We start from the raw sequence: 72,089 nt of genomic DNA, 5'->3' as shown, positions 1-72,089 counted from the left end.
TGGAACCTCCCCCTTTCCTGGGGACCACCCTGTTACAGTATTAGTGGAATACAACTCAGGCAGTGAAAACCCTGACAGAGTGCCTTTTGGGACAAATTGCATGGATCTTGAGGGAATCATCCAAGTGAAATAAGTCAGAAAGCGAAAGATAATGGATGGTTTCACTTACTTGTGGAATACAAGCAACCAAAGAACACATATTTGCAAAGCAGAGCAAAATAATTTTTAGGTGCTATGAAAAATAAACTGGTTATCAGAAGGGGAGGAGGGGGGAGAAGGAAGAAGGGAATAAGTCACTGGCACGGAGTAATGGTGGACGGTGAGTGAAGCATATACACACAGGAGGTGTGACAACATACACCCAAAGTTATATAGATAAGTGAATATCAACAAAATGATTATAAACTTTTTAAAAATTTCTATGGTATTTGTAGTTTAGTGAATATATTTACAAGAATAATATAAAAATGTTATTTTAAGTACCAATATTTATACACTACAATACAAAATGCATCCTTTGTGTCAAATTATATTAGTCATAAAAGATTTTAGATGTTGAAATATTTTTTAAAGTAGATAGCAACATTTTCAACATGTCTAATGGGTGGGCATAAGGAAATACTTGGAAAACCATTGCATTAGAGCGTCTGTGACTTCACCTGAGGCTAGGAGGTGCAAGAAAAGGTGCTTGCTTTTTTTTTTTTTTTTTTGTGGGACCCTCACCGGCGGCTGGGGATCCAACTGGCGCTGCAGAGGCTGCGGGCAGCCTCGCAACCCAGCGCTCAACCGCTGCGCCACCAGGGGAGGCCCCCTTTTTTTTTTAAGATTTATTTATTTATACAAGAACTGGGGTACAGGTCAGAGGCACGGGAGGGTGAGAGAATTCACCAGAGATAGTGAGGAGCAGAACAGGTAGACGGACCCGAAGACAATGCTGAGGGGAACAGCAGGCGAGACAGAAAAAGGTGCTTGTCTTAATGAGCTATTTAGTACGAGAGAGAAATGTCCAATGGAACAAGATATAGTTCATTACCTCTTTGGATGTCAGACTTCATTTTAGATTAAACTGGATCCAATATTTTAAAAAAGCTGAAAGTAACCCAAAACTTGTGGGATAGGAAGAATTGACTATTTGTAAAGGCAAAAATTGGATAAAAAATTGAATTATTTTGCTTTTATAACTAGCGAAGGTCTGACTATTTAATAAATCACTTACATACTATGTCTTCCCCAGAGGTGGAAAACAAAACAAAACAAAACAAAACAAAACAGGCCTTTTATTTTCATTAATTCAGCTGAGCAGTGTGAATTGGCTACGGAGAACTACAGTGGTTGCCTGTAAATTAAGTTAGCTGAGAGCCAGTCTGTACATTCTCAGGAAGGGGAGGGGGTATATAGGCTTCTCCTAAGTCTATAGGAACTGTGAGAAGGGATTCCCAGTAGAAAAGACCACGGGTGTTGTTAGGGGATGGGATGTCCTGAAATTTATCTCTTAATGAGTTTGCTGGGAGTTTAAAAAATGCATTCATGTATCAATGGATAAATATACTTATTGCTATAATGAGGTAGGGTGAGTATAAATTTTAGTACTTTGTTCACTTGAACACAGAGAAAATTGTTCACATAAATGTCACTTTTATTTTATGAAAGGGTTAATTTCAAATGTACATGAGACTTAGCTGAATACAAAATCTTAGTGGAGGACTAGAAGTCTTATTTACAAAAACATGGCCCCTGTTATTTTGCCTTACAACTTTAGGAAAGATGCTTCAAGCAATGTCATGTTTGCATGTTGCACTTCCAAAGGGTGGGAGTAAATTCTGGCATCCACTGCCAGGTGGTCTTCAGCCACCAGAACATCAAGTATCAGCACCACATCATTCTTTGGTAAAGAAATCATTTCTAGGGCCTCCCTGGTGGTGCAAAGGGTTAAGACGCAGCCTATAAAGCTGTCTGCAGCCACTACAGCCTGAGTTCGATCCCCAGCAGTTACCCACATGGTGCAGAAGACCTCTCCTGCCTCGCCTGCTGCTCCCCTCAGCAGTGTATTTCAGTCATTCTGCCTATTCTGCTCCCTGCTCTGTCTCTGGTGAATCCTCTCTGGCCTGTACCCCAGATCTTGAATGCATAAATAAATAAATCTTAAAAAAAAACAAAAACAACTACTAATTGAAGAAATCATTTCCACAAATTCTCCTTCTCCTGGTCTTGGCTTAGCTCTTGCCTTTCAGCATCATCTCTGTTACTAGTCACCCACAATGTGTATGGTAGAGTTTAACAAACCTGGATCCATACACATACCTGGAGAACATTCAGTAATGTCACCTTTATAACCTGTTTCTTCTTCAAGTTCCCAGAAAGCAGCTGCTTCTGGGCTTTATTATCAGGTAGATGCTGGGAATTCCAGGCAGCAGCCTCCCTTTCATGGTCAGAACCCTCCCACTACAAGGACACATTCGTCTTGCAGAGTTCTTTGCAGCATTGCGACTTTGGACATACCCTCAGCTCTCTGTTCATTCATGGTTGTATGTTTCAGTTTTCCAAGTTCTAGTTTTACCAGTAGGATCCATATAAGTTGTTTTTCCAAGTTTGACTCATGTTCCTTTGAAATTAACTCTTCTGAAATAACAGACTGGGTATTTTGAGAAGAATTCATTGGTTCTTGGATTTCCATTTGCAAACTAGTTCATCTTTGTGAGTGTCAGGCGAGAGTCATTCATGTGCAACATGTGGGGGTGCGGAAGTCACTCTTTGGAAGGGGAACAATTGAGGAAGAACAAGTCTGAGACAGCAGTCCCAGGAGATGCTGATGCTACTTCCTGAGGCAGTCACATCCCAAGGTTGCAAGAGGACATGTGCTCAGCCACAAAGTTATTGTTTGTGATCAGCCTACATTTCGAAAAGGCTATCCTCGAATTTTGTTGAGAGCAAATATTTGGCAATCACATGAGTTGCAAAAAGATGTGGTAGTCATTAGAATCACTCATTTGCTCTACACCAACACCAAAACAATCTGTCAGATTGTCCTTTATTAGGCACCCCAGAGCTTTTTTTTTTTTTTGCCATCTTTTTTTTTTTAAAAGATTTATTTATTTATTTATTATTTCTTTATTTATACAAGCACTGGGTACAGTCAGAAGCACAGGAGGGTGAGAGAATTCACCAGAGCCAGAGCGAGGAGCAGAGCAGGCAGAAGGACCAAAGTACACAGCTGAAGGGAGCAGCGGGCGGCAGGAGAGGTCTGCGCGCCATGTGGGACCCTCCTCCGGTGGCCAGGGAGCAGCCGGGGATTGAACCGTCGCTGCAGAGGCTGCGGGCAGCTTCGCAACCTGGCGTTCAACTGCTGCGCCACCAGGGAGGCCCACCCCAGAGCTTTTCATTCGGACATTGCAGCATGGAAAGATGAGAGATGGTCGATATCTTTCTTTTGTACAATGGGAGGAGAATTGTGAAAGGACAGGTAGAACACGAGCATCCTAAGGCCTACCTTACTGGGTAAATACACTCTCAAAACTCTCTATGTGGATGTTGATGCTTGATGTCAATGCCCTTCAAGCTGCACACCTTTTGGAAAGACTGTGTACCCCCAGGCAATGTGTTCCAGCTCCAAGGCTGCTGCCCACTTAGCACCTTCCTGTCCGGTTAGTGCTTACTTCTGCCCATGGTGACTTCCCTGGCATCTGCCTGCTGCCCAGTCTCCTGTGTGCTCTCTTGCATCCTCTGTGCCTTTCTGAGCATCAGTTCCATCCCATCCCTCTTTTCTAGCTAAGTATTTCAGAAGTATAAGTTTGCTGAAAAACAGACCAAAAAAAAAATAGACACTAGTGTCAAGAATGCATGATTAGCTCAGTACTAATAGGTTAAAATTAAATAAAGAGTTGTAGGAACCAGATCCATTCAAGTACCTCAGCAAGGCTTCTTTCCTATACAAGTCTTTTAAAAGGGGGTAAGAAGAAGAAGTAAAGATTTCTACAGTGTTACTATGATAACAAGAATTTATTTTTAAAATTTTTTTAATTTTATACATTTTTACATCATTTTTCATTTTTGCACAATGAATGCATTTTCATCTTGGTTATAATTCCCATATAATTCCCACCCCTGCTTGTTTTAATCCTACTCCCTCCTTCCCTCTCCCCCCCCCCCCCAGTGTGTCTCTGGTTTATAGTTGCTTGTTGATTTTGATTTTTACTTTGTTATAATTAGTCTTTTTCCTGGTTCCTTATTTAGGTTGTCTAAATTCCTGCTATGAGAGAGATCATCCAGTATTTTTCTTTTTCTTTCTGGCTTATTTCACTGAGCATGATCCCTTCCAGCTCCATCCATGTTGCTGTCAATTTCATGAGTTTATCTTTTTTGATTGCAAGAATTCGTTATTAAATGCTTACTGTGGGGCCTCCCTAGTGGTGCAGGGGTTAAAGACAGCGCTATCAAGCCATTGCCAGCCACTGCAGCTCGAGTTCCATCCTGGCCATGGAGCAACCCACATGGCTCGGCAGACCTCTCCTGTCTCACCCACTGCTTCTCTCAGCAGTGTATTTCAGTAGATCTGCCTGTTCTGCTCCCCACTCTCTCTGGTGAGTCCTCTCCCCGCCCCCAGCCTCTGGCTTACACCCCAGTTCTTATATGCATAAATAAATAAATCTTTAAAAAATAAATAAATAGGTGCTTACTGTGTGACAACAGTGCGTTGATTAACTGAAATATTCCTCACAGTAAAGATATTTTATAATCAATTTTATGCTCATTTTTAGATAAGAAAATCAGATATCTGATGGGGGCTGGAGGTTTGATAGTTCAGTGTACGAGTAACTGGTAGAGTTTGAATAAAAATCCACATTCTTCTGATTCCCAAGTCCGTGGTCTTCATTGCTGTGCCTCCTCCAGGCAAATACATGAAAAATGGACATTTACAACTCATGCTAATACTGAGACAGATCAGAGCGAATGCTTCAGTCACTGCCTCTATTGCTGAGGACTTCCTGCAGCTACTCTTCACAAGCATTGACTCTCCTTGATCTTTTTTTTTTTGCTCTTCCCAATGTCTTCAGAGTTCTAAAGGGCTCCATGAGCACTGCATCATTCTTTCCAGGGTTAAAAATCGCAGCACACCCCAGCAGTGGAAAGGATATTCAGTATTTGGATCTTTTCTAATGTCACATTTCATTTCTGGAAACATTTTCCCCAGTAAGGTCTATACAGTAATAAATATCAAATGGTAAGACAAGTTATTCAATAATTAACAGCTGGAGAGAAGCCAGTCAACTAGCACAAAAGTCAGAGTCAATGCAACTGCTTTCATTGAACTGGATAAATAACAAAGAAAGGAACATTTCGTCACTGCTACAACATTCGAACTTTGGTGGAGTAATAAAATCTGGACAACCACCAAATAAAGAAAGGAGATGGGAATCAGAAGCAATATGGAGTAGCAACAGGAACAAGGGCAGCTAAACTGAAATGACATGTGATTTGAAGAACCGATGCAGTGAAAAATATGTGACTCGTTGACACAGGCCTTCCCCAGGCTTTCTATGGTTAAAACCACAATTCTCTCAGCTTTCATAGGTTCTATGTTGGCAGTGAAATGGAGCATTGGATTAATGAACCAATTGTTCTGAAATTAAGTCTATTCCAGTAGGACTGCTTATACCCTTGGGCATGATGAAATGAGTGGAAATTAGTGGAACGTCCCACCCTCATCAATGCTGTCCTTTTTATTACTACTCAACTATTGTGCTTCAAATTTCCCCCATAAGTTGCCCTCCTGGATTAAATTGCTAGAGGGTTTATCATACTGTGTATCTTGAGAACATGTTGGAAGATTCTAACAGGAATCTAAAAGTCACTCATTTTCTTTTTACCAAAGGGAAATTTAGTATCCTAACTCTGATTTGATTTCCCTCTTTCACCAAGCAAACTCTTTCAGACATATGCATTACTAGGTGGTAAGTCACACCCAGCTGCTCAGGATTAGCCACCTCAGCCCAGGCTGGCAACTCTAAGAGCAGAAGAGGCCATTTATTCCTAGAATTGCTCTACCCTGGCAAAGAAAATGCAGTTTTACTCTAATCACAATTTAAAGTCCAAAGTTACTATCAGTTTTAATTTGGATTTTTACTTTTCAAGAAAGCATTACCTCAGAATTTTCTTAGCATTATTGAAAAGCAGTAGAAAAGAACATAGACCTTCCATATCATTGAAGTATAAATACAATAAAACATCACTTTCACAATTTTTTCTTGAGGTAAAATTCACATAACATAAAGTTAACAATTTTGACATGGGCTATTTAGCCAATGGGCATCAAATCCAGACTCAATGTACCAAAGCCAGACTCAATACAATTTGGTCTCATTGAGCTGGGCAGATAATGAAGAAAAAGAACATTTAGTTACCAACAGAGTAGTTGAAGCTGTAGTGGAATAATAAAAGTGAAACAGCACTGGTAATTAGCACATTAAAATATGACATGACCATTACCTCTATCCAGTTCTAAAACACTCTATAACTCCATAAGACCCTATACCTATCCAGCAGTTATTCCTAATTCTCCCTCCTGTTAGCCTCTGGCAACCACTAATCTGTGTTCTGTCTCTATGGATACTTATTCTGGTTATTTTGTATAAATGGAATCAGACATTATGTGACTTTTTGTACCTGACTCTTTACCTATTGCTTTTAAGCTTCATCCAGGTCCTGGTATGTGTGAGTACTTCGTATATTTTAGTGGCTGAATAATATTCTATAATTTGGATGTAGCAGGTATTTGTCCATTCATCTGGATTATTTCTACTTTCTGGTTATCATGAGTAGCAGTGCTATGAGCACGAAGATAAGTGTTTGTTTAAACCCTATGTTCAATTCTTTTGGCGATATACCTCAGAGTGGAATTATGAGGTCAAAAGGTAGTTCCATCTTTAACTTTCTTTTTTTTTAAAGATTTATTTATTTATGTATATAAGAACTGGGGTACAGGCCAGAGGTGCGGGGGATGAGAGGATTCACCAGAGAGAGAATGGGGAACAAAACAGGCAGACTGACTGAAATACACTGCTGAGAGGAGCAGCGGGCGAGACAGGAGAGGTCTGCTGCGTCATGTGGGTCACCTCCCTGGCCAAGGATTGAACTCGTGCTTCAGTGGCTGCGGATAGCTTCATAGGTTGAGTCTTAACCCCTTGCACCACCAGGGAGGCCACCACCCATCTTTAACTTTCTAAGGAACTGCCAAACTGGTTTCCACAGAGCGCACCATTTTACATTTCTACCATGTCTTAATTTTTTCTTATCTTCTTTGGTGAAATGTCTATTCAAGTCCTTTGCCCATGTTTTAATTAGGTTGTGAGTAATTGGAAGAAGTGATGTTTATTGCTTCACAAAACCATGCATAGTTGGTTTTCTAACTTTGAGGGTTAATGAGGGTTGGCATCCTGATCATTCTTGTTTAGTATCTTACCTAATGCTCTTCTCTGATCACAGACTCAGATATTAAATTAACACAAATGAATCCTTACTACACACAAGAAATGGTTTTAAATGCTTTCACACATATTACCTAATCTTCATGAAAACTGCAGAAAATACATGTCATAGAGGAAAAAACTGAGACACAAAGGCATTAAGTAACCTGCTCCAGATCACACAATTAGAAATTGGTGGAGCTGGGTTTTGAAACCAGTTCAGGTGGGTATTAGCAGAGGTAAAATTATATGAAATTTACCAAGTGCTTAGTTCAATTTTTGTCCTGTTAATTGTCTCTAACAGCTGGTTTTTAGGTCAGTTTATACTCCAGAGTTCTATTAGCTATTAGGACAAGAAAATGAAGTTATGCGGGGAATGAAAATATTCTCAGCAAATAAACTGGGAGTCTTAAATGTGTGTGTGTATGAATAGAAGAACTGGGGTGTAAGCCAGAGGTGCAGGTGTGAGAGGATTCACCAGAGACAAAGTGGGGAGCACAACAGGTGGATTGACTGAAATACACTGCTCAGGGAGCAGTGGGCAAGACAGGAGAGGTCTGCTGTGCCATATGTGGGTCAGCTCCCTGGATTGGATGGGGCTGTGGAGGTGGTAGTGCTGAGCCTTACCCCTAGGCCCCAGGGAGGCCTGAGAGTTTTAAAATTTTATCTATAAAAATAGAAAAGGTGTTGACAAAAAAAAAATGCAAAAAAAATGCATGGTGGCAAAATTGAAACATTTAAAAGAAAACAATAATTTAGACAAATGAATGGAATCAATAATGAGCATTAAAATGTAGCTTTAGGAGTGCTTAGAACAAGAGCTCACTAAAGAGAACCTGTAGATTGTTCCTTTTTTATTAGGAATATTCCTGATGGCCCATCAACACACCATCATCTGTAACCTCAGTAAAATCAGGATGCCAACGGGCCTCCGTGGTGGCACAGTGGTTGAGCGCTGGGTTGCGAAGCTGCCCACAGCTTCTGCAGCGCCGGTTCCATCCCCAGCTCCTCCCCGGCCACCAGAGGAGGGTCCCACATGGCGCGCAGACCTCTCCTGCCACCCGCTGCTCCCCTCAGCAGTGTACTTTGGTCCTTCTGCCTGCTCTGCTCCCTGCTCTGGCTCTGGTTAATCCTCTCACCCTCCTGTGGTTCTGACTGTACCCAGTGCTTGTATAAATAAATAAATAAATCTTAAAAAAAAATCAGGATACCAACTTTAATGCAACCCAGGAAATTTTTTTAAATATAAAAATTCGGTTCTGTCCATAGTTTAGCACAGAAGAAAAAGCTGGTTTAATTATACCAAGTGCTTTTGATAACTGGATACCTTAAGCACAGGATGTGCCCAAACTTCTACCTGAAAGCAAGCTAAGTATGCTTTGAATATGTAACGGGTTTCAGTGAGGTGCATTAATAAGCCTAAAAACCTTAATATGTTTTTAGATAAGTGAGTCATGAACATGAGACCTACCCTATTCTCCCTAAATCTTTATTTCCCACCCACTCCCAGCCCTTTATTTACTTCCTTGCTCTGTCTTGCCTTTTTCCTTCATTCAAAAATATTTATAACTTTAAAGCAAGAATTGAGGTCTTGAGAAACTGTTACAAACTGGAGAGTTAAATGCCAGGCAAAAAGGAGTTTGAACAACAAAACTGATTTGGAGCAAAGCAGGGAGCAAATTGGAAAAGCAAAAAAAAAAAGCAAAAACAGAGCAGACTGCCCAAGGTATAGGTTACAGGTTGTGGTTCATATAAAAAATTAAATGGATTTTTGTGGTTCATAGTTAATTTTTGAAATATCCATAGATCTAGAATAAGCAGATGCTTCACCAAGACAACAGAGACAACCATAAAATTCACCACAACTGCTGTGCAAAGCAGCCCAAAAAAGAGGCAGAGAGAAGCCTATGTGACTTTGCATTTCATGAAGTTGCTTGTTGCTCCACAAAGCATCTTATCAAAGGACTGCTCTTTCAGAATCAAGTCCCTTGAACAATGGGTAGATACCACATTGGGAAGCTGCCTGGAGGGAAGGGAGATTGCCAGAGAAAGAGAAAAGATGTCCCTGTGGAATAGGGTTTGGAAAGGGTCCTGTGATGAAGAGACGGGGTTGATGGGGCAGGAAGGATGTGGGAGGCTCTTTCAGCTGTGATGGGGGTGGAGAACAGAGACATCCTGAGGGACAAGAAAGAGAGAGAGGTCAAGAGTGTGTCTGTTTGGGAGAAATGGGAAGAGGAGTCTGGTGAGTGAACAGATGAGAATTATAATGTCACTCTGCACAAGTGCAGAGAAGGGACTGAGGAAGACAGAGCATGTGGCTGCGTCAGAAAGCCAGAGATTGTCCTGGCAGCAGCATCTTGACCTCAAAAAACAACAGTACTGTGCTGCTAAAGAGTGTGAGAGAGAGCCTGCAGATTATGTCAGCAAGGTCTGTCCTTTGAAGCAGGTTTTTGTTTTGACTTGGCAGATGTTTGAAGTCTTTAGTGCAACATTGATCTACATGGGTTCAGAAGGCTGCCATTCCCATCTTCACAATTCATTTGTTTGGCTACTAAAGGAACAAAAGACCAATGTGTAGATGTGTGTGCCTCAATGGTTAGGGAGGGTGTTATTGTCCCCAGGGAACATTTAGCAATGCCTGAAGATGATTTTGGGTTGTAGCAGTCATGGAGTGGGAGGGTGCAATGATTCTGGGATCTAGTGGGTAAAGGACAGGGATGCTGCTAACCACACTACAATGCGCACAACAATCACCACCCCAAAGAGTCATCCAGTCCAAAATATCAATGGAATCAAGGTTGAGAAATCTTAGTATAGACTAATTCATCATTTCATTTTCATTTTGCCCCACCCCTAAGAAACACATACACTACTCAGGAATCAGTGTGAGCCCCAGGGGTCAAAGTCATTTGGAATGTCATTTGGAAGCTGAAGAGTGACTGAATAACAATAACAATAATAGCTATCAATTTGCAGTACTGTGTGTCAGAAAACTTATCCAGGGAACACAGTCAGCACTTCAGGGGACTTAGCCAGGATTTAGAACCTAGTTCTATAGAATCCAGAATTTGATGGGACGTTACAGCATCTACTGTGAAGCCAGAGCCATCCTGATGTAGAATATTTTGCAGTGGAGAAAAAGGGGCATTAAACTCTCAGATGTTTTGTTCAACCAGCCACATCTTGTTTCAGTCCAGACCCTCACTTCTTTCTTTGTCTGAATGAGGGTGAAACTGAGTGACACTCAACAATATCTATTCTTTGTGTTTGATGAGATAATGAAAACAAAGTGACATTAAATCAGGTAACCTTTGGCCCTTTTCCCTCTACCACACTACATTTTTTTCCATCAAATATCACCTTTTGCTCACTCTTCTTTGTGGGATAGTGGAGGACCTACATTTGTTTTCATGTGTAATAAAGTATTCTTTTCCTAACACTTCTGCTCCTTCTCCACACTCTCTCAGCACATATACATTATTAGCTCAATGCCATGCCCTTGGCAAGCATTTCGTCAATGTTAGCTGTCATTATAGTTATTTCTTCAGTTCAGTGCACATTACAATGTCAGGCTGTACTGTCCACCTGTTACTTCTCTGGGTCTGAGACCTCCTGTAAGACAGCGTTTAAGCCTCCTGGCACATGGTTGAGACAATAAATGTTTGTTGAATGACTACTCTGTTGGAAAGCAGGCTTCAAACATAGGGTGTTGGTTATTTAGGAAGTTTGATTGGTGCCTTCACTCAGCACTTCTGTTTCTTAAAAGTGCCCACATAATCCTTCAAAGTCATAAGTCACAGAAACATAGGGTTTTGGTTACTTCAACATGACACTTGACCATTAGTGCCAATAAAGATGAAGAAAGTGTGGTATTTGTCAGAACACAACTTGAGATTCACAGTTTTCTTTGCTTTTTTTTTTTGTTATTCATTCAAAACAATAACTTAAAAATTGAAAACAAATTTTTAATTTTTGTGTATTGTAATTTTAAAGTAAAAGTCAATTTAAAACCCAGTTAAAGAGAGGGAGAAGAGCAGAGAAAGAAGGAAGGTATTGTTCTAACTCTGCTATCAATTCCATTGTTTATTGTATATGTGGCTAGAAAGTTGGTCTTGGAGTTAATAACAAACAAAATATGTCCTTGAGAGGCCTCCCTGGTGGTGCAAGGGGTTAAACAGAGCACTATGAAGCTATCCACAGCATATGCAGCATGAGCTCGAATCCCAGTCAGCCAGGAAGCTACTCACATGGTACAGCAGACCTCTCCTATAGGGCCTGCTGATCCTCTCAGCAGTGTATTTCAGTCAGTCTGCCTGTTCTGTTCCCCACTCTGTCTCTGGTGAATCCTCTCACTCCCTGCACCTCCGACCTTTACCCCAGTTCTTGTATGCATAAATAAATAAATCTTTAAAAAAAATGTCCTTGAATCAGTAAGTAGGAATTTTCTGATGTTTTGTATTGATCATTGAGTGAAAAGGAAAGAAAAACATTTTTTTAGTTTTTGACTCGATAATCACCCTATAAAATCATCTTGGAATGTTAGTGATTCTAAGAGATTGTTTATTCCATTACTTTCACTCTGACCAAGCCCACATCTTTCTCTAAAATATGTTTTATTTTAGAGTTTATAAATCAAGTGTATTGTAGAGATGGAATGTGGCATGAAATGCACTCACAAACAAAAATTTTGCCTCATTCAGCAGTCCTTACAGCAGAAACAAAAGAGTAGCCACTGACTTTTCTCTGATGAGGGTATAAGTTTTTGAGATGTTTATCATGTATTATAGTAAAAAAAAAAAAAAGAAGAAGAAAAAGAAATCTACCTTGAAAGAAGATTTAATTTGAACTACTCTGTACCAGAGGAGATAAAAACTACACTTAATTCTCACTCATTCTAACAATTGAGAGCACAAGTTTTAAATATTTAAAGCCCCATGGAGTTATGAATATTTAAAAGGAGAATAAGCAGAAGAAAACAATTCATTAACATGATTTTCTCCATATCTGAAAGAAACTGGATGCCCTTGGAGAATCTCTTACCCTCTCTGCACTCTCTCCTGAGAGTTGAAATCATCAAACCACATTTATTCGAGTCCCATCCTGGTCTCACATGCCACGATTTCCTATTTCTCACTCCCCAGTCTACTAACCACCACACTTTTAGAGCCAGGTCCGGTGGGAATCTTTAAGTTTTCTTAATAGTGTCGCCAACTTCAGGGGATGTTGAGCTGTTCAAGAAGGACCAGTTCTGCTGCACTTTACTGTTGAGGAGCTGACGTGAGATACATGAAAGGAAAAACCACATTTGTGCTGATGGCATCCTGATGCCTAAAGACTTTGCTCCTTACACCCCTACCAGGGAACCCAGCTACTGGGGACCTTCAGCTGCCACAGCCACCCCACCTTCTCACTTTGCACTTTTGGCTCACCACTGCAGATTTGCTTCCGTGTCATCAGATACATGTCTTGAAACACGTAGTGCTTGATTCCTCGGAAAGTTCTTATGCCTATTAGCTTGCTGGTTGTTTGGAAATGATAGGGCCAACAATTATCTCAGAACATCTGGTTTCTAAACATAGTCCTACTATTAAAAACAAAACCAAACCCTATGTGTTTCATTTTGCCTTAATTTACTCATTTGGAAAAATGGGATTTAGTTACTGCCATCTCTTCCTTATTCGGATACTGTGAGGATAAAATGAGACATCTATATAAAAGAGGTCTGAAAAGTTTTTGCTACATATGATAGCAATATAAAGTAGTATTCCACAATGAAATTAATGTTATAACAATCTCCAAGAAATATTTTTAAATGAATGCAATGCCTCTTTAGGTCAGATGCCTGATAAATTATAGCTTTCAGATCCAAGTTAATAGAGCAGTAGGAAAGAATCCTCCTTCTCCCCACGCCTCCCACCCCCTCTTTTCTCCTTGCCTGGAACATCTGGCGGTCCTTTGTAGTTCTGGATGATTTGATTTAGAATTTATTAGTGATAATTGATGTGCTTTCTGGAAATTGTTTGAATAGCTAATCATGTGGTGAGTTACTAGCCAAAAAAGGTTCAAGAGAAAGAGGAAGCTGCCAACCTGGGAGGACTAAGATGGGCAAGAACTGAGGCTTTAGGAAGCACCCGCCCCTCACTGGACTTGGGTGTCAAGGAGTTTGTCCTCAGGGAAGCTTGGTTTTCTTCTAGTGCAGCTTTTAAGAACTCCCCTTTGGCAGAGTGATGAGAATAGGCAACAAGGACTGTTAACGGCCATAGGCACTGTGGCCACACAAAAGTGTAGAGAAAGGAATTAGCAATCAAGTGATTTTAAATGGGGGGTGGGGGAAGGTGGGATGTGTCTGCATAGGCAACTCTAAGTGAGCAGAGAGGACTGCTCTAGGATAACCCTGAGACAAGTGTTCTTCAACATTTTGGGGGTTGTGGATCTTTACAAGAATCTGATGAAAGCTATTGACATGTGTAGCACATGTGTGAATGTGTGTGTGTGTTGTGTGCGTGCAGTACCACTTGGCATAAAACTACAGGGCATGTATAGACCTCCGAAAGTGCGTCCAAGGCCCCAGGTTAGGAAGTCCTGGACACAGGACGCACACGATTCTCTTATAAGTAAGAGAAAACAAATCTTTTTTTTTTACAAATCCCATTTCAATTCTCAGGTTCAATAGGCATCAAAGGACTATGTTAAACTGTTATAAAATTTCCAAAATATGTTGTCTTTACTTCTATACTTATCTTGCTGAGGATCAGTAACACACTTTGGAGGCTGGCTGGGTTCCTAGGTCACTCTGAGTAGCTGGCCCCTTACTAAATCACAACTCTTCTTGCCTACTTAGGGACATGCCTTCAGATATTCTTCCCCCTTCCCTCCTGAATCATTAATCCTTCCCTTGCCATGAGATAACTACGATCAGCATTGAAACTATTAAGAAAACTGTTCAAACTGACTTATGAAAGGAATTTATTCTCACTATGTTCATACAAAAAAACTGTTCAAGTATTTTAAAGGTGATTTTACCTGAAAAATCATTCAACATAACTTTCTAAAAATGAAGGTCAGTTTCTTATATAACAATTATGTGAACATACTTATGAAAATGTAACAATAATTCCTTAATGACATCAAGTGTTCTAATTTCCCCTAACTATCCCCCAATGTTTATTTATAGTTGTTTTGTTTTAATCCAAATACAGATGATGTCCATACATTGCATTTGTTTGCTTTGTATCTTTAGTCTCTTATAATCTTCAACAGTTTCTCCTCCAGCAACATACAAACCTTATTTGCCATATCACTGACTTATTGGAAAGATGGGTTAGGTGTGCTGTGGAAGACCCCACATTCTGGATTGCTCTACTGACTTCCTCATGGCGTTGTTTAACCAGTTCTTATATCCCTTGTATTTCCTCTAAATTGGATGTTACATCTAAAGTTTGATTAAATTTGGGTCCAAATTTTTTTGATAAGAATACTTGATAATGAAACAACATATCATAGCACATGACAACGGAATCATAATGTCCTATTTCTTTTAATGAGATAATTCATCCGTGGGTTTAGGTGATGACAACATATCCCTCTTTTGTGATCAGCAAAGTATTGGGTTAATACAAACGGCTATCAAATATCAAAGAAGGCCTTCTGCCAGATTGGCTAGAGCTTAAGTTTATGTAACTTCTTTTGTGGACAGTTATTTCTCTTAACTTCCTCCTCCAAACACATGTAACATATTTCTGAGCAGATTCCAACCTCCAGCCCTCAGGGACAATGATAGATACAGGACTTCCTGGATAAGCCTGAATAGTTATTGCTTTGGTGTGAATGAAGTTTCTGCAGTGTTCTAAGAACTCTTATCAAGCCCCCTGGTCTCATGTGCAAGAACATAAAATCTAGCAAATTATGCAAAAATTGATAATATTGGATGTTTGGCTTTTGTTTTCCACAAAGCAATAATAGTTGTGGAAAGTCAAATACTTCTCAAGTTTTCTTTATATTTCTTAGCTAAGATAGTTTCTCCATTTCATCTTTCTCTTTTCTCACCTGTAGAACTTGACACTATTTTTCTTCCTTTGCTTATAACCAAATCTTATCACCATAGGAAACCATTCATTAAGCTTTATTGCTCCCTCAGGTCTTACAGCTTGACAGATGACTCAAGTTTTGATCCTTTTTACTACATTCTTTGGGCCAACACAATTTATATTTTGCTGGTATATGCTCCATTGAAAGAAGTTAGCTTACTCGGAGAATTGTAAGAACATGAATTTCAGTTTTATGAAATAATACATGACAACAGCAGCACATCAGAGACTGTGCTTTCCAATTGTGTTACTGAACAGAACTGAAGTAAACAGAAATATAAAACTTTTGGAGCTCCTGTTAGGAAAACAAATGACCGGAAAAAAATTTTATTATCAACCTCTTTTATAAATATCCTTTTATATAACGATTTTGGCTTTTCTGAAGTTCTCCAAGTATACAAAATTATAGAATTTGAGAGTTTTGAAGTATCTTAAAGTCATGGACAAACCATCCATCTCATCAATATTCTTCTGTTCCACCCAATCAAGGGTCAAACAACCTCTGCTCCAGACCTCCCCAGAACAGAAGCTCCCTGTTACCTGCAGTGTGCCAGTTTCTGGCCTGAAGAGACACTTTTGTGGTACAGAGAATAAGATTAAAAATGAGGAATAAGAGCTCCTTGAACAAAGCAAGGTGGTTCTGGATGTTAAGAGTCAAAGTAAAACACAGCACATCCCATAAAATACAACAGGGATTTCCAGTGCACCTCCACTCACCTCCCCACCCTGCCCCCAACCCCACCAGACCTGGCCACACTGACAGTGGTTAAAGCATATATAATTGGTCTTTGTGTTCTGAAAAACATCATTTCACCATTCAAGTAGAGGCACACTGACCCATATCCTCGGTGGAAAGGTTTCATGATCTAAATATTACAATAGTCAAGACAGTCCTGGAAATTTTGCCCAATTTCTGTTCTCTCATGTCTCCATCTAATCTTGCTCAAAATAAACAACTCAGTATTTTCTGCAACTCCAACCAAGAGGTGGTCCGAATGCCAACATGTCCTAGTCGCCCTACCCCCAGTAGGGACCTCAAACGAAACAAGGTAACCTGCAGAAAGAGCTGTGCCATGTCCTGCCATTCAGGGACAGGAGCAGCTGGAGGGGTGGTGCTAATCCCTCCAGGACACTCAGCTTCTCTCATGCTTGGGATAATGATTTTTGTCCCAAGGAAATCAGACGATTTCTGGTCATTGACGAGGGGGATTTTGGTTCCCAATTGTCCCTTAGGAGTTTCAGGGTCTTATTTCTTTCTCTTTTACTTTCCTATCCTTCCTTGTTTTCTATATCCTTCCCCCTCTTTCACTCCAGATCTCTCTCTCTCTCTCTCTCTCTCTCTCTCAATCCCCTCCTCCCTACTCTGTCTCTCTCTGTGTCTGTCTGTGTTGGCTTCTGTCTCTCCCCTTTCTCTGTCTCCATTTCTCTTACTCTCCCTGTCTCTTTCTCTCTGTGTGTCTCTCTTTTGCTTTGTCTCTCCTGTGCATAGGAGAGTTTTCTGGATGTTCATAGGGAGACTGAGTTAAACATGTTGTTCAGTCTGAAAATGACAGAAAGTGGCCCTGAAGTCCAGGAAACCTGGATTCTCTTCCTGGCTTTGCCATTAACATCTGTGACAGACAAGATGAGATGAAAGATGTGAATGTGCTTTGAAAAATAATACAGAGTACAATTGTCTATTCTTCTTCCATGGCTGCTCTCAGGAGGCTGAGCCTGCACCACCACAAGCCCAGCCAGTCTCTGCTGTTGTGCCTGGCGTTGGGTCAGAGCCTCCGTCGGCATAGTGAGCCAGTTTTGAGTTTAAAAAGGCCCACGAACAGCAAGAAAACCCAAAGAATGTGTGCAATACCAGACATGCAGTGAAACCTGAGAACACAGCCATTCCAGAGCTCAGTTTAAAATTAAGATCAACGTTGTCATTCTGCAGTCACTCTTCCGTTCAGCCGCATGCCAAGGATTACTGCCATGCTGAGTGATGGGGCCATTGGATCCAAATTTGTGCCATGAAAACCATAGCGCAGACAGATGTTGGGCCCTCTAATTACATTCTCGAATAGGCCACTACTGATCTCTCTGATAGGGGCCTATCCCCAAACACACGCTACGGGGAATAAAGGTGACTTTTACACACTTCTGTGTGCATGCTTAGGGTGAAAATGGCTTCATTACACCCACACAAGTCCTCTTTTCACTTCTGGATTTTTTGAGCCAAAGGATACAAGTAAATGGAGTGGGACACTTTAGAAGTCCAATGACCTGCTGCAGTTTAGGACTTTGATAAGAAAAAGCAGAATTGTCAAAGTGGGGTTACCAGTCCAATAGCATCAGCGTCAACTGGGAACTTGCTAGAAATGCAAATTCTCAAGCCTTGTCCAAGACCTACTCAGGAACTTTGGGGCATGAAACTCCCAAACTGCATGTTACTAAGGCTGCCAGATTTTCCAGCTTGCCCTAGATATATTCTTTTTCTATCACTACTGTAACAAGTTCCACAAATTTAATGGCTCACAACACAACCTTGTTGTCTTGCAGTTCTAGAGACCAGATGTCTGGCATGGGTCTCTCTGGGGTCTTCAGGGCTGCCTTTTTTTCTGGAAGCCTTAAGGGTGAAATCATACCTCTTGCCTTGTCTTGCTTCTATAGGCTGCCTGCATCCCTGGACTCATGGCCTCTTTCCTTCACTTTTAAATCCAGAAACAGTGGGTCCAGATCTTCTCACACTGCCACCTCAGGTTCTCAGGTGCTTCTTCCATTTTTAAAGGTTTGTATCATTGGGTTGGGTCCACCGAGACAATCCAGATTCTCCTCTCATTTCCCAGTCTGCAAATTAACAGCCTTCATTGTGTCTATAACCTGAATTTCCTTCACTATGGCAGATAACATAGTCATTGGTTCCTGAGATTAGAATGTGCGTGTCTTGGTGGGGAGATTATTTTGCTTACCTCAATCAACCACTACCTCCAAAGATCCATGTCTGTCCCACATGCAGACTGCATTAACCCCATCCCAGGTCCCCCAAAGCCTCAACACATTACAGCATCAATTCCAAGCCCCAAATCTCATCTAAATCACATCAACTTAAAACTCCCAGGTCCCATCATCTAAGTTATCTGAATAAGGAAAGAGCGAACCTTGGGGTTTGATTCATCCCAAGGCACAACTCCTTTCCATCTGAAGCTCTGTGAAAAGAAAAAAACAAGTTATTTGCTCCTAAAATACAGGAGTAGAATGTGCATGGAAGAACTGTTATAGATAGTCTCATTCCAAAAGGAGAAAAGGAAGGAAAAGGAAATCACTGATTTCAAGCATTTTCAAAAGCCAGGTAGACCAACACCACTTGGTTTCAAGACCTGAGAATAATGCTCCCTGACTCAACACTCTTTCCTTTTTCATAAAAGGTAGCCTGTGTTTGCAGCTAAGTAGCTTTTCAACCTGTGTCCTGGATTTTGGTGGGCCAATCGGCTTCTTCCATTCTGTAATCTCTCCTTGCTTTCCATCAAAAATGGATAAACGGAGCCCACAGATCCAAAGTTCACTCTACATGTCAGGGGAAAGTCATAACTAAAAATCAAAATGAGATATATTCTGGGTAAGTTATTGAATCTAAGGAATTTTAAAAATTCCAGCACCCAGGAAGGGAAAATAAATCAACTTATAAGGGGAAAAATTCAGATAATTCTCAAATCTTTCTAAAACAACATTCAATAGTACAAGATAAAAGTGCCTATAAAGCTCTGAGCCAAAATATCTTTCAAGAATATTATCTTGAATCCAGTCAGATGATCTTTAGAAGTAAATTTATGTTCCTTCCATACAATGGTAAATGATTCAGGCTTAAAAGAATGAGGCAGCTCTCTCTGTTCTGTTAAACAATCTCCATGATATAAAGTTCACTGAAACAATGAATGTAAAGTAGCAGTTTTCACTGAATGTCATAACTTTTGAATTCTTTCCATGTCAAGTATTTTATTAGATACATTAAAATATTTTAAAGAAAGTAAATATATTTTATATGAATGTTTTTAAAATTAATTTTTTTTAACAGGGCAAGGTCTTTCATTTACTTATTTTCATTCCTCCTTTGCTTTCCTTCTAACCAGCTGAGATTTTTGTTTGCTCTTACCTTTGACTCCTGAGCCGACCTCACTAAATGCTCTTTGCTGTGATGAGCAAAAAGGCCAGCACAACCTTCCCAAGAGCTAAAGGTGGATTCATCACAGATGGCTCCCAAGGGTCCTACTGAGGCAAATGACTCTAAGATGATCAACTCGAGCCCCTGTGGAGCAGAGAAACTGATGTCCTTCCTGAAGCACTGCTTTCGTCTGCTTGAACTGAGCCAACTGGCAGGCCTCGTCCGGCCTCCACCAGCAGTGAGCTTGTTGCTCATGGGAGAAGCGAGTCTCCTCATTGTAGGCCTTCACCTCTGCCCCTCAGGAGGTGACTGTTTTAGGCTTCTCCCCATCCACATAATGGGTTCCTGTCTGAACCCCTCGTTGATGGTAAGCTGGCCTGCGACTAAGCCTGCTTCTTCCTTGTCTCCCGCAAGGTTGTTTCTAAGTCATTTTCTCCTGGTTCCTCATGGCCTTTGGGAGGGGTCCAGTGGTGAATGCCATGGGATGGATGCCTGTAACAACAAAAGCTCAGTTGCACTGTTGCCCACTTCGGAATGAGGCATCTTTGGAAGATGATCAAGTCACATGCTCTGAGGGCTGTGGTCTATCTAGGGACCCAAGCAGCAGAAGGCAGGAGGTGGGCTTTGAATCTAAATTAAAATATTTTAAAAAGAAAATGTAGTTTATATTTAATAAAATATTTTATTTATTCAAATCTTAAGAGTTCTCATCACGAAAAATTCTGTAACTCTGCAGTGATGAATGTTAATGAGACTTACTTACTGTGGTGCTTCTTTTGCAGTGTATACAGACATTCAATCATTATGTTAAGCTAATACACTGAAATCGTTATATTGAATCCAATATAATGTTATATGTCAATTAAATCTCAATAAAACATATTTAAAGAGAATAAATGTAAGGAACAATTTCAACATAAAATAACTCGGGTAATGTTATTTTATGATCCCTTCTTTAAAAAATCTTTTTGATGAAGTCCAAATATCTGGAAGATGAATTAAAAGAAAGAATACAGAAATTGAGAAACTTTAATGGAGGGACTATTGTTGAACTTTGTTCCATTTATGTATAGAAATAAGACTTTATTTGGGGGATATTTTGGCTTGTATAATAGAATATAAATGTTATGGACTCTACCTAATGAAGTAAAAAATAATTTAAGTCACAAAATCTGGAGATGGGATGTGAGAACCTGGAAGACATTCTCATAGTAAAGTGTTCATTGACATTGTTGAAAATTTTTAAATGTAATTAAAGCTAAAGACTCAAACTTTTAAGTATTAAGAATGCACTCTGGACTACCTTCAGATGAGGCATAATACGCTTGAAGGCATTAAAGCATCTGAGTAGCCACAGTAAACAAACAGAACAGAATTTCTCAAATTAACCAGACACTTTCCCATATGATGTTTCAGGGAACTGACTTCCAAGAGTGTAGCTCCAGTCACAACAGGTAAGAGATAAGAAACATCAGGAATCAATGCAGAAAACTGGGACTGTTTGTTCTTAAAAACAAAAACAGAAATGGAGCCAAGTAGTGTTCAAGAATATGAAGGATTATAGTAAATTAAATAGTATTTAGATGGTCTCTATGTGCACTAATAAAATAGCTATACCATCTAATACAGTGTTTATTGGTTGTGCATTAATCATGTACTCAGAACAATGCAAACCCTGTGGTAGATAAAGAAGTAGAAGACAAAATCCACAGTTCAAACATTTTCACTGGGAGATAAAATAAGCCTGGGGAAAACTCTGCATAGAACTGCATAAACCTGTCAATTAAGCATTATAGTTTGTTGTGAAACAGTGATGGGATAGACCATGAGTGGGGTGAGTGTTGGGGGAGTTTAAGGGGAGTGGGAGGTATGAGGGAAGTTCTTTGGAGGGGGAGAGACCTATACTGGGTTTTAGAGTCTGGAGATATCAGGACACCCAATGAACAGCTGGCAGACCAGGGTATAGGAAGTAAGAAAAGGATAGGGGGGCCATCTTGAGAATGAAGGTAAGTCCCTATGTGCAGGGAAAGCTAACCAATAAACCAAAGATAAAGGCAGAAATGTTTGGGATGGATAATAGGGAAACTAGATTCAAATTCTTTAAGAGCAAAACCGGGGGGGGGGGGGGCGGAGCAACATGGCGGCGAGGAGACGCTGCGAGTAAGATCTCCCATTAAAAAAAGTTAATAGGGAGGAAAAGCGGCAGGTCCCAGTGAGAACTGGGACACGGAAGATAAACGGACTACTCCAGCAAACTGCCCGAAGAAGAAAGTTGCCATAAAAGAGGACGAGAAGGGAGGGAAGCGCAGAACCCTGCTCCCCTCCCCCGCCCACAAAGTCGGCACTCTCCGACCGGCAGAAAGGAGGGAAACAACAAACCAAAACGGCCAACAAGAAAAACGGACGCAGCAAGTGGGACTGTGAGTGGAAAGGAACTATTGCAGCCACCACACCCCGTGAACGGGAGAGGCGAACCCTGCAGGATCCGCCGCGGAGGTGAGCTCCAGGCGCCATTAAAGAGAGCCACGCCCCCCAGGAGGAGACCAGCACCAGCACACAGCCCCGGCCGCCCGGTAAGGTTGCGTGCGGAAAGCGGCGCGGATCCGGACCGGATCGCAGCTGCCCAGGTCCCCGCGCCTGTGACCTAGGCTTGCGGGGAGACGGCGGAGGCCCTCCCTGAGTGAGCAGGAACAAGGCGCCCAGGCAGGGGAGCGGGATTCAAAAGGCGCCATTCCCGCGCCACTGATCTGGGCTACAGCCCGCGTCCTGGAACTGAGGGTTTTGGAACTGAGACCCGGGGCACGAAATTAGGGGGAGACTGCGGAGGCCCTCCCTGAGTGAGCAGGAACAAGGCGCCCAGGCAAGGGAGCTGGATTCAAAAGGCGCCATTCCCGCGCCACTGATCTGGGCTACAGCCTGCGTCCTGGAACTGAGGGCTTTGGAACTGAGACCCGGGGCACGAAATTAGGGGAAGACTGCGGAGGCCCTCCCTGAGTGAGCAGGAACAAGGCGCCCAGGCAAGGGAGCTGGACTCAAAAGGCGCCATTCCCGCGCCACTGATCTGGGCTACAGCCCGCATCCTGGAACTGAGGGCTTTGGAACTGAGACCCGGGCACGAAATTAGGGGGAGACGGCGGAGGCCCATCCTGAGTGAGCAGGAACAAGGCGCCCAGGCAGGGGAGCAGGATTCAAAAGGCGCCATTCCCGCCCCACTGATCTGGGCTACAGCCCACGTCCTGGAACTGAGGGCTTTGGAACAGAGACCCGGGGCACGAAATTAGGGGCGTGGGTTCCCCACGACGGTGGGGCACAAGGCAGACACAGCACCCCAAAGCCGTTGAGGTGTACCCTACCATCCCCGCTCTGCTCCCTGTCCCACGGGGTGGAAAATCAGCTCCCCAAGGGCTCTAGGAGAGATCTCTGGCACCACCTAGCGACTTGAAGCCAGCAGAGGCTCCTGAAGGAGCTAGTGGCCAGCTGGGGAGTTTGCCCACACCGGGCCCCTTCCGAACAAGTAGTCTGAGCCCACAGGGAGAGCGAGCACCCACAGCCGGGGCAGACCAGGTGCGCAGAAGAGTGTGCCTGAGACCAGACACGCAGGGAGTGTGTCCCACATCACCATTTTAGAACAGGGACATTTCTTCAGTAAAGACTACCTGCAGAAGGCTTCCTCAGGAGCCAGAGGTGAGCGGGGGAAGTTCGCCCACGCCAGACCCCCTCTGGCCTGCAGTCCAAGCCCAGAGGGGAGCAGGAACCCACCGCCGGGGCAGACCAGGCGCACAGGGGAGTGTGTCCCTACATTGGCATTTTAGAACAGGGACCTTTCTCCAGTAAAGACTGCTTGAAACTGACAGATGACTCCTGGAAGAACCAGAGGGGAACAGAGAAGCCCACCCAAGATGCCGGCCAGTCCCAACTACACAGTGTCCCAACGCATACGGCAAATTAGAAAACAGACAGTAGGGAAGAGAAGAACCACACGCAACCTAGCAACTCTCCAGAGAAAAAGCACACCACAAAAAGAAAGCCAGCCCCCAGATTGCAAAGACAATAACTTGGAAGAATTTCTGAGCCTTCCAGAAAGAGAATTTAAAATTGCCGTGATTAAAAAACTAACAGAAGTCATAAAGGAAAACAATGATAAGGGAAAAATAATCAACGATCAGAAGAATGCAATTGAGTCCCTAGAGAGGGAAAACAATGGTCAGAAGAAAGAAATTGAGTCCCTAAAGAGGGAAGTAAAAGAAATGCAGGAGATCAAAGAATTAATGGAAGAACTAAAGAATTCTGGGAAAAGCAATGAAAGCAGAATAGATGAAATGGAAGAACGAATAAGTAATCTTGAAGACATAGAAATAAAAAGAACCAAAACAGAAAAGGAAAGAGAAGTACGAAGGAAAAAGAACGAAGAAAGACTTCGGGAACTATCTGACTCCATGAGGAAAGGAAATATAAGAGTTATAGGAATACCAGAAGGAGAGGAGAGAGATGTAGGAACAGAGAAAATATTCAAAGAGATAATTGAAGAGAACTTCCCAAATGTGAAGAAGGAGCTGAAAATTGATATACAAGAAGCAAGAAGAACACCAAACTTCCACGACGAAAGGAAAAATACAGCAAGACACATAATAGTAAAGCTCCCAAGAATCCAGGACAAGGAAAAAATAATGAAGCTGGCAAGAGGGAAGAAACAGATAACATTCAAAGGAAAACCAATCAGGCTGACATCAGACTTCTCCGAAGAAACACTACGGGCAAGGAGAGAGTGGAGGGACATAGTCAACAGACTCCAAGAAAACAGATGCCAACCAAGAATACTCTATCCCGCAAAGCTCTCCTTCCTCTTTGAAGAAAGAATATGGACCTTTCCAGACAAACAGAAACTCCGGAATTTCATTGCAACTAAACCCCCACTCCAAAAAATACTACAAGGAGTCCTAAAGCCAGAACCTCAGAGGGACGAATAACAATGAAAGAAGGCCAAAAAAAAAAGTTATTAAAAGAATAAATAAATAAAATCAAAGGAAAGACAAACACAATGGCAAATACAGATGTTAACATATCAATAATAACTCTGAATGTAAATGGACTAAACTCTTCAATAAAAAGACACAGAGTTGCAGCCTGGATTAAGAAACAAAACCCAACCTTTTGCTGTCTCCAGGAAACACATTTAGCTACAAAAGATAAAAATAGGCTCAAAGTTAAAGGATGGAAAACAATCCTACAAGCAAATGGACCAAAAAAGAAAGCAGGAACAGCTATACTTATATCAGATAAAACAGATTTCAAACTCAAAAAGATAAAAAGAGACCCCAAGGGTCACTACATTATGATCAAGGGGACAATACTTCAAGAAGAAATAACACTCATTAACATATACTCACCAAACGAAGGAGCACCAAAATATATCAGACAACTGTTGTCCTCTCTGAAAACAGACATCAGAGAAAACACATACGTAGTGGGAGACTTCAACACACCACTATCAACAATGGATAGATCAACAAGACAAAAAATAAGTAAAGAAACTAAAGCTCTAAATAAGGACCTAGAGCAATTGGGCTTAACAGACATCTATAGAACACTAAACCCCAAAAAAACGGAGTACACATTTTTCTCAAGCGCACACGGATCATTCTCCAGGATCGATCACATACTGGGGCACAAGACAAACATCAACAGATACACCAAGATTGAAATCATATCAACCATCTTTTCTGACCATGAAGGCATCAAACTAGAAATAAACCATAAAAAGAAGGCAAGGAACTTTCCTACCTCATGGAGATTAAAAACCACACTACTGGAAGACCATTGGACTAATGAGGAGATCAAAGAAGAAATTAAAAAATTTTTTGAATTGAACGACAAGGAGGACACCAATATCCTAAATGTATGGGATGCAGCAAAAGCAGTAATAAGAGGAAAATATATAGCAATAGAAGCTCACATCAAGAAACAAGAAAGAACGCAAAGAAACAACCTAATCTCGAAGCTCAAAGATCTAGAAAAAGAACAACAAAAAAACCCCAAAACCAGTAGAAGAAAAGAAATAATAAAAACCAAAGCAGAAATAAATGAAATTGAAACTAAAAAAACAATCCAAAAGATCAATGAAACCAAGAGCTGGTTCTTTGAAAAAATCAATAAAATAGACAAACCCCTAGCCAGGCTCACAAAGGAAAAAAGGGAGAAAGCACAAATAAACAGGATCATCAATGAAAGAGGAGAAATCACAACGGACACAGCAGAAATCAAAAGAATAATCAGTAACTACTATGAACAGTTATATGGAAACAAGTTCAACAATCTAGAGGAGATGGACAAATTCCTACAACTCTACAATCACCCAAAGCTAGATAAAGAAGAAATAGAACACCTAAACAGACCAATTACAATTAGCGAAATTGAAATGGTAATAAAAAACCTCCCCAAAAACAAAAGCCCAGGACCTGATGGATTTACAAATGAATTCTACCAAACATTCAGAGACGAATTAGTGCCTATCCTTCACAAACTCTTCCAAAAAATTGAGAAGGAAGGGACAATACCAAACACGTTTTATGAAGCCAACATTACACTAATACCAAAACCGAACAAGGACAACACAAAAAAGGAAAACTACAGGCCAATCTCCCTAATGAACACTGATGCAAAAATCCTCAATAAAATTTTAGCTATCAGAATCCAACAATGTATCCATAAGATAATTCACCACGACCAAGTTGGATTCATTCCAGGGGCACAAGGATGGTTTAACATCCGAAAATCAATCAATGTTATCCAACACATCAACAAAAAGAAATATAAAAACCATATGATAATATCAATAGATGCTGAGAAAGCTTTCGACAAAGTGCAACACCCATTCATGATAAAAGCCCTTGAAATTCTTGGGATACAAGGAACATACCTCAACATCATAAAGGCCATCTATGACAAGCCAACAGCCAGTATCATTCTCAATGGTGAAAAGCTGAAAGCAATTCCATTAAGATCTGGAACAAGACAAGGATGTCCACTCTCACCATTGCTTTTCAATATAATACTGGAAGTCCTAGCCAGGGCAATAAGACAAGAGAAAGACATCCAAGGAATCCAAATAGGAAAAGAAGAAGTCAAACTATCACTATTTGCAGACGATATGATATTATATATAGAGAACCCCAAAAACTCCACAGAAAAGCTAATTCAACTCATCAATCAGTTCAGTAAAGTGGCAGGATACAAAATCAACACGCAAAAGTCAGTAGCCTTCCTATACACAAACAATAAATCTGAAGAAGAAGAAATTAAAAAGACCATCCCTTTTGTTATTGAAACAAAAAAAATCAAATATTTGGGAATAAATCTAACAAAAGAGGTAAAGGACCTATACAAAGAAAACTATAAAACACTGTTAAAAGAAATAGAAGAAGACACAAAGAAATGGAGAGACATCCCCTGCTCATGGATTGGAAGAATAAACATTATTAAAATGGCCATCCTTCCAAAAGCAATATACAGATTCAATGCTATTCCAATCAAAATTTCAATGTCATTCTTCAAAGAAATAGAACAATTATTGATGAAATTCATATGGAATCACAAAAAACCCCGAATAGCCAAAGCTCTCCTGAAAAAAAAAAGAAGGGAATGGAGGCATCACACTCCCAGACTTCAAACTATACTACAAAGCCATAATCATCAAAACTGCATGGTATTGGAACAAGAACAGACATACAGACCAATGGAATCGAATAGAAAATCCAGAAATAAACCCACAGATTTATGGTCAACTAATCTTTGACAAAGGAGCAAAGAATATGCATTGGAGCAAAGAAAGTTTGTTCAATAAATGGTGCTGGGAAAACTGGGTCGCTACATGCAAAAGAATGAAGCTTGACCACCACCTCACACCATACACAAAAATCAACTCAAAATGGATTAAAGAACTAGACATAAGACCTGAAACCATAAAATATATAGAAGGAAATATAGGCGAAACACTACGTGATTTGCACATCAAAGACATCTTTACAGACACATCACCCAAAGCAGTGATAGTGAAGGCAAAGATAAACAGCTGGGACTACATCAAATTAAAGAGCTTTTGCACAGCAAAAGAGACAATAACAAAAACAAAGAGAAACCCCACCAACTGGGAGAACATTTTTGCACCCAACACTAATGATAAAGGACTGATCACAAAAATCTGCAAAGAGCTGATGAGACTCAACAACAACAAAGAAAATAATCCAGTCAAAAAATGGGCAGAAGAGCTTAAAAGAAACTTCTCTGAAGAGGAAATGCAAATGGCCAACAGGCATATGAAAAAATGTTCAACATCACTTGTCATCAGGGAAATGCAAATCAAAACTACCATGAGATACCATCTTACACCAGTGAGAATGGCACATATTAAAAAAACTAGCAACAACAAATGTTGGCGAGGGTGTGGAGAAAAAGGAACTCTTCTGCACTGTTGGTGGGAGTGCAAACTGGTCCAACCACTGTGGAAAGCTGTGTGGAGATTTCTGGACCTACTAAACATAGAGCTTCCATATGATCCAGCAATTCCACTCCTAGGTATTTACCCAAAGGACACAGAAACATCAATTCCAAAGAGCACCTGCACCCCTATGTTTATAGCAGCACTGTTTACAATAGCTAAGCTTTGGAAACAACCCAAATGCCCAAAAATAGATGACTGGATCAAGAAGATGTGGTACATATATACCATGGAATATTACTCAGCATTCAAAAAAGATAAACACATGCAATTTGCAGCAACATGGATGGCGCTGGAAGGGATCATGCTCAGCGAAATAAGCCAAAAAGAAAAAGAAAAATACCGGATGGTCTCACTCATAGCAGGAATCTAGAAAACTTAAATAAGGGACCAGGAAAATGAATAACTATAAGATAGTGAAAATCAAAATCAACAAAAAACTATGAACCAGAGACACTTTTAGGGGGGCGGGAGGGGAGGGATTGGGGTCAGAATGGGGGGGCTGCAATTGTATGGGGAATATAACAATAAAATTTATTTAAAAAAATAAATAAATAAATAAATAAATAAATAAAAAAAAAAAAAAAAAAAGAGCAAAACCAAGTCTTATTCACCATTTTTTCTCTAAAAACCAGTGATGTTCCTTTCACTGAATAGGCACCCAATAAAAACCAGTGGAATAATTAAAATTTTCTTATATTGAGGGCCTGTTAGTTTTTAAAATGACTGCAAAAAGTCATGAGACATGTGATCTAAGATGACAAGTAGCAACAGCCTGGAGTGGTGTCTTCCTCCACAGGCACAGGGAACTGGCATCACTGAAGGAGCAACTCCACTTCGAAGAGAATTGAGGACTTGATGATTGGCATTTCCAGAAGAAGCTGAGACAGAGACCACCAGAAAGGGTAGAAAATCCTAAGAAATGGTTCCCACCAGGAACAGTACTGAGGCACTGGGAGAGGCCCCTGCTGCTTTCCTGCCTATTTCCGGGGCTTCTCTCTCTTCCTAGCCCACTGAAGACAGGTGAGTACAACCTCTTGGAAAGAACACTGACTGATGGGCATAGACTGCTCATGCTAGCCTAGTGTCTTAAAAGCTACCCAGGACCTCCCTGGTGGCACAGGGGTTAAAGTCTCAGCACTAGCAAGCTATCCACAGCCACTGCAGCATGAGTTCCATCCTGGGCCAGGGAGGTGACCCACATGGTGCAGCAGACCTCTCCTGTCTCATCCACTGCTCCCCTTAGCAGTGTTTCAGTCAGTCTCCACTCTGTCTCGATGAATCCTCTCAGCCCCTACCTGCCCCCGTGCCTCTGGCCTACACCCCAGATCTTGTATGCATAAATAAATAAAATAAATCTTAAAAAAAAAAAGCTACCCACTCCTCCCCCATCTCTAGGGCTTCTACCTCACTGCCGACAAGCAACTGCTTCAGATTATAAAGACTACTGACTGCTGGGCAAGTGTGGAACTGACACACCTGGGGTGGCAGGCAGCCCCCTCAGCCATCCTGACTTGGTAAGCATCTGACAGCTTACTTGCTACGCAATCTGCACTTTTCTGTGGCGACTGCCAGCTCTCAAACCCATAGCCCCTCTAAACACGCTACAGATGCCTGAGTCTCAGGGGAAAGGTACTGAGATCAAAATTAAGCTATAGATGAAGGTTCAATTGCTGGGAGAACAATGTGTATGGAATCGGCTTTGAACTGCATTGACCAGTGATTGCAGATCCCTCCACTGATTCAATGAAGTTGGACTGTAGCAATGAGGGAGGCTAATGGCCTTGACAGCTTACTGCAGCAACCTCCACACCTCCCACATCTCCAACCCTCACCCAATAAACTGGGTTCTTGGACCATCACTCCGAGCTGTCTCTTGAACTCCTAAATCAAGATCAACCCCTTAATTATGTAGATGTGACAATTGTCAAATATACATTTGCTAGCTTAGGTTTGGATGACCATGAAAATCTTTTCCAACTTGACTATTTGGTTCTATATTAGTCTCCTACTCAAAACCATCCACTATTCCCCATTGCTTAGAAGCCAATTTTTCTCAATTTGTTCTTCAGTAAATATCCAGTGCTTGAGTGACTAAATGAACTGAACAAGATCATAGAATATGTGAAAACCTAGGACTGGCATCTGAAACTTTTGATTTCTACTATAGTACAACATGCAATGAAGTTGGTCCTCCAGGAAAATTATGGGAATGGAATCATTGCAGAATTGTTTTGAGAGGAAAGAGAGTGGGGGCCTGTGAAACCAGTTAAGAGGCTACCGCTTCTGCTTACTACTCAAATAAATCTCTTTAAGTAGTCAATGAAAATGGCCCTGTAATTTGACTAAATACATTTGAGAATTAGGAAGCTAACAAACTCTTCATACTTATGAGAACCACAACAGCCGTGAGAATTGAAAGGGCAGATTGCACCCCACAGTGGAGGCCAAAATAGTGGGACAGGTCAGAGCACAGTGCCAGCCAAGCTCAAATTCCAGTCTAGCTACTATGGGCAAGTTATATAACATTCTTGTGCTTACCATAGGGAACAAACTCCTCAATAGTCAATGTCCTAAACCAGGAGAGTGAATCAAGAAAATGCGGTATATATACACAATGGAATACTACTTAGTGGTCAAAAAATATACACTTACATCATTTGTGGCAACATGGATGAAACTGGAAGGGATTATGCAAAACAAAATAAGCCAGAAGGACAAAGATAAATATCAGATGATGTGACTTATGTGTGGAATTTAGAGAAACCAAACAAGCAGTCAGGCAAATGCAAACTTTAAAGTCAAAGCTTGAAAGCTGACCATAGATGTGAGACATCCAAGAGAGGAGGGGCAAGAAGCAGGGGAGCACATTGGATTGTGGTGAAGGACTATGGGTGCTCTGGTGGTGGGAGAGCTATGGAGGCCACCCTGAGGGGAAAAATCCTATATTGTCAAAATATTAACAAGGATATAAAACAATGGCACTTCATTCATAAAAATAAATACAATAAAAATTGTAAAGTCAGGTTTAAAACTTAGATCTCTACTCTTCACGTTCAGCTCTCTTCCCACTGTGGGATTAAAGCTGTGGGTCTAAAACAAAACATATGTTGAAACAGATAATCAGATGTTTCAAAGAAGCCGAAGTGTGACTCTTAGAAACAGGGAAGTTTGACAGAGAACCTTCAAATGTCTACAATTGACAGAATAAATTTGATTCGGCAGCATTTGTGATTGTATCACTTATTTAAAGATTAGATTAAAATTAGCTAAGCTTGGGCCTCGTGGCGCAAGGGGTTAAGCACCACACTATGAAGCAATCTGCAGCCTCTGCAGAACGAGTTCGATCCCCGGCCAGCCAGAGAGAAACCCACATAGTGAGGCAGACCTCTCCTGTCTCACCCGTTGCTCCCCTCAGCAGTGTATTTCAGTCAGTCTGCCTGTTCTGCTTCCCAATCTGTCTCTGGTGGATCCTCTCACCCCCCCCCCCGCCCTGCATCTCTGGCCTGTGCCCCAGCTCTTATATGCATAAATAAATAAATCTTTAAAAAAAAAACTATTAAAAAATTAGTCAAGCTTTTTCTGTCCTGCAAGATTTAGACTAAATATTTTAATTTGGATTAAGTTGGCTTGGAATGGCAGTTTCTATGGGTCTGTTTATAACTTGCCTCTGAAGAGCCTTTCGGTTTCCTTTACTTGAAAAAACTTCTGATGGGAAAATGGTATATTGCTTGGAGACAGGAGGAGCCCTGAGCTGAGCTGACACTAATGTGGGCAGAACTGACTAGAGAGAGAGGAGAAGATGGGGAATAGTGAGTCCTTGTCCATCTTGGCAAGTAAAAAAATTTAAAATATGTATGGTCTTGCATAGAAGAGTCATTTCTGTAATTTGAGTAAAGAGGTTTATCAATAAATTAAAATGGAGGGCCTCCCTGGTGGCGCAGCGGTTGAGTGCTGGCCTGCGAAGCTGCCTGCAGCCTCTGCAGCACGAGTTCAATCCCCGGCTGGCCAGGGAGAAACCCACATGGCGAGGCAGACCTCTCCTGTCTCACCCGCTGCTCCCCTCAGCAGTGTATTTCAGTCAGTCTGCCCGTTCTGTTCCCCACTCTGGCTCTGGTGAATTCTCTCACCCTCCCGCACTTCTGACTATACCCAGTGCTTGTATAAATAAATAAATAAATCTTTAAAAAAAAATTAAAATGGAACACCATATGATTCAACAACTTCACATTTAGATGTAAACCAAGGCAATAAAAACCACTGTCTCAATGAGGTATCTCCACCCCCTTGTCATGGAAGCACTAGGCAAAATAGGCAAGACAGAGAAACAAATTCAATGTCCATTGATGGATGAGTAGATAAAGATGTGGTATATGTTACACAGCCATAAAAACAAAAAAAGGAAATCTTGCCATTTTTGATAACATAGAAGGACCTGGAGGACATTATAGTAAGTGAAGTCAGACAGAGAAAGGCAGGTACCATATGATTTTACTTATGTGTGGATTCTAAAAAAATCAAAATCATAGAAATAGAACAGATGAGTAGTTGCCAGAGGTGATGGGTTGGAGGTGGGTGAAATGGGAGAAGGTGGTCAAAAGTTACTCCGGTTATAAGAAAAGTAAGCCATGGGGGTGTAATTTACAGCATGGGGACTATAGTTAATAATAAAATATTGTATCTCTAAAAGTTTCTAAGAAAGTAGACTTTATAAGTTCTCATTACAAGAAGAAATTTTAATTGTGTGGCATGATAGATGTTAACTTACTGAAGTGACCATTTTTGGAAAATATACATATATCAAACCACTAGGTCATGCACCTTAAACCACAACAATGTTATACGTCAATCATATCTTAATAAAACTGAGAGGAAGACAAAAAAAATAAGATCTTGCATATAAAATCATAATGCTTGGTGCCCTGCACAAATTTATGACCAGGATGTCTTTAAGATATACCTGGTAATAAAATAAGTGAGCTTAACATTTTAATAAATAGTCTAGATCAGCCATCACTCATCTGATGCCATTGTCACTGAACACCTATTGCAAGGTGTGTTACTCTGAATCTGGGATCAATAGGTTGTAAACAGCCTAAGAGTAGTCAAATGGGAACAATGTTTTCATCAAAGTTCTAAGTCACTGACAGGATATAGGGCAATGTGGGAAAGCTCTTTTGGAAGAAGTAGTATTTTTGCTTCTATAATGATAGGAACAAGATCTTTTCATCCAGAAATCTACCAGATGTTCAGTACAAAAGGTTGGGAAGTGCTGCCCTAATGGCCACCCAGAGAATATTGTAACTGATCCAAATGATCAGTTCTTAGGCATTCCCTCATTTCTGAAATAGGACATAATACCATAAGTGTTGGATGAAGGCAGAACACGTTTCAAAGTGGCAAATCCCTTTGAAAATACGAATCGGAAAAATGAAACTATCACAAATGCTGAGATTACAGGAAACTGTGGAGATCAATAAGGGTGTAAAAAAGACATTGCAGAAGAAAATGCAAGAATCTTCTCCTGAATGTGGATTTTTGTTCTGTTTTGATTTGATTTTGGATCCAAGCTGTATGCTTTACTGGAGAGGAGATGTTCAGCAGGAATTGGGGATAATAAGTTCAACCAAGGCTGTCCTTGCTTTGTGGTCAACACATATGGTCAAGACAAACACAAATGCCTTCCCGAGAGTCTTTCCTTTGTGACTACTCTCTCCAGGTGACATGAAACACAGCCTCCCACCCAGCCAAGCGCTGCCTGCCTCTAGGGAGCAGCTCCAGGGTGTTCTGTGATGTGTGGGCTGTTGCATCCAGTCTCCAATAGACAGGAACAATGCCAGAGAGAAGGGTGGTGTATTGCATCCAGAGAAGCTGCAATCACAAAGTGTGAGGATTCTTTACATGAAATTCTTTTATCCGTGAACACAATTCAAATGGGAGTCCATCAGACTTCTTTAAAGGACTCCTAGAATGTCTATTTACCTGATTTTCCTCAAAGTTTATGCTAAAACTTCCTGACTTTCCTAACTGGTGTTTCTTACATCTGACTGTTCATGTTACCTTTTGAGTTTCTACACCTCCTTCAGAAGACAGGTGTGAATACTCTATGAATAGGAACTATAGGGGACCTGGAGTAACCCAGGTGTTTTCTCCTGAGAAGCATTAGAAAAAAAGTGTCTAAAAAGGCCCCTAGCGTGGAAATCCAGGTGAGAGCCTCGGTCCACATCACTGCGGGCCGGTCATCTTGACTCTGACTCTCGATCTCCTTACTAAGAAATCCTTCTCAAAAGCAAATTGGGGGCCTCCCCGGTGGCGCAGCGGTTGAGCGCTGGGTTGCGAAGCTGCCCGCAGCCTCTGTGGCGCCAGTTCGATCCCCAGCTGCTCCCTGGCCACTGGAGGAGGGTCCCACATGGCACGCAGTCCTCTCCTGCCGCCCGCTGCTCCCCTCAGCAGTGTACTTCAGTCCTTCTGCCTGCTCTGCTCCCCACTCTGGCTCTGGTGAATTCTCTCACCCTCCCGCGCTTCTGACTGTACCCAGTGCATGTATAAACAAAACAAACAAACAAATAAATAAATAAAGCATGCCTCTATAAAAAAAAAAAAAAAAAAGATTATTAAAAAAAAAAAAAAAGCAAATTGGATCAGGTCATTGATAAGTCAGAAACTGTGGAGGAGCCCAGATTTTGCACTACTTGTAATTTAACTTGTTAGCAAGCACCAGTTTACATACTTACACAGACAAATGACAAGACCTCAGGAGCAGAGACAAGGGTCATTTAATATGAACAGCAAAAGCAGCAGCTAAGCATTATCTTGTTTAGATTACCCATTGTGATGAGGGTCAGATATTACCTGCACAGGCTGAGGGCTGGATCAGAGAAGAGGGACTCTGAACTTAGGAAAATCTGATCTAGTAACTGCCCATCGGTGTCTTCTAAATAGACAGATCACTCATTATCTTGGAATGTAAGCAAATCTCAGGGGAGGGGAAGAAAATGGTTTTATCTTTACAATCTTGAGATGTCTCTAGAGAGAGGCATTTCGAAGTTTTACTACCCAAGAATGTCTCCTCTTACAAATATTGATTTTTTTTGTTCAAACAAAACAAAAACAAACTCTTAGACGATAAAAACAAAATGGTAACTAGAAGGGAAGGGTGCAGAAGTGGGTGGGTAAGTCAGGTAAAAGGGGTCAACTTATGGTAGAGGATGGAAACTAGATTTTGGTGGTGATCATAATGTAGCTTATACAGATGTCAAATTATAATGCTGTACACCTGAAACCTATATAATGTTATAAACCAATGTTATTTCAATAAAACAAACATTTTTAATGTCTGTTCAGAAGACCTGGACTATGCAGGAACATGAAGAATTCATATATAAATGTTCCCAGTAATCACTTGTTTGCTCAAAACCCTCAATGGTTTTCCTCTCTAATTAGGATAACAGCTATCCCTCCCTTGTCATGGCCTCAGAGTTTCTTCTTGATCTGGGTTCTACCCATCTTTCCAACATCACCTCATTTCCACTGATCACACTAGCCTTATTTGTGTCCTTTGCTCATATCAAGTGCATTTGCACCTCAGAATCCTTGATATTACTTCCACCTTAGTATGAAACACTCTTCCCTGGGATCGTCCTGGGATTGATCCTGTCCTTATCTAGGATGCAGCTCAAGCATCACCTCCTAAGAGAAGCCTTTCTTCCTCAAGATTAGATATTCTCCATTATATGAACATCTCAAAATCTTCACAGATTATTTCTATTTCCTTCCTTACGATCTCATACCTAATCAATCATTTACACTTGCCAATTTTACCTTCTAAATACTTTTGGGCTCTCGTCCTTCCTCACCACTCTAGTTTGGGTCCTCCTTGTCTCTTGCCCCTCTTGGATCTGTCTGATAATCTCTTCACTGGTTTTTCTGCCTTTGGTCTTGGACCCACAAGTCTCTTCCTTTCTTATTGAATAAATCCAAACTCTCTTGAGTATGGCATGGAGAATTTTCCCTGGCGCCTACTAATTCCTTACTTATCTTTGCTCTTCCCTGACTCATACTTCAGATTCTAGATCTATCTTCTGTTTAGTTCTGTTTATTGTGTGCCCCCTGCAAGAATGTTAATCCTGTAAGAGTAGAGAACTTGTTTTTTTATTCAATTTTAATCCAGCAGCCGGAATAGTGTCTGGCTTGTTTCAGTAAATATCTGATGAGTGAATGCTGAATCTGTAACATAGGGATAATCACAGGTTTTTCGTAGATGCCCTGATAATTTAATGAATGCAAACATGCTGTGTAAATTTTAGATAAGGGAATATAATAAGAGAAATGTATTAGCATTGATATTGGGTCCAGTTATGTAGGGTGAAGTCATGATACAAGAGTTAGTCCTACACTGTACTGTAGTCATCTGTCAACTTCAGAACATAGTATCCTCTGACAGAGGACATTTGCCAAGTTCAAATCAATTAAAAAAATCTCTGGGACCCTGATCCTTGTTTATAGGTACATCTTACTTTTGATTTATTTATAAGAAATTACAGAAAAGCATAAATGAATTTGATGCAGCCATAAGACATATTTTTTTTTATTTTTAAGAGTTTAGCCCAATACTCAGTAAATGTATATTGAAATGAATTAATTACTCAATAAAAAATTGAATCAATTACTCAATATTGCTGTGCCTCCACCAATGAGGATGAATTTCTGTCTTTAGGGAACTCAATTTACCAAAGAGATGGATGGGGGAAAGAAGTTGCCAAGTCTAAGGTAATAATAAAAGCTATACAACAGACCAAGGCAGAAATTTCACTTTGTCTTTCTCATTTGGCTCTGACTTACCTTCTCAATGGTTCAGATTCCCCATCTAAAAATGGGTATCCTTGGGCCTCCCCAGTGGCGCAGCAGTTGAGCGCTGGGTTGCAAAGCTGTCCGCAGCCTCTGCAGCACCAGTTCGATCCCCGGCTGCCAGTAGAGGGTCCCACATGGCATGCAGACTTCTCCTGCCACCCGCTGCTCCCCTCAGCAGTGTACTTCATCAGTCTGTCTGCTCTACTCTCCCCTCTGGTTCTGGTGGATTATCTCACCCTCCCGCGCTTCTGACTGTACCCAGTACTTGTATAAATAAATAAATAAATAAATAAATATCTTTTTAAAAAATAAAAATAAAAAAATAAAAATGGGTATCCTTGCTTATGTTTCATGTGTTGAAGGGCAAGAACACATTGGTCCAAACAGTATTAAGGTCCTCTTCCTAGATCTTTCTTTAACAGGGACACAAGTCTTCCTAACTGTCAAGAGCTCCACCAATGTGTCCAAATGTAGCTCATCATGTTTCCTTCTAAACTAGCTCATTTGCCATTTTTGCCCTCTCAGTAGAATTCCTAAGAAGTTATGAATCACATAAACTAGAAACCTGGCAGATATCTTAGATTATTTCTATTTCCTTCCTTAGGATCTCATATCTAATCAATCATTTACACTTGCCAGTTTTACCTTCTAAGTATTTCTGGGCTCTCGTCCTTCCTCACCACTCTAGTTTGGGTCCTCCTTGTCTCTTGCCCCTCTTGGATCTGTCTGATAATCTCTTCACTGGTTTCTCTGTCTTCGGTCTTGGACCCACAAGTCTATTCCTTTCTTATTGAATAAATCCAAACTCTCTTGAGTATGGCATGGAGAATTTTTCCTTGTGCCTATGAATTCCTTACTTATCTTTGCTCTTCCTTGACTCATACTTCAGACTCTAGATATTTTGACCAGCTTGTATTCTCCAACCTTGCTCTCTACTATTTGAGACTTCTGTTCCTTTGCTCATGCTGTACTCACTGATCAGAAAGGCTTGGGCACCTTTGTCTCTTGCGCGTGCACACACACGCACACACACACGCACACACACACACAAAATTTCACCTGCTCAGACAGAGCTACACTTTGCCAGTCGTAAGTCCCTGCTTGATTTCCAAACTTCATGTATCCTGGAGAAGTGCCTTTCATCATGCTCCTTGTACAAGTTTCTTTCACTGCATTTACAGAGTTTTATTATTTTCTTTCTCTGTTTGCTTTCCTCACTATACTCAGTTCCTCTGAGAGAAATTGTGTGACTCACCTTTTACTCTCCAACATCTAATATATTATATGGCATAGTGGGTACTCAAATAATATTTTTTGAAGCAAAGAAGGAAGGGAGGGAGGGACAGAAGAATATATAGAAAAAGGAAAAAAAAGGGAGGAAGGATCATTTTTTAGTAGAAAATATTACTTTCAAATATAACAGTCTGATTAAATAAGGTGAAGAAAAAATAGAGATATAAACATTTTTATTCTCCTGTCTTGGTTAAAATTAGAAGAAATTATAGCTCAAAATCAATTTTGTATCTTGGGGTAAAATCCTACAGTAAGTACTCGTCATTAACAGAGATGTAGGCTGAAAAACATTTTCATTCCAGGAAACTCAATAGCACAAATAAATCAGACAGAAGTAGAAAATGCCTTATTCATTTAAACTATATGTTCTATGGCTATTGCTGTGTTTCCTAAGAAGCCAGAAGCTTCCCAAGATAATCAGAAATTCTTCATAGGCTTTTCTTTCTGAAATGGTCCTAAAAGTTAAATACAAATTTTCTGGAATGTAAACATCAATCTCAAAGTGTGTAAAACAGTGAACTGCATATTTACGCTATAGAATTTTTTGTTTTAGGGACTGGAATTTGCTCACTTAAACATATATTAACTGTTAATCTGATTCATCATTATATAAACTGTATAGAATTATTTCTTCATTAGAGAAAATTATTCAGGCCTTGGATCCAGTTTATCTCTATACCAGTTTCATAATGCATAATAAATAAAGCCCTTTAGCCAACTCAAACATAAACACAATGATAAGTCAAGTGTCTTTGAAAACACAAAATCTTTTTTTTTCAACCACACACAATTCTCACAGATCCAGGTTTCTAAAAAACACTGCTGAAGTTTCAGTCTTCAAGGCCTCTGGATAGAGATTTCTTTCAAAATCTTGCCAATTTCATTTATTTTTAATTGAAAAAAATGCATAGATATCTCCTCTGCTTTGACATGACTTGAATTTTCCAAGCATTGGAAATAATTTGAAGTTGTTCTTCTATTATTTTTTCCACTTAGGATATTTTCTCCTTTGCCTTTTTTTTTTTTTAAAGATTTATTTATTCTTATACAAGAACCGTATAGGCCAGATACGTGGGAGGGTGAGAGGATTCCCCAGAGACAGAGTGGGGAACAGAACAGGCAGACTGAAGAAATACACTGCTGAGGGGATCAGTGGGTGAGGCAGGAGAGGTCTGCCGCGCCATGTGGGACCCTTGCCTGCCTGCCGGCCAGAATCAAACCTGCCCTACAGAGACTGTGGACAGCTTCACAGCGCTGCACTCAACCGCCTTTGCCACCAAGGGAGGTCCTTAAGATTTCTTTTATATATTTTCTGGATTTGGGATTAAGAGTAGTAACTCCACTATTTCAATTTACTGGGCACTTAAGATATGCTACATGCTTCGCATTTTTTTTTCTCAATTATTTGACTCCCTTCAGTAATATGAGTGTTACTATTCCTATTTCATCAGGAGGTAAGTTAACACATGAAACAACTGGCAAACACAGGATCTGAACCCCCAATTTGTTGATGCTAAAGCCTTAGCCCTCACCATGACCTCCGACACTGGCCAGATGTCAAACCAAGCAGGAGACAACCACATTTGATGAGGGAGGAGGTCATCAGCCCAAACAACCTTGGAAACAAGCAGTCAAGGTGCCATAGCACATGAAAATGTTCCCAAATGCCTGCCACCAGGCTGCATTTCCACCAGTGGAAAAGCTGATGTGCCCTGGGGACAGCTGTAGCTTGCGGTAAAGTGGGGCTCTGACATTAACTTACTTGGTTTACACAGCACTTGCTCTAGGAAATCTCTTTAAGAGCAGATGCCCAAGGGGCCTCCCCGGTGGCGCAGTGGGTTGAGCGTAGCGCTGTGAAGCTGTCCGCAGCCAGCCTCTGCAGGGCAGTTTGATTCCCGGCCGGCCAGGGAGATTTCCACATGGTGCAGCAGACCTCTCCTGTCTCGCCCGCTGCTCCCCTCAGCAGTGTATTTTGGTCCTTCTGCCTGTTCTGCTCCCGACTCTGTCTCTGGTGAATCCTCTTACCCTCCCACGCATCTGGCCTGTACCCCAGCTCTTGTATAAAAATAAATAAATCTTAAAAAAAAAAAAAAGAGCAGATGCCCAAGAACAGGTTGGTATCATGTGCAGTCTGTATTCTCTGAGAAACAAACCGTTGTATAGAGTGAGACGTTCAAAAGATTTCTTGGGGGGTAACATTCAGACTGCAATGTAAGGCTTGCAGCTATGAAAGGGGAACAGAAGGAAAGAAAAGTTGATAAGCAAATGTATCCAAGTGCAGCACAATTCTAAAATTGTTGCAGCCAGGCTGACAGGGGTCCCCTCGTCAAAGTCACTACGAAAGGGAGAACCAGGAAGAATCCACTGGGTCACCAGTCATCTTCATATTTATTCCTGTCTGCTCCATCATGTAAAAGTGGCCCTACCCCCACCAGCTGTCAGGAGGAATTAAACCTGCCATGATGATATTCCTCTCCTTGACTGCTGGTCCTTGCACATAAGGAATCTGATGTGCCCTGGAGACAGCTGTAGCTTGCGGTGAAGTGGGGCTCTGACAAAAGTGCCCTTCCTTCAGGGATGAGAACCTCTATGCAGAACCCAGAGTTGAGAAAATGAATAGCACAATGTGTCCCAGGAGGTTACTGGAAGGCACACCCAGTCACTCTTTTTGATTCCCAAATTTACGTACTCTGTTTAAGAGGAAAGAGAGCCATGGAGAAGGTGACTGAGGGTAGTCCATCGTTTCAGCGAATTGTCTCTGAACTGAATCTTTAGCTGCTCATCCAGCAGGTTATTCTAATATTCCATGAAATGGAGCAAATCAAAAGAAAATCAAAAGCCTTTTCTGCAATGTTGTAGGTAGGACTTATTCTATACTACTGAGAAACCCCTAAAATTATTTAAACAGAAGAGTAATATTGCAGAAGACCCCTCTAGTCACAATATGTAAGGTAAATTGAAGGAGAGTTATGATGGTGGCAGTAAGGAGACAGAATTAGTGGGATTTTGTGACTGTGGGTAGGAAGAATATGGAGGAGCCAAAGATGACTCTTAGGTTTCTAATCTGAAAGGGTGAGCAAATGGGGGTAACTTTTACTGAAATAAGAAATGGAGGGGAAAAAGAAGGCTCATGAAGATGGCTTCAGATTTGGATACATTGGGGTTGAAATGTCTGTATCTTATCTAGGTGAACAGACAGACAGATAGACTTGGAGTTAAGAAGAGAGGAGCACATTTGGAAAGTAGGGATATGTGAGTCATCAACTTATTGTGATATATTGTCAGAAATATGAACCAGATTGTTCTAGGAGAGGATCTGTATAAGAATAGAAGCATCCATCTGTTAGAATAGTAACAATTTGTAAAGGATGAATAGAGGAAATGGAACTGAGAAAAGAGATTGACAAGGAAAAATGAGAGAGGGAAACCAAGGTTTATTATTCTAGAAGCCAGAAGAGAAAGTATCAGCAGAACTTGCCTACCAATCTCAAACACTGGAGTTGGGTCAGCAGATGCCTTTTGTGCTTCTCAAACACCTGCCCAAAACTGTACTATGCCAGTGCTGTTTGTTTAACCTGTCTTTTCCCCAGGGATTGACCATCAAGGTCAGGGACTGGTTGTCTCTCTAGTCCCAGGATCTGAATGATTTATGCAAATGAAAGCCATTTCAATTAAGTAATAGGGATAGAATTCTGGTTAGAATAGGTTGAAGAATGAATGAATGAGGAGGAAGTTGAAATGTTAAATTGCAATAATCCAAGCTGAGGAAACAGAACAGAAATGAAACAAATGAAAACAGACAAAAGAGAACCCCAAAAGTTATATTCACCTTTGAATATAGATGCGATAGAAAATCTGTATTCTTTCATAGATCCAGACAGTTCCTTCTCCAATCCTATCTCCAGCCACATCTTTTGATGTGACCCTAATGTCTGCAGTTGAAACTCTCCCAGAAAGAGGAAAGAAACAATGGACATCTCAAAGGTGGTGAGCCCCTGCTCTGTGATTAAATGAAAACTAATATGAAAAATAAGGTTTCATGTAAGTAGAACTCTGCTGCAGATAATCATAAAGTATATAATCCCTGGTTTTGTGATAAACAGAAGGTCTGAACGTTTGCAAGTCAGTAAAACATTTACAAGTCTTGAAGATTAGTGTTCTTTAAGTTTTTGGATGAATGCCATTCAGAAAGTGTTTCCTTTATGAAGGTGTCATTACAATAATGAATGTTTTGCATTTGAGAAAGTGGTGTAATATTTGGAATGTTCAGCCAAAGGGGAAAAGATTAGTAGCTAGTTCTAATGACTTCTTGGGAACATGAGAATTTTAGTTTCTTGTGTTTTTTTTTTCCCCACCCCAACGTCAAATGAAGGGTAGAGTAAGGAAAAATTGAAAAGTGAATCGGTGTGATCATAATAATTACAAAAGTACTTCATGTACCTATCAGTTGTGTTCTTAAAGTACTTTGATATACACGATCTAATTTGATGTATATTTAAGACTAAACAAATCATGATTAAGACTGGTTAGCTGTAATAATCCCCAAGAAAGAAATGATCAAACAGGCTCAGATATAGCTTCATCCTGAGCAGCATCATCCTTTTGAATAAATATCCAAACCTACCCCCCTCTCTTCTCTCTTCCCTCCCTCCCTCCCCTTCCTTCTTACCTTCCTTCCTTCCAAAAAGTATTGACTAATTTGCCATTGCAATATTATAATAGTAAATATATATTTTGGTCTTCTCTCCTTCCTAAAACAGTCCCAGAGCAATAGAGGTAAAAGGAGAATGAAGAAATCTTATAAGTTTTGTTATTTTCTTAGTGTTATGGGAAACAATCTGGATCTACCTTAAAAAACTGAAAATAGAAACACTGTATGACCAATACCTCTCTTGGGCATATATCTAAAATATGAAGGCATCTGCAGCCTCCTCAGCACAAGTTCGATCCCTTGGCCAGCCAGGGAGCAACCCACATGGCACAGCAGACCTCTCCTGTCTCGCCTGCCGCTCCCCTCAGCAGTGTACTTCGGTCAATCTACCTGTTCTGTTCCCCACTTTGTCTCTGGTGAATCCTCTCACCCCCCAGCACCTCTGGCCTGTACCCCAGTTCTTGCATGCATGCATAAATAAATCTTTAAAAAATATATATGAAGGCATAAACACAGAAAAACTGTATGCTCCACAATAGTCATAGCAGTATTATTTACAATAGCTCGGATGTGGAAGCAGCCTAAATGTCCATCGATACGTGATTGGATCAAGAAGATGTGACATACACACCCACGTGGAGTATTATATAGCCATAAGAAAGAATGGAATAAGGCCATTTCTACAAAAATGGAAGGAATTTGAGGGAATTGTATGCAACTAAGTAAATAATAAAAACGAATATGGACATTTACATAGAAGACAATTCAATAATGCAAAAGCGCTTTCAAAAAAACCAATGGACATCAATAAATATCCTGAGGGATCTTAGGTGAAAAAGTGAGGGAGGGAAAGGGACAAGGGGAAAGAGAATTGTGATGGACAAAAAAAATTTTGTGTGTCTCGGTTTTTTCACTAGTAAAATAATACCTCCCTCAGGAGGCTGTTAGGAATATTAAGTGAGTTAGTATTTGTAAAGTCCCTGGCACTCATTAAACATTATTTAAGTGCGTGTTTAATAAATAAATGAGCTGGGTTAGCTCAACATTCCTTTGTGCTAGAAGAATTGCTCTTTATTCCTTATTGCTCAGCAACTTGTTCACACAATTCATAACTATCTCCAAATACATGGGAGTGAGACATTTGCTTTATAGCTTCTCTTCTTTCTAGCAGGAGGAAGAAATTCCATATGAAGGAGTTTATGAGAACTAAATACATATCCCCATCTTTTACAGGGCTGGACTCCATGCCTACTTATGGAAGAAAAGACTGCCTCCTTTGTAGGGCGCATCCTTTACTCAAATCCCAGGGGGCATCCATATCTGAAATGTACAAGTGCATGATTCCCAGAGACCAGTTTTTGAGATTATTGAACTGATTTCATAAGTTTATGCCATGTGTGAGCTGATGGGAAGATTTCACAGCCTGTTACCAATTCTTCCCAACTACTGGAACAGAGGAATATTCACTTGTGGTTTCTTCCACTAGGGTCGAGAGGCCAAAGCGTGATTTTTTTCTTTTGTCCTTACAAGGAAATCTTCAAAACTTTCTTCAGACAGGCAACCAAAAATAGTGACAAGGAGAAAGAGTTGCCAAAGATATGTCTTTTTCCCCACCCCTTTTATTTCATTTATAGTAAAATCTTAAATCTCTGAGAGTGGTTTTGCCTGTTTCTCTCACTAGCACTGTTTATTTCAAGTGGTAATTCATGTCACATTTACTCTATAACTCTCAGGATATCTTATGTTTAATTATCTACAGTGGCTACTACTCCTTTTTGTTCATTTTTACCTAGCAAGAATTTTCCAGAAAGTTACACTCACCTTTCTGCCTCTGGCAAATTTCATGAGATTCCTATTGTTTCAGTGAGGGTAAAGCACAGTGAACTCTGTGGGCAGAGGATATGGGTTCAAGTCATGGATCCCACACTGGCTTTGAAACTTGGGTTCAAAGACTTTTGTCTTTTGTCCTGTTTCCTCTCTTAGAAATGTGAATGATGATACCGATGTCTCCCTTCCCTTCCTAATGGAGTTATTGAAAAGATTCAGCCATAAATAATGATGTGGAAGCATTCCGATGCTCTATTTAAATAAGTCAGTTACTTTTATGCTTTGTTTTTCTATAAAAGTTATACTCCACAATAAATTAGTTAAAATAATGGAATCGGAAAAATAAAACAATAATAATTATAAATAAGAGTTAAATTTGCCAAACTGTTTCTCCTCAAATATTCATCAGTACCCTAACTATTTAAATGAACAAATAAAATATATTTTCTATTATAAATAATACTCTAGTCTGCATAGTCAGTGCTCTGACTAGAGCCAAACTTCTGAAGTACTGAACCTAAGATTTAGAAGGTAAATAGCATTTTTCCCCCGAGGGTGACATTTTTCATGCTTCTTCCATTTGTTTAGAACACTGCTTTGCTCTCTGAAGAGTGTTGAAGGTAATGATAATGTTACAGGGCAGGGAGAGGGGCACCCCAGACCCCGCAAACCTGCCTGCTCTAAATAGGTTCTGCCATCTGCCACATCAACACAAAACATATGAGACTTTAACAAAAAGGAACTTGAATAAAATTAGTAAACAATACAGAAAAGGCAAAGAATATAGTTTCTAAATCAAGCACCCAAAGTTACTCTTCCCTTCTTGGGTAAAAGTCCATCCAAGCAGGATTGGCCCAGAGCAAGTCCCCAAAGCCTGCCACAAGTCTAAAGCACCTTCCAGGGGGGACCCATAGAAAAGGATTGGAAATAACCAGACAAGTCTGGAAAGAAAAGAGCAAAATCAAAATCAAGATAAAACCCGCCATTGTCACCTCCCCATGGGTCTCATCCACATCTATGTCACCCAGTCCATGAACCAAAAGGCAAGCGCAATTTCTTCACATGTCTCTCAGCTCCACGTTGCCACCTCCAGGTCTCCTTCTGGCTCTCCTTCCTACCTCCTTCCTCAGTCACCTCTGCAGAAGCTTCTCCCTGCTCAGCTCCATCCTCCCTTGGGTGGGGCAGGAAACCTTGAACCTCCCCCCTTCCTGGGGACCACCCTGTTACAATAAGTTCAATTAAGTTTGTGGTAAAGATTATTAGTTGTCCATCAAACATGCATCGTTTCCTTCTGTCAAATGAACTGATCCCTAGTTTGTAACTGGGCACTGCCACCAACTCTAGGATAACATTTCTTATTTTCCCTCACAGGTATGACAAGTTCCAGCTAAGGAGTTTAAGTGGAGTGTTACGTGAGATTTCCAGAAATTTCTGTAACAGGGAAAAGTGGTATCATCTCTCTTTGCTTCTGCCATCCTGCTGTTTGGAGAGTGACTGTGGTGGCTGAATTTGCATCCTGGACATGAAGAAGCAGGCTACATCCCAGCAGATGATGAAGGCAGGATAAAAAGAGGTTTGTATCTTTGGTGACAAAGAAGTCAACAAAAAAACCCTGGACTATATAGCTTCAGACTTCTTATATGTGAGATGATTTAAACTACTACATTCCTTAACTTTTGAAAGGGTAGGGTCCTCTATTATTCAGCTGAACCTAATTTTAACTGGAAAATGTCACTGTATGACTCATCAATTTCAAGGACAAGTTTGAATCACTTACCTCAAGTAAAATGTTGAGAGGCAAAATATAACATTCCACGTGATTACTTGGCAATTTATTGACTTTTGTTGTTCATCTCTACAGTTCCCAATTCTTAGTCTTCCAATGAAAGTGTGAGGCATCTTAATCAGAACACAATGGACAGAGTGGTTTTAAAAAAACAATCTGCCTGAGGGAACAGCAGATTAAGGAGGACAACGCCTCAGGGCTTCCTTCACTTGCTGGTGGAAGCTGATCTAGAGCAGAGCTACCAGTCCCTCATTAAGGGTGAGCTGAAGAGTCAAGGTGGGTGTGTGGAGAGAGAGGGGTGAGCACATATGGGTGCACAGGCCTGTAACTTTATGCACAGTACTGAGGAAATCTTGCTAAGCAGCATTTGTACCTGTTTGGAAACTGATGCGTTGATTAGACACTCTGTTAATATTTATTAGAGAGCATGTTATTCTGGCACTGATAAAATAGTCCCTTTGGGAAAGCAGTGACCCACCAGCTTGTTCTCAGAATGGGCTATTGCTCTGTCTTCACTCACTCACCAGCGAGTAGTCCTGAGTCCTTACTATGTACGAGGTCACATAGTCAGACACTGGACCACCATTGCTCACAGTTTCCCTCTCTGGGATTAAAGCTTTTATTTCCCCCTCGTTTAAGGGCCACATTTCTCAGAGAGCCATTATTTGCTCCAAGACGGCATCCATGACAAGCGCAGCCATCAGCTATGGTCCTACCTCCCACAGTGCTTTGCAGCATCACAGTCAGTTGGGCACATAACAAATGGTTCCTTGAATCTCTTTATTGAGGTATGAGTGCCTTGAGTTCAGGGACACGTTATTGATGTTTAGTAAATGCTTGTGCATGATACCATGTTCGTGTAGCATTTTACATTGTCTTTTAGTCAACATCAGTTGTGCATTGCCTGCGTGCCTTGTACGATACTCAAATATCAGTGAAAGATAGTCACTGAGAAAAGGCGAATAAGACTCAGACTCACAGGAACAGAAATGCAAGCAAATCATTATAAGTTAACATTATTTATTCCAGAAAAGAGCTTGGAGAAAATGTTAAGAGTAAGAGGTTACAGGTTTATCCCTGGAAAGTTAAAACAGGCTGCACAGAAGAAGCAGCCATCTACTTAGCTCCATTTTTTTTCTTTTATGTAATTTTTACATCATTTTTCATTTTTGCACAATGTATCCATTTTCATCTTGGTTATAGTCCCCATACAATTCCCACCCCCCTTGTTTTGATCCTACTCCCTCCTCCCCTCCTGTGGTATGTCTCTGGTTTATAGTTGCTTTTTGATTTTGATTTTTACTTTATTATAATTAGTCTTTTTCCTGGTCCCTTATTTAGGTTTTAAAGGAGGAGGGGAAAGCCGGTGGGTGAGGGAGGCGTTTACACACATCTGTTAGTAGCTCCTCACGACCTTTTGCAAAGCAGGCTAGGCATTTATAGCTCCACTTTCCATGAAGAACTTGTAGCAAAATGGGTCAGAATCACATCCAGGAATATTAAGAGAAGTGAGGTGGACTCAGAAGCCAAGGTCTGGCTCCTAACCTGGGTCTCTTCCTACTAGCTCAAGGACCCTGAAGAAATGTCAGTCACAGAACTTCAGCCCTGGAGGAGGGCAGGTGTTTCTTATTTTCTCAGTTAAAATAAGTCAACCAACCCAATTCATTTAATTTATTGCATTTTCCCTTCCAGTTTTCATAATTCTCTCATTTATGAGGCCAGAATTCTCAGTAATTCCCCTTCCAGGAATCTTCCCTAAGGAAATAATCAGAGAGGCAGACATAAATTTATGCACAAAAACTTTCCTTGCAGAGCTATTTATAAGAACAGAAAATAGGAAAAAACCTAAATTTCCAACAAAAACATACTAGTGGTCAAGCCCCAAATATTTTTCAATATATTTTAATGACATTTTTAAAATGCTTATAATTAATGACATTTTTAAAAAAGGTTGAAGACTTATAATCCCAATTTTCTTGAGTATATATGCCAATATATGCAAAGAAAAAAAAGAGGTCTCTTAGCACGATGTTTACACAGTCCCATTTTGGTGCTATTTGCATTTTCTGTGTTTTCCACTGTGTGCATTTTGTCATCAGAAAAAAGAATAAAAATGGTTTCATAAAATGCAGAAGTCAACAAGGGGACAATAAAACAAGAGACTGGACGCCTATATTAGTCAGGGTTCCCCAGAGAAACAGAAACAATAGTATAATAATACTGGGGGGCAGGGTGGGGAGGGGGAAGACTTATTTTAAGGAATCAGCATATGCATTTGTAAGGGCTGGTGAGTCCAAACTCCTCAGGGTATCCCTGCAGGCTGGAGACCAAGGGAGAGTCCAAAGGCCTTCAACTGATTGGTGAGGCCATTCACATTATGAGAATAATTTGAGTTTCTCAAAGTCTACTGATGTAAATGTTACTCTCATCTAAAATATACCTTCACAAAACATCTACAATGATTCACCAAGTATCTGAATACTGCAGTCTTGTCAACACATTAAATTAACCATCACAACTCCCTAATTGGCTAAGATTTCTTGCCAGTAGGCCCAACATTTGAAGACTTGGGTTCTGCCTCCTTCTCCATCCCTCTTCTGCTCAGCACAGGTCTGGTTCAGGGTAAATGTTGGAATGACTGTGTAGGTGAGTGAGGGAGTGAACTGTTAAGATGATAGTACAAAATTATCGACTCAGAAGGTGACAAATCTGAAATAAGGGCCCCTTAGGCACAGGTCCTGGCCACCACAATCACCCTGAACTCTACCATACACACCCATCAAGACCTACCAAAAACTTGCCCTCAAACCAGAGATCACTGACAACGCATAGTGTCCCCCCCCCCCTTGAAGTTACCCTGCCACTAGCAATGCTCCCTGGGAGGTAAGAGTCTCATAGGAGCAGAGATGTGGACCCTCTAGGGGCAGCCTGAATAAAGGCCCCCACTGGATGGCCTCCCTTGCTGCAGGCCGGGCAGGAGGCTGTGGAAGCAACTCTACAGTTTGAGCTACAGCCTGATAGTAGCCCTCTGCAGCCCCTGGCCTAGCTGAGTTTCTCCAGCCACCGTAGAGTTCCCCCACCTTTGAATGTGTGCTTGACCCCTCTAGGATTCTTGTTTTACTGATTATTCAACCCTGCCTTGGGCGAGAATCTTTCCTGAAGCCACAGAGTCCCTTATCCCCTGGCTGCCCCACCCCATTCTGGAGCCTCAGAAGGCCCCCTCTGGGAACTCTATAATTCAGAACAGCCTGCACTAGTAAAGATATTTCAGTGATTAAAATCACCAAAGCACAAAGGTCAGGAAATTCAGGAGGCCTATAAAGAAGAAACAAGGATTAAGTTTGGTTTCCTTATACTGTAGAAGAAAAGAAAATCTCCTATTCAATGGGGAGATCTTGTTCTAATTATGCAAAAAGCTTTTTTTTTCCATCAAAAAAATCTACTCTGAAGAATAAGCTCTAGGATCTTACTTATTTCACGGAGAGTTTCAAACACAAGAGCCCTTATTGAAAGAAGAGTATGTTTCCATTTAAGGATGGAACAGAAGCAAGCCATGGTTGGTAAACATCTGATCTTATGCACCCGTCGCAGGGAGACTGAGGCGGGGTTGAGGAACTGGCCATATATATGTACACAAAGGCATAGTCCTGTTAGGTGAGCTTGTCCCTTTGTGAGCACAGAAGAGTTGGCATGCTATCTGGATAGGCGGGTGCTACCTCTGTGTACAGCAGGTGAGAACCATACCTGGTGGGCAGGAGTCCCAGAAAATCAACAGCCCACAAGTATAAGTTATAGATGTTGTCTGATGTGATAATAATGTTACCTGTTTATAAGGCACTTACCAACCAGGCACTGTTCCAAGTGCCTTGCACAGATAATCTCATTGAAGCTTCACAAGGCCCCTATGAAGCAACTACTAAAATTCTCCTACCTTATAACTCAGGAATCTGACACCTAGAGAAATGACATGATTCGATTTGCCCACTATAACTTGTAAGTGATGGAGTTGGGGCTTGATCCCAGCAGTGTGATTCCATAGCTTTCACCCTAAAACTATATGCTACACACACCCTCAGAGAGAGAGAGAGAGAAAGAGAGAGAGAGAGAGAGAGAGGAGAGACACAAACATGCACAGATTTCTTGGCGATGCTAAAATCAGATACCTTTTCTTTTCTCCTCTTACACAAAAGTGACAAACACACTCATTTTCTTGCCTTCCCAATCCTACCATTAAGTTACCTCACCCCAACATTCCGGTTGCAAATCTAGCCAGCTGAACAGTTCTGGTCAGGGGTCTCCCTGGTGGCCTAGGGGTTAAATCTCAGCACTACCACTACAACAGGCTGAGTTTGATTCGATCCCGGCCAGGAAGCTAACCCACATGGCGCAGCAGACCTCCCCTGTTTCACTTGCTGCTCTCTTCAGCAGTGGATTTCAGTAGATCCACTTGTTCCACACCCCACTCTGTCTCTGGTGAATCCTCTTACCACCCCCACCCCCACCATCTCTGGCCTATACCCCAGTTCTTCTACACAAAAATAAATAAATAAAATCTTTATAAATAAATAAATAGAATAAGCAGTTCTGGTCTGACCTTTCCTTCTTTATGTTCCTTTTCATGAAAGCTCCAAACCAAGACACCACCACAGACTGGGATGAGTAGAATTCTAAGGCCATGTGATGTCCACTTGTGGACAGCTGTTTCTTTGGTCTTGGCAGATGCTGAGTGGTGAGGAGTTGAAGCAGAAGAACTCTGGGTCAGGACCTCATCTCTACTTGCAACCAAGAGAAGGTTCTTAATCTCTAAACTGAAGAAATTGGCCTCAGAGACCTCAAACACTAACAAATTGTGTCTTGAAGGTCTCTTTCCCTGTCACAGGTCAGACTATTCTTCCTTTTGTAACCACCATGCTTTCCCAGGAGCTGTAGGATCTATTTTTAGGTTGGAATAAAACGGGAGATTATTTTAGGAAGCTGGCCACTCATATGCCATCATAATGGTGGCCTTAGTGGGCAAAATTAAAAAAAAGCGAAGTCTATATACTTTGTGCATAGCAAGTGCATCTTTGCCAAGTCTTAAGAAGCTTTCTAATTTACAGTTTTAAATTCATTTCTCAATTTAGAACAACTCCTTCTTCTCCCTCTCCTTTCAGGATATTTGCAGAGGAGAGTGCTAGGACTACTCACCATCATTCTGAGGACATAAAAATGGCCTGAGTCTAAATGACTAACCTTTTAAAATCAATGTTTCCTGGGACTTAGCTCTGAGAAAGGTAAATATTCACAGTGCATCCATGCTGTGCATTAAACAGTATTCGGAAAACACCAAAGAACAAAAATAGCTTCTGGAAGGCAGGCAGGTACCCAGAGAAAGCTGAGCAGGAGCCAAGGGGCCGAGTGCAGTTAGGGAAACCGCTCTGCACAGACCGAAGGAACAGTTGGTTTCACTTTGATGCACCACCAGCGTCTTCAGGTCTTCTGGTCTTTGGAATTTGCTGATCCTTCCTTGCAGGGCAGGATTGATGCAGCAAGTTTAATCCTCTTTGAGACTTTGCTGGGACCACCCAAATGGAGAATAAAAATAAATATGATTAGTAGTTTGGCAGTCAATGAGGTGGGTGGGGCACTGATCTTCTATCCTTCTTGACTAGCTGGGTTTTTGCTTGATGAAGCCCCTGTTCCAAGGTAGAAACCTCCAAAACTACATTTCCGAGCTTCCCTGTACCTAAGTGTAGGCATGCAAGCAGGCTCAGCTATACAATTTGTGGGACCCAATGGAAATTGAGAATATGGAGTTCCTTACTCAAAAAGTAGGGGTGAGGGCCTCCCTGGTGGTGCAAGGAGTTAAGCACAGCACTGTGAATCTATCCTCAGCCTCTGCAGCACAAGTTCAATCACCGAAGGGCCAGAAGCTGCCCAGATAGTGCAGCAGACCTCTCCTGTCTCCCCCACTCCCCTCAGCAGTGTATTTCAGTCAGTCTGCCTGTTCTGCTCCCCACTCTGTCTCTGGTGAATCCTCTCACCCCCCGCACCTCTGGCCTGTACTCCAGTTCTTGTATGCATAAATAAATAAATCTTTTTTAAAAAGTAGGGGTGAGGGTCTCCCCAGTGGCGCAGCAGTTGAGCACTGGGTTGCGAAGCTGCCCGCAGCCTCTGCAGCACGAGTTCAATCCCTGGTCCCCGGTGGGGTCCCACATGGCGCGACAAACCTCTCCTGCCGTGCCTGCTGCCCCCTCAGTAGTGTATTTCGCTGCCTGTTCTGTTCCCTGCTCTGGCTCTGGTGAATTCTCTCACCCTCCCATACTTCTGACTATACCCAGTGCTTGTATAAATAAATAAATCTTAAAAAAAAAAAAAAGAAAGAAAGAAAGAATTGGTTCACCCAAAGCTTCATACAAAAATCGTGTTCCCTTCCATTAAATGTGGCCATCTTAAAATTTAACTTCTACTTCTAACCCTGACAATATTTGCTTTGCAATGATGTAGAGGTTTTCAAAACTGGAGATTCTGAGCTTTTGGAAGAATTCTAATAATTTCATCCTATACTTTAATGTAATATCCACGTGTACACTTTCGTTTCCTAATGATTTCCTAAGCACCAGCCATTTCTACCCTGACTCTGGGACTGGACAATCTAGACTTGACTAGATCTACTGCATTAATATTTGTGCAGATGTTGCAAGAATGTGCAGAAGAACTGACTGCCCACCACAGTCCCTGTCCTGCCCCAAAGAAGCCCTGTCCCTCTTCCAAGAGGGCAGCCCCTGCCACCACAATTGCTACATTTTTACAGGTGCTTGCTGCACCCCCATCACCAATCTGCAACCAGGAGCCTGCCCAACCATGACCAAGGAAATTCACAGGGCCCTGGCTGTGCCACATGAGGACATGGACACTGGACATCTGGTGCTACTAGATATGGCATCGACAGAATTAAATTGGTTTTGAATAGCCTACATTTAAAGGGAAGATCCTTGTCTCTGATAAGAGTTGAGAATGCCTTTTCACAGGAGACTCAGGCATGGCTAGAGAGAGAAAGGGTAAAGAAAAGGAAGGATGCATGTGTTATGTGTAGAGTGGGTGGTTATAGCAGTAATTCCTGCTCAGTGTGTCTTCCATTGTAAACAGAAATAAAAAATAAATAATGGGAGAAAGATGATTCCTGCTGAAGAGCTATTTGGGTCAGAGCAACAGAAATCTTCACAAGCAGTGGCAGAGGCAGGCAACAGCTGGTGACCCAGAAGTATGACTCAAATCTGCAGTCCTCTCTGCCAGGTGAAGTGTTTTTTTTTTTTTTTTTTAATGTTTAGAGACAGGAAAGTAACTCAAGCTAGCAGAGTTTAAAAAATAGGAAGAGTTTATTGGCTTCTTGGGCTGCAGGAATGTCTAGATTCAGGGGTCCATGTGACATCATTACAAGTATCTCTCAGGATCAGTCTTTTCTATGTAAGCTTCTTACTCAAATATTTAGGTATTTATTTTATATATTTAGAAATTTTCTATTTAGACAGAAAAAGGGCCCCTATTAACTTACGTGATGGGTACAATCTCAGAAGAGACCCTCTTTGCCAGCTTGAGTTCTGTGACCATGGACAAGATGTCTCCAAGTTTCGAATAGTACAGCCAGGATTTAGACCCCAGGCTTGGGCTCTGAGTCAATTCTTCAGACTGCATCAGTAAACTCACCAAATCATCCTCTACACTGCATCTTAACTTTGTATCAAACGTTTTAGTTTTACTTCAGCAACATCTTTTCTTTGGGAGAACTGCCCAGTACCTTGTGGATTTCTCATTACCAGCCTTGTCTCCCCAGTGAGTGGGAGGTGATAGAGGTGTGCGGAGTATCCCTTCTTCCTAACACAATGATGGGCCCACAGCAGGCTTTTGACTCAAGCAAAGTCATCCAGAGTCCACGTCGAAGGATGAGTACATGCTGGCAAAGAGGGTCTCTTCTGAGATTGTACCCATCACGTAAGTTAATAGGGGCCCTTTTTCTGTCTAAATAGAAAATTTCTAAATATATAAAATAAATACCTAAATATTTGAGTAAGAAGCTTACATAGAAAAGACTGATCCTGAGAGATACTTGTAATGATGTCACATGGACCCCTGAATCTAGACATTCCTGCAGCCCAAGAAGCCAATAAACTCTTCCTATTTTTTAAACTCTGCTAGCTTGAGTTACTTTCCTGTCTCTAAACATTAAAAAAAAAAAAAAAACAACACTTCACCTGGCAGAGAGGACTGCAGATTTGAGTCATACTTCTGGGTCACCAGCTGTTGCCTGCCTCTGCCACTGCTTGTGAAGATTTCTGCTGCTCTGACCCAAATAGCTCTTCAGCAGGAATCATCTTTCTCCCATTATTTATTTTTTATTTCTGTTTACAATGGAAGACACACTGAGCAGGAATTACTGCTATAACCACCCACTCTACACATAACACATGCATCCTTCCTTTTCTTTACCCTTTCTCTCTCTAGCCATGCCTGAGTCTCCTGTGAAAAGGCATTCTCAACTCTTATCAGAGACAAGGATCTTCCCTTTAAATGTAGGCTATTCAAAACCAATTTAATTCTGTCGATGCCATATCTAGTAGCACCAGAAACAACACAAAATTCTGCAGATGATGTGACTTCTTATAGATAATGTTGCTTAACATCAATGCTTAATACCATTGCTTAATACCAATGCCTATCTTTCTTTAGAAATATGAACTAAAAGCTACTAAAAGGAATCATGGAGATGATCTTCCAATGTCAGTCAAGTGTGGGTGGTTCTCAATATTATACAAGAGACAGTTTCATAGAAACATGGACATGGCATTAAATAGCACCAAATCAGAAACATTCCAGTCTTCTGAATCCAATCAAGAGAAAAAGTCAGGCAAAACCATGGGTCTGTCCATAAAGTAACCAGCTCACAGTCTTCAAGGCTAGAGATGTGAAATACAAAAGCTGAAGAACTGTTTCAGATTCAAGAAGACTAAAGTGACAAGAGCATTAAATGCAATTTGCGATCAGAACTAGTTCTTGTGCTGAGAAAAAAATTGTTACAAGTGACATTATTGGGTCAACGGATAAAATTGAATCACAGCCTATAGTAAAAAGCATTGCCATCAATGTTAAATTGTATGGGGAATATAAAAATAAAATTTATTAATTAAAAAAAAAAAGATTTTTCTAACTAGTAAAAAAAAAATTCTTAGAATAGTTTTTTTAAAAAAAAAAAATTGTCTGAATGTATCATACTGTGTTTTAAAAGAGAGTATCCCTATCATGAGGCCATACTTACTGGGGCACTAAGGACATGGTGTATGTGAGGTGTATGTGATCTACTTAGTGGTTCCAGGAAAAATTAGAAGTATATTATAGAAAGAGGGTGATTGATAAGGCAAATGTGGCCAATTGTTAAAACTGGTAAATCTGGATAAAAGATCTACTGGAGTTCTTTTGTACTACTCTTACAACTTTTCTATAAACTTAAAATTATTTCACAAGAAAGTTTTCTTACAAAAGAGTAAGCCAGTCTTTCAAGTTTCTTTCAACACTCATGATTATGTCAAAGAGAAACTATCAGTTTGGGGCTACTATATCTTTAATATTTTTTCACACTTGTTAATCTCCCTTTTTAATAAAGAGAGTGAAAGCCACAGACTCAGTCTGTGGCAAGCAGCCGTTACTAGTGGAATTTAATAGCATGGTTTTGTTTTCATTGTACTTATTTTTGTATTTTGCAATATGGTGATTTATAACAAGAAGTATATATTTGGTCTTTGTCCCCATTTCTGCCACATAACTCCTAAAGCTCATGGAATTTCCTAAGTGATGGAGGGGTGTCTTTTGTTATGTTAATGAAGTGACTTTTGGATGACACATAAAAAATGGAGGTGGTTGCCAGGGGAACTACCAAGTGACTAGAGGTGAAACTTTCAGTCCTGCCCCTTGTTCCTCCCCTACCTTCTTGGGAGAAGAGAGAGGTTGGAGGTTGAATCAGTGATTAAAAACAGTTATGTCAATGTATAAAAATCCAAAGGACAAAGTTGAGAAAACTTTTGGGTTAGGAACTTGTGGCGATTTGGGGAGTGGTGACCCAGAGAGGTCATGGCAGCTTTGTGCCCTTCCCCACACCTTGCCCTATGCATCCTGTGCCTGTCTGTTCCTGAATTATATCTCTTTATAATAAACAGTTTATCTAGTTAGTAAAATGTTTACTCAAGTTGTATGAGCCACTCTGGCAAATTAATCAAACCCAAGATGGGATAGTGGGAACCTCTGGTTTATAACCTGTTCAGGTGACAAACTGGACTTGTGGCTGGTGTTTGAAGCAGGAGGGCAGTCTTGTGGGGCTGAGCCCTTAACCTGTGGGCTCTGACACTGTCTCCTGATAGAAAGTGTCAGAATTGAGTTGACTTGGTGGACATTAGCAGGTGTTGCAGAATTGTTGGTGTGTGTGGGTTCTCCTACACACACACACACACACACACACACTAGAATTATGTACCAGACAATTTTATGTTTACTTTCTATTTTTGGCAAGTGGGGTAAGATATAAAATTATCTTTAAAATAAATTAAATTTTTTTTAATTTTAAATAAGTTAATATAAAGAAAAATATTAATATAAAAGTGCAGACAGCATTTGGAGGGTAAAGATGTGATGTTTAATCACAAATTGCCTGACATTTAAGAAACCCTGGTCTATCTTAGGGCTTCACGTCACAGGAAGGGGAATCAGAATTCTGACAGGTGACTTGTCTGTGATCACAGGGTCCCTAGTGATGAGGATGGGGCAGGGGCCAAGATGAGCGGCTCTCCCAGCAATTGCCCTGGCAGCTCATTCCTGTGTGACTCATGACACAGGGTGCCTATAATAAAAAACAGAGGCTCAAAGTGTCATCTACTTTTTTACACACATGTTTGCTTACAAACTCATTGTCCATTTTTCAAATCAGGCAAATCAGAGCAAAAGGATTCTCCCTGTTGCCTCAGACCTTTGGCATTTAAAGAAGAAATATTATTTCTTTTTTCTTCATTTCCCAAGTGACAAATAGAATAGAGTGTGAGTTGTTGTTCCTATAGAGTTTTTAGACAAATCCAAAACCTTTTTAAAAAGCACTAATGCAATCCCAGGATCCTGGAAGCTTCAAGACCAGCCAGTTCAATCTTGTAGTTTCAGTGATAGCTGAGGAAAGCGAAGCTGGGCATTCAGAGCACTGGTTCTTCATCCCACATCCCTGTTCTCATGGTTATAATTCCTGGAGTTGACAGCTTAAAACTTTCCTTTTTTTTTCTGACTTTCTTTTTTTTTTTTTTTTTTTTAACATTTTTTTTTTTTTTTTTTATAGAGGCATGCTTTATTTATTTGTTTGCTGGTTTGTTTTGTTTGTTTTGTTTATACATGCATTGGGTACAGTCAGAAGCGCGGGAGGGTGAGAGAATTCACCAGAGCCAGAGCGGGGAGCAGAGCAGGCAGAAGGACCGAAGTACACTGCTGAGGGGAGCAGCGGGCGGCAGGAGAGGTCTGCGCGCCATGTGGGACCCTCCTCTGGTGGCCGGGGAGCAGCCGGGGATCGAACCGGCGCCGCAGAGGCCGCGCGCAGTTTCGCAACCCAGCGCTCAACCGCTGCGCCACCGGGGAGGCCCTTTTTTCTGACTTTCTTGCTCTCAATGCTGTTTCCCATAAACCTGGAGGTGGATTTGAGGTGGACTTCAGTGAATAATCAGAGCTTCCAAGGTAGGTACTAATAATGTATGTGTCTGATCTCATCCTACTTGTAATTTAGCCTCAGTAGCAAGACACATGCCTCTGCTTACAAGGGTGCTGGCTTCTCTGACTCATTCCAGGTTTGCCCCCTGTGACAGCAGGACCCCTTTCCTCCCACTGACTGAATGCACCCGAGCACACATGTGCACCTGCATCTCCCTGTTCCCTCCTCTGGGAAGAACAAATAGCCATCAGCCCTTGTAAAGTAATTGTTACATGTTTGAAGGTAACCATCCACTCTCCCTTGCCAAGCTGAACTCACCCAGTTTTTCCATCTTCATGTATAAGAACACTTTTCAGTCTTTTCTCCTCTTCAGGACTCATCTCTCAGTTTTCATGTTGGTTTTTCCATTTTGAGGATGAGTGCAGTCAGTGCAAAAATGCACAAAAACATACTTCTTCCTGTGGAGAGAGCCCAGACACACACACACCCTCCCCAGGGTTATGCCATTACTTGCTGGATCTTCAAGCCTGAGCAAATCTTTTCTGGGTCCTGGGAGTCCAAAGATGCCTTTGGTTGTTTGGGTTCCAAGCATATATTTTTTGTAAGAGGTGGTCTGGGAGGGAGTTCAGAGAGGTGCACTACAACTTCTTAAGTGGGAAGTCCAGCTTGGTCACTTGGTGAGGCAGGGCACTGAAAAAGATTGACTAGGTCCTAAAGACCTCCTAGAGGACCATATTAACCATTAGGGGAAATCAGGCATAGAGATCATTCTAGAACTTGTCAAACTTATCCTACCAAAGTAACCTACCTATCTGAAGCTGCCATGACAATGATTTTAGGAAAACTAAGATTTACAGAGTGATGCCCCTCTCCCTAGTGCTGTGGGAGAAATTCTATGCTGTGCCCTGAAGTATTATTTACTTAAGACATTTGAGCTTCATTTAGCAACCTTCTGTGAAAATTTTTCCTTGCCCACCTACCAGAAGTGTGAGTATGCAATTACAAATGGTGACACTCTTTGAAAACTGGAAAAGTAGAGCAAGGACAGAGCAGGGTAGAAGTAAAACAAGTTTTTACACAGTTCTGTATCTGAGGCTGTCTCAGAAGTGTCCCAGCTTCTGACTGTCATGAGATCAATTTAGGGTCTGATGGGTTTAAGGAGTCAAGTTCTCAGATTCCCTCAGGGATTAAAAGGGGACAAGGAAGTGGTTACATATTGGACAATCCACTCAAATAGAAAAATTGCTCTCTGAGCAGAGTTTTATACCAATAATTGGATGCCAATGAGTCTAGACTTTATGCCTGGGGAACCTGAGGCCCATAGGCAGTGACTAGTCCAAGATCAAGCACTCACAAGAACCAGGGCTCAAATGGACTTCTTTTTCCTTGGCTGTTTAGCTCTTTTAAAGTACTCGAGCATCAAGACACTAAATTGAATGGAGAAATTCCTATATCGCTCTCTCTCTAGACATTTGTGATAAATGGGAGCATGTCAACTACCATTTTCTGGTTCAGCTCAGTTGGCAAATGCAGGTGAGTAAGTGGGAGGCAAGGTTGAACAGTGTGTGTGTATATGTGTGTGTGTGTACATTTCAACTTCTTTCTTTGCATTTTGGTTACATTTAACAATGTGTTACCTCTTCACAGAGTAGTTTATATCATTACAGGATGCCAAGAATGACATCAACATCTATTAAAACCTAATGTTTCACATTCTCAACTGTAAACATTCTCATTGCTTAGTTTCCAGATATAAACTCAAAGTCATTCTCAAGTTGGATGGTTTCTTTCCAAGAAAATTGGTGTTACTGTAATGAAATTTACCTAATTAATCTCCTTAAGGAGGGAAGGAATCCAATGATGACTGTTAATAAAGACCTCAGCATTCTTCTTATAATCAGAGCAAAGCAATCTATGGATTCATTTTAGGAGAGACCATAACTTTCCAAATAAATCTCAGCAAAGCTTTGCAGACAGGGCACTTGAGCTATTTCCCCACTTGGCTGGCTTACTTTTAGTCTTAACTAGCCCTGTATAAACTTCTGTAGAACCTCTGGTTGTATTTATATTCACCTGTGGCCTTGTACCTCAATGGTCAGGATCACTGGCCTTTATTACCAAGACAAGATAAATTTGAGTAAGTCATTGATCAAAACTCATCCTCTGCCTACCATATTTCAAATTCATCCCCTCCCTAGTCTTCATTTGCATGATGGACCCATCCCTTGATGCCTGCACAACATTTTGGTTGTGCCAAGAAGTGAGTATAGAGAATAGTCGCAGTCACCCCTTGCCAGGACCTTCCATGAAGCCCAACAGAATTGTCCCCATATATGTAACCCAGAGTTTCTCCTATCATGGTGTGTCACACTGGGGTATAGGTAGCCACATGGGAAGTAAGGAGAATATGGTCTTGGTCTTGAGTTCAAGAGGCCTGGAGAAGTAGCACCCACAAAGGAATCTTCTGAGAGAAAGCCTTTTGTGAAGATGTCAAAGGAGTGGGGGAGTGTGTTAACCACTGGAGGGCCCAGCAGGTATGAAGGGAATCCTTGGATGGGACAGGAGGCTGGGCCAGGGCAGCATTGGTATAAAGGTATGGAAGAGTTTGGAAGGTTATAGAGAAAAATGAGGAATGTGATAGGAATCTAATTGTCAAAAATAGGGCAGTTGGTCATAGAGAGACAATAGCTAAGTATAACTTGATTCACAGCCTCCAAATACAGAAACAGAGTTTTTAATCCTTATTGATTCAGGACATGACTAGATTGGGAAGAGAGGTGGGGTTGAATTTGCAAGTGGCAGGTGGGACAAAGAATGTCAAGACAGGTCATTTGTTAAGCATGACACTATCTCAGCAACATAGGCTATAAGGCATCTAGGTGAGGAAAATCATGGGTAGGATTTTTTTTATTGTTATTGTTACACAACTATGGAAAGCTGTGTGGAGACCCTCAAATTATAAAATATGAAGCTACCATATGATCCAGCAATTTCACTCCCAGGAATCTACCCAAAAGACACAAAAATATTAACTCAAAAGGAAACCCACACTCCTATGTTTATTGCAGCATCATTTACAATAGGTAAGATATGGAAACAACTGCCCAAAAACATATGAGTGGATCAAGAAAATGCATATATAAATGATGGAATACTACTCAGCAATCAAAAAGATAAATTCATGCCATTTACAGCAACATGAATGAAGTTGGAAGGGATTATTTTCAGTGAAATAAGTCAGAAGGAAAAATAAAAATATCAGATGGTTTCACTCATAGGTGATATATAAGGAAACCAAACAAAGGGTCAGGCAAAAGGCAAAACTTGCAAGCTGGCCACACATACAGGATTTTCAAGAACAGACTCTCCACCAACCTTAACCCCAACCAAAGAAAAATCCCTTGGGAGGGATCTGAAATCTGGGACCTGGCTCAGCCTTTACTGTAATTGCTGGTTTCATCATTTATGTCTCATGCTGGGTTGTCAACGCTCCTTGAGGTGAAGGAACAGATTTTTCCTATAAGTCAATTTCCACCACAATATTGATGTGAGGAATGAATGAATAATGGTGGCAGACAGTATTGCTATGATCCTTATAAACGTAGTCACCCTCCCCATCCCTATAACACACCCTTTTGGCTCGACCGTGTGGCTGGCTTTGTCCAAAAGAACACCAGTGGACAAGACACAAGCCATTTCAGAGAAGCCCAAGTGAGATGGCCTGGCTTGATTCAGCCCCTGTGCTCCTGCCCTCTGTCTGTTGCAGGTGGGGGTTGCCCTGCAGGATGAGTCCCAGAACAAGAAAATGGAGGAGCCAACCCAGAGTCAGCCCCCAGCCCAGACTTGAACTGTGGTCAGTGCTGCACTCACGTGACACTATGAAGAAATGAATGTTCATGTGTGTAAGCCACTTAGATTTAGGGATTTTTACCATGGCAAAGGTCCTGAGATTAGAGGAATAAAACTCTCCTGTTTAATTTTATTCAAGAGCTGGCACAGGGGCCTCCTTGGTGGTGCAGGGGCTTGGATCTCAGCACTATGAAGCAACCCAAAGCCACTGCAGCACTAGTTCTATCCCAGTTCGATCCCCAGCCAGGGAGCTAACCTGCATGGCACCCCAGACATCTCCTGTCTCGCCCACTGCTCCCCTCAGCAGTATATTTCAGTAGGATCTGCCTGTTCTGCTTCCCGCTCTGTCTCTGGTGAATCCTCTCACCTCCCACACCTCTGGCCTATACCCCAACTCTTGTATGCACAAATAAATAAGTCTTAAAAAAAAAAAAGAGCTGGCACAGCTGCCTTCATTTCCTCCCGTCTATCCAAGCCGAGGGCAGACCCAGTCTCCTTGCCCCTGTCCCATCTCGCAGGTGGCCTCTCGCCTCGACCCTCTCCAAAATAACACACAGAGCTTGCTCCACACCAGAGAACCTAATGGTTAACTGTCAAGGCTGCTTACAGTGAAAAGTGGCCTGAAAGCAAGTTTACATATCATATTTTAAACATTTACACAGTTTTTAAATAAATACAAGCCCGAGGCAGGCTCCAGGCCTCTCCCTTTCTTCACCTGCCAGTGAAGCATGTTCTCTCCAGTTCTTCAAAAAAGCCAGAGAGTTGCTCAGGCTAGACAACGCGGAGGTGTTGTCTAGGATCTGCAAATGATCAGATGAAATCTCAAGGTCTTCTCCCTTCACACCAATCTTTGATTGCTCTTGGGATGAACCTTGAATACAAAGTTAGTTGGGCACTAGAAAAGGCAGACTAAAAGAAATTCTGGAAACACTATTTTTGGTTCAATTCTGTTATTACTCTCTGGCACTATCTATGTGATATTTAAACTTCTGATGGGGCCTCCCTGGTGGCGCAGGGGTTGAAGACAATGCTGTCGAGCTATTGCCAGCCACTGCAGCATGAGTTCAATCCCCAGCCAGTCAGGGAGCAACCCACATGGCGCAGCAGACCTCTCCTTTCTCACCCGCTGCTCCCCTCAGCAGTGTGTTTCAGTACATCTGCCTTTTCTGCTCCCCACTCTCTCTAGTGAATCCTCTCACCCCCTGCATCTCTAGCTTACACCCTAGTTCTTGTATGCATAAATAAATCTTTAAAATAAATAAATAAATAAACTGCTGATGGAAAGTGGGAAGAATTCAGACATATCTGTAAGATGCCATGCAGCCAAACATTTGAAAATAATTAAATGGATCAAGCTTTTATCAGAGTCTGAAGTGGCATTCACCCTCGCCAACTCAACCTCCACCAATATGCTCATATTTCCAAATCTACATTTCCAATCTTAACTTTTCTCACAAGGTACAGATCCTAAGAGGAATTTGATCACCCGCAACACTACAAATGCATCATGTTAAAAGTTAAGTGTTGGGTATCCCCGTGAGCAGTGTCTCCTCTCTCCCTTCTTTTCTCATAGTCGTCAACGACACCCCAGCTACCCAGTCCTCCAGTTTTGTTGCTGGATACTTTCCTTTTCCTCAACCCCTACATTCCTCTGATTATCAGTCCTGCATTACTACCTCAAATCCTCTGTGGAGAAAACTGGCTATCAATAGTTTATATTCAAGGCGAGGTCCCACAGAAGGGGAAGTTAGGAAACACTAACAGGGAGTCAGAATGAGAGGAGCCCATGTCCATTGATCAATATGAAAAAGGAATAATCGCTGGGAGCTGGGAAGGTGGCCCCCAGGCCCAGATGTCCTAATCCCATCTATCAAACTGAATGAGAAACATTGAATGGGAGTCAGGATGCCCCCCCCCAAAGAATGGAATGTTCAGAACATTAACAATAATACAATGCGAAAGCAATGGCCCAAAGCTGGTTTCGGGAGGGCACGTCAGGTAATGTGTGCAAATGCAGTGGGCCTCAGTAACCTAGGGGACCCCACGCACCTAACCAATCAGCAAGAGACACAAAGCTGAGTCCCCACTCCTTGCCTACTCTACCCATATAAACTCCTGCTTCTTGCCCTCTCCACAGCTACGCGTTCAGGACCCCTCTCTGTTCAGAGAGCTTTCCTGTCTTTCCACTTATCTATCAATAATCTCTTGCTTTTCTGTAACTTCAGTCTTGAAGTTAAATTATTTCTCTGCAGAAGACAAGAAACAAGAGAGAGCGGCCACCTTGGGGTCCTTGGGTTCCAGGCCTGCTCTCAACCATGATGATTCACTACTATAGAATCTCTGAAATTTCCCTAAAACTCCTTCCCTCCATCCCACTCAGCATTCCCCATCCTCACAGTTTCAGATCATCTCAAGTATCGCAAAGCCCTCCTGAGCGGGCTTAGCACCCGGTTCAGTCATTGTTCTTGCCCCACCTTCGGACAGTCCTCTTCCTGGAAAGCCACCATGGGCTACAGAAAAAAGTTCCAATTTTGGTTATTGGAGAACTTTGTGACTGACCTCTGGGATTTTTCAGGCTCATCCACCACTGTGTCCTAACTGAGCACTGTGTTTACCTAGGGGACCACACTTATCCTTCACGATTCAGCACAAGGACCCTGTCCTTTATCAAAGCTTTTGAGTTCTTAGACCCTGACTATTCTCCTAGCCCTCAACTGTCCAAATCTCTGTTACAGCCCCAACAGCACTGCTTTTCATGGTGCATTCACATGTTTGTCCCCTTAAATATCAAACTGTGGGTGATAAAGGTGGCGGCTCTGCCTAACCTCAGGACCAGGCACCTTGCAAGTGTCCTGTCAGCATCATTGAAAAGATGGAAGAATGAGTATCAGAACAAATTTTCCCATCATAGCTTAAGCATCCTCTAGAGAATAAACAAGTAGGCAGATAAATTTTTCTATCTGTAAATAAAAATCAGAGTGACTATCAACAAGGTATTTTTTTAAATATTTTTCTAAAAAAGACAAAAATTATGCTATCCTACATATATTTTTGTAGGGATTTGCTGTAGATGGAGAAAATGAGAATACTGACGCAATAGCATCCGAAGCAGCAGTGTTAAAGGGGAATATAGAAAAAGGTGTTAGGGGGGCCTCCCTGGTGGCATAAGGAGTTAAGCACAGCACTGTGAAGCTATCCGCAGCCTCTGCAGCACCAGTTCGACCCCTGCCAGCCAGGGAGCTACCCACATGGCACAGCAGACCTCTCCTGTCTCTCCAACTGCTTCCCCTCAGCAGTGTATTTCAGTTGATCCACCTGTTCTGCTCCCCACTCTGTCTCTGGTGAATCCTCTCCCTGCCCTGACACCTGGCCTACATCCCAGCTCTTGTATGCATAAATAAATAAATCTTTTCTTAAAAAAGAAAAGTGTTAAGAACTGAAGCTTTTCCCCTTGTAATGAGAAAGCAGAAAAGCTTATTGCGCAGGATCCCCCAGATTTCTACTTTGTGGAAACCATAGTCACTGAAAGCATGAACTTTGGTGCCAAAATACTTAAGGTTTAAATCTCAGCTTCAATATTTACCATCTCTGTGAATTTAGACCAATAACTTAAGCATTCTGGACCTCAGTTTTCCTGTCTGCAAAATTGATATGTTAATAGTACCTACCTTATAGGTTATTTATTATAACGATTAAATTCACCCAGATAAAGCACCAAAGACAATACATGGCATGAGATAAGCACTACTTAAGTCATATGTCCTCCCAAATATTAGGATCCACTTCTAAGAATCAGAGGTGGTTAGTTAAACATTAAACGGTATTTCTCCTACATAATCAAGGATTCTTGAATTTCTGTGGTTGTTGTCTGGGGTTTTACAAAATCCACATAATTGTCATGAAATTTATATGAAGATTCAGACAAACAGGCCCAAGATAGCGTCGGGGAGTTTAACACCAACTCCTTGCTCTAACTATGGTTCAGTTTTTGTTCAGGAACAACGAAACCAGAAACAGTGCACCCTGTGTGTGCCCAGTGTCACTGCGCCATCTAGTGGACACAGAGCTCGGCCGCTGTCTTAGCCTTTTCAGGTGCGGATTCTAGGAATGCTTAGCGGTCACTGTTCTGGGCCGTCAGGCCAGCTGCCAGGACCTCATAATACCAGCTTTTTGAGGTGAATTATCAGCATTATGGTCTTGGGCACTGGGAATCCTTTCTGTAAACTGACATCACTATCACTCAATTCAGCCTGTCCAGCCTCTGTAATAGCCATCTTTGCAAAAGCAAGCAAAGAAGAAAGGTATGAATATGGACATGTCAGTATTTGTAAATGCAAGAAAGAAGCTAGCCAGCATTCACCTATGTTCTAATAAAGATGTACCAAACAAGCTGGCCAGCAAATCATGCCAACACCTAGTGACTTTTTGACCTCTGTTTCTGGCTTCACTGCATCTTGGCACAGGGGAGCCCGGGGCTGACAAGGGCTGAGCTGACTGAGGGCTGAATCCCACTTTATTGAAGTGTTTTCAACGCAGGCCAACTGCTCTTGGTAGGTGATTAAAAGCTTACCCCCAGAAGGCGAGTAAACAGTCCACCGCCAATAACTCAGCTCTGGCATGCAGGAAAGGGGTATTGAACACCATAATGGGGCAAAAGTATCCACATAAAAACCCAATCAAAGGCAAGGTTTGCATTTGAGGGGCACTTGGAGACCAGTAATCCACCTTGTTTTATTTTCTATTCCAAGCTCTTGATCACAGCCATCAGGAGGACCAATACTAAACTTGGAAGACAATGGGTTTGGAATCAACAACTGACTGAAATCACTTGCTTGGGCCCAGTTCAGCATATTCTGGCAACAGCTATGTTAACCAGTGAGAGGGCAGAGGGTGACTTTCGCTGTGTTTTGTTCAGAATGCAGGTTCTTTAGGTGATCAGTTTATTTCACCATTCTTTGAAAACATCATCCTATTCCTAGAAAGAATTAGGTCTCCAAGACACTATTTATCTCAGAACACTTCATTTATGATAAAAAGAAAAATTCCAAATCAAGACAAGGATTCAAGTAGGAAAGATCTAAAAATATCTCAAAATAAATGTTAAAAAGTAAAAGAAGTAAAAAGCAAGTGTTAAAATTCATATTCTTGACTTCATTTCATTGCTTCTGCAATAGAGACCCACTTCAGGAGACCTTCACTTATTCATTCATTTATTCTTTCATTTATTCATTCAAAAAAATGTTTGAATGCCACACAATGTGAGGGTACTACTGTGAGTAAAATGTAGACCATGCCCCCAAGGAGTCTACCATCCAGTAGAGAAACTTAACAAGCAGTATATCAACAGTTACAAAGCTGTGTGGTGAGTGGCTTTGGGTGATGTCATGGAGCTGTGGATGCAGGGCAGAGGATATTCAAGCCATCTCTAGAGGGTAGAGGAAGTTTTCATTAAGAGACTTGACACTGAATCCCAAAGACTATATAGGAGTTAATCAGGAGAGAGAGAGAAAAGTATTCTAGAAAGGCCTCCACACGAGGAGAATATAAAAAATTCAGGGGAATACAAAGGTTGGACATGGTTAGAGCATATGTGTCTATATGTACAATATGTATGTGTATACATCGTGTGTGTGTGTGTGTGTGTGTACTGTGTGTGTTTGTGTATGTACTGGGGGAATGAATGGCAGGAGGAAAGTGCAATGGAAGGAAGGAGATGAAGCCAGTGAGAAATGGAGCAACCAGATCATAAGGCTCTTGAATGTCAAGGTAATAGAAGGCAACTGATAGGTTTTATTGTGGTGCAACTTAATAACTATTTACAAAGAGTACCCCAGCAGTAATGGGGAATGTGAGTTGAAGGAAGAAGGAGTAAAATTCAGAATGATTTCGAGAAATAATTGTTTCCCCAACTGCAATTGTTTCTGTAAATATTGACTGGTATTAGACATCTTTAATGGGAAATGGAAGAAACATGGTGTAATAAGTCAGCAAATTCTCCTGAGACCTACAAATCCTTGGTGGTGCCAAAGGTCCCTAACTATGACCTTTCCACCCTGGCCACCACTGTTGGGTCACAGTGGGCACCTGATCTGAGGCAGCCTAAGCAGGACCTAAGGTGTTGCCTGTGGTGTGGTTTGGGACAAAACTGCCCATCAGCACTGACAATGACATTGAAGATTAACCAAATCGTGTTCTGTTGAGTTTGAACAAGGGACATAGAGGGTTGAGCAGTGGTGGAAGAAGCAGAAGTCATGAAAGCTATTTGGAAAACAAAGACATCTAGGGGACATCCTATCTGGACATCTAGGCAGCTAAGGATGCATCAGAATAACCTAGATAACCTAACCACTAGAACTTTCCATTCCAAAGTCACATCTATTCTGAGTGAGCCTAGTTCTTCATGGGCGCCCACGAGTCTGGGCCCTCTGATGGAGATTCCTTTGTTCTTATTCCTATGGTTCCCTGAAAACAATACCCTGTTAGTCAAGTATGTACATGTCTGCTCTTGGTAACAAAGGGTCTCTAGGGAGCCAGACCATGGTTGAGATTTGTTGATGCAAATTCAGGCTTGTCAGAGTTTACTGACTGTTACTTAATCTCCCACTGTACAGGGGCAGGGGCACAGTAGGAGGCAGGGCATGGTAGAAGGCAGGTTGAATTGTCTGCCTCAGCCCGGCCCCTTCTCTACCTCCACCCAGAGCCTCTGCTGTAGAGAGAAGCTGAGTTGGTCACGTGTGTGCATGACTCCATCTCCAACAGACACATCTTGATGAGGAATGGCTGTCTCATCCACTCACCAGCAACTTGTTAACTCTCCCTCAAGGCTGAAGTACAATATAGTGAGACTGTAATCAGAAACAGAGAGTATTCCTGGCTCCTAACATGCGGTGTGCTTATTATACTTTGGATCTTGGTGTCCCAGCAATTCTCTGCTAGACACTTATACACAATGACCTTCTATTTGAGCTTAGTTTGAGTGGAACTCTGGTCTTTACAAGCAACTGCTCCCTAAGAGAGAGATACGCTCTAGGCAGCCTGCAGGATGGCCCACAGAGGGCAGGTCACACTGTGTTTACGTGGGCCCACACAGTGCTGCTCAAGTGTTCATTTGTATTTGGCTCGTTAGCCTGCCTCCTTCCACTGACCTTCTATAGTCCACTGTATCACCAGAATACCTGGCACTCCTCACTCATTTGACATTACCTGTTTCACCCTCGTAGTTATTTGAGTTTAAATGTTTGGTCTAGACCTGGTATGTAGTGCGTGTGTGTGTGTGTGTGTATGTGTGTGTAAAACAGAAAACACTGGCTAGGAACAGAGTTCCTTTCCAGTTGCTCAAAAGCAAACATATTTTGTTTTTATTTATTTATTTGTTTGTTTGTTTTTTTATTTACTTATATATTTTTGTGTGTATATATATTTTGTGCGGGACCCTCACCGGCGGCCGGGGAACGAACCGGCACTGCAGAGGCTGCGGGCAGCCTCACAGTCCAGCGCTCAACAGCTGCCCCACCAGGGGAGGCCCTGTTGTTTGTTTTTTTTAAAGATTTATTTATTTATGCAAGAACCCGGGTAAGGGGCAGAAGTGCGGGAGGGTGAGAGGATTCACCAGAGACAGAGTGGGGAACAGAACAGGCAGACTGATGAAATACACTGCTGAGGGGAGCAGCAGGCAAGACAGGAGAGGTCTGCACACCACGACCGGTGGGGATCAAACTGGCACTGCAGCGGCTGTGGACAGCTTCACAACACTTTGCTCAACTGCCTGTGCCGCCAGGGAGACCCCAAACATATTTTGTGAGGGGAAAAAAAAAACCTTTGGAAAAGAGGGAAAGGACAGTGTCATCATCAAATATAAGGTACAGCCAAATGCCCCTAAAATTGTGCAGGGGACATCATCAAACTCAGTGAATGATACAACTGCTGCTTTAGTCAGGGTGATTTTGGTCGCAAAAGACAAAAGCCTAACCAAAACTAGATTTTAGGAAGTTGGGATGGGACATACCTCATTATATCAAAGGAAGTGTTCCTGGCACTACCAAGCTTTCTGTTTCTCATCTCTGCCTCTTTCCTTCTGTCTCTCTATTCTTGCCTTTATTCCCAAGAAAGTTTTCTCCGGAGGGTGGGGGGGGGGGTTGTGGAAAAGAAGATGGTGCTGGCATCATTTGCAAAATCCAAACACAGCAGCCCCTCTGAAAGGAGAACATCTCTTCCACTGGCCTGATTCTGAAGGGTGATGTTGATGAGCCCCAGATGGACCAGGGTCCAAGAAGCTGGAATTCTCCAACTGATTTGCCCTAAGCTATGTGCCCACACCTCAGTCAACACACTGAATTAGCTAGAAGACAATAGCTACACAATCAGCTACCATGAGGTAAAAAAAAATGTAAGCTAAATGACTTTATTAAGTATTACTTTGCCCCGAAAGCCAGCATTTCCGCACTGAAATAGTGGGCTTGGGCACACAGTTCCCAAGTTTCCCCTAAATATTCCACTACCAAGCCAAGATGTGCCACTCATGTGGCAGAGATTTCTAGGGCTTGAGCATGGCCCCAAACCAAAGTCTTCCTTTATCTCTCCTCTACAGACTCTTCCCCAAAGCACCAACGGAAAGGAAAATTTCTATGCGGGCAAAGGTTCATTCACCAGAAAACTTTTGCTGGGGCTATGTAGGTTGGTAGCAGATAAGAAAAGGAATGCAGGCCATGTTTGGCGTTTCTGTGAAAGGTAAGGAAACACCACTTGTAGGTAGCAGGTGAGATGGTGTCAGAGGCAAACTTCACCTTTTTGAGATGACCCCTAGAGAAGACCAAATGCTATTGGCTGAGGCTTCCTGGGCCTCTGCGTTGGGGCAAACTGGGGGAAGCCAGCCCCACAGTCCTCGTTGCGCACGGATAGATCCAGGGCAGCTGGGCTGAGATGTGCCTGCAGTCTGTACCTAAAAGGTCACACACAGTAAAGGTGAGCCCAGAAAGCAGGAACACGATGGCCCGATAAGAGCAGGACGGAGAAGAATAAACTTGAAATGACCACAACTAGCCAGCTGCGAAAATGGAGAGCATGGCCACAGGAATAACTCACGGAGGCGACTTAGCAACACCTGGTCCAGCTGACCTGAAAGCACAACTGAAGTTAATTGTGTTGTAAGCCCATCTGAAGAAAGAATGTGACCACAGATAAAGACTGGGGACGCCGCCTGGAGCCCAGATGGGGGAGGAGGAGAGGAGAACCAGCAGGGCTGTCTGAGATCCCGGAGAGGGAGTGGTCCTGACCTGCCCAGGGGTGTCAGGTGAGCAAACAGTCTCATTCAGGGTGCCTGCTGAGCTCATGCACCGGCACGCTTTCTTCTTGCCTCTGAACCTCCAACTGCCTAAAATGTTGCATCATGAGAGACGCATTGTTTGTTTTATGTTCTGCAGAGAAAAAACAAACACGCCAAGTCCATTATAACGATGTTTTCTTATCACTTTGACTTTTTCATCACTTAGATGATTCTGGACTGACTTAGAGATAGATTTTTATGATACATCCAGTCTTGTGCATACGTGGAACAAAAAAATGGAGGGAAATAAGATAAAGTAATTTCTGAAATTTCTTCATATTTGGAGTCTGAGTCTTCAGAATCGCTTTTAGACTTAGTGTCTTTGATGTCTGTGGTTTTTCCTACACACATACCATTCAAAGATGTTATTGATACAGCCTTTCTTAAAGGAAAATAAAACTGATTATATAGTATATATATGGTCAGTAATATTTAGTCAGTTTTGTTATTTCTATCATTAAGTAGTATTTATTAAAGTATTATTTATTTATGTTTTCTTTAAAGATTTATTTTTTATTTATGCAAGAGCTGGGGTACAGGCCAGAGGTGTGGGAGGGTGAGCGGATTCACCAGAGACAGAACGGAGAGCAGAACAGGCAGACGACTGAAATATACTGCTGAGGGGAGCAGT

General features: G+C 41.5%; 2 pseudogenes across 2 annotated transcripts; both read right to left on the bottom strand.

Moving 5' to 3' along the window:
* Nucleotides 1-1,939: 1,939 nt before the first annotated feature.
* On the bottom strand, nt 1,940-2,674 carry LOC311168742 (ADP-sugar pyrophosphatase-like; annotated as a pseudogene). Its single transcript has one exon. The product of its transcript is annotated as an ADP-sugar pyrophosphatase-like (transcript).
* A 17,087-nt stretch (nt 2,675-19,761) lies between these two features.
* LOC311168828 (bis(5'-nucleosyl)-tetraphosphatase [asymmetrical]-like) lies at nt 19,762-54,254 on the bottom strand (annotated as a pseudogene). The gene is made up of 2 exons: nt 54,115-54,254; nt 19,762-20,309 (listed from the first exon to the last, which is right to left on the bottom strand). The product of its transcript is annotated as a bis(5'-nucleosyl)-tetraphosphatase [asymmetrical]-like (transcript).
* Between the last annotated feature and the right edge of the window lie 17,835 nt (nt 54,255-72,089).

This window comes from Talpa europaea, assembly GCF_964194135.1.
Source record: "Talpa europaea genome assembly, chromosome: 3".
Classification (NCBI taxonomy): domain Eukaryota; kingdom Metazoa; phylum Chordata; class Mammalia; order Eulipotyphla; family Talpidae; genus Talpa; species Talpa europaea.
Note: the sequence above shows the minus strand (reverse complement) of the source record. Positions and strands in the feature narration are given on the sequence as shown.